The 72089-nt window shown below is 41.1% G+C and overlaps 1 long non-coding RNA gene and 1 pseudogene across 1 annotated transcript; one reads left to right on the forward strand and one right to left on the reverse strand.

Annotated features, from left to right (window-relative positions):
* The first annotated feature begins 45648 nt into the window (after nucleotides 1–45648).
* Nucleotides 45649–48222, forward strand: LOC122194533 (uncharacterized). The gene is made up of 3 exons (XR_006183644.2): nucleotides 45649–46253; nucleotides 46378–46495; nucleotides 48053–48222. It is a non-coding gene; the product is annotated as an uncharacterized LOC122194533 (long non-coding RNA).
* Nucleotides 46955–47692, reverse strand: LOC111893432 (histone H3.2-like; annotated as a pseudogene).
* Nucleotides 48223–72089: the final 23867 nt, after the last annotated feature.

The raw sequence follows: 72089 nt of genomic DNA on the forward strand, positions 1-72089 counted from the left end.
TGAATATGAATCAAACAGATGTAAATACCTTTATATATATTCAATGTAATGGTTGTGTTTACTTTGGTCGCTATGATTCAATTGTTGTGATATTACGCATGACGTCATGCACCCTCAAACGTTTCCGCCGTTTCGGTTTGGGGGTGTGACATAATCTTGCTAACTTGTCTACCGATCTTCCAAACAATGACCCTAAATTGTCTCCACTGATGAACCGAAACAACAACCGAACAAACTAAATCCAGCTCGACAAAACGCATCCCACTCATAACTCGCGGTATGCAAAATGACATATAACAATACTTAATAATATAAACCAGATAGTAACAAAGAACTAAACCCAAGATACTGTTTACACATACCAGCACATGATTTCAAAGCACATATCTACAGATTAAGGCACTAGAATAAGAAAAGATAACATACCCGTGATAGCATATTACGAAACTTTGGCCTCTACCGACTGAAGTTGCAACGGTTGGCCCCTTACTGTTGGGGTTTCTGCTCTGCCCTCACGACCGTGAGTGATCCTCATAGTAATTGTAGCAGGTGCACTCACTGCTCCACCCCTCAATATCGTAAAGTTGACCTTCTTGTGGCCCACCTAGTTGTTGTGAAAACATATCGTAACCGATCCATGTGGGTAGTCCCACTAAAACGGACCATGTGACCACAACTGAAACATACCCGACCTACCTCCCGACATTCACTCTCATGGGTCCTCCCACACTTGGCAGAACGGTCTCGACCCTGATGGCCTCCCAAACGTGAATCTTGAGTATTGGGCCTCTTCGTGTGGCTCACTGTAATTTGTGTCTGTTTTGGCCTCCTCTTCCTGAAGTGCTCCAAGTTGATCTCCCGCTCCCAGGCTCTAGCAATTATATCATTCAGGGTCTCACACCTTGACAAAATCACAAACTCCTTGATGTCATCCCTCAACATAACATGATACCTTACCTTCTTCAACTCCTCATCCGCCACATATTGTGGAACCAACAATGCCCTCTTGCGAAACATAGTAGTGATCTCAGCTACCGCTCAGTAGTATGGTGAAGGTCCTAAAACTCCCTTGCCAACTGCTCCACCTTAATCACCGATGCAAACTCAGCTCGAAATCTCATCACAAAGTCATCTCATGACATCGAATCAGCTGCCCCATCCCTTATGGTGTGTCCAATCTCCTCCCACCAATCTCGAGTTGTCTTTCAAATAACAATAAGCAAGTCTGACCTTTGCCCCCATTGAGACAACTTCTAGTACGGAAGGCATTAGCAACATTTGCTAACTAGTGTCTGCTCCCGATCGGGTACTTCCCCTAAAGTACTTCGGAGCCCCACATGCCTGAAACTCCCTGAAAGTCAACGTGCGAGCTCGCATCAATGCTACCATCTCATAATGGAAGAAGCTCAAGCGCTCCTCCAAAACCTCCATGATACCCTCCTTGATCGTACCAAAGATCACAAGAGTCTGCTCAAGTATGATGCGGGTAATCTCAGACAAAATGAACTCCCGTATTTGCTCATCCAGTTGTCCAGCTCCAAAACCCAAACCAAAACCACTTCCAGAACCTCTTCGTGTGGCCACCATACTCAAAATAGACCACACAAACCATCAATACATACATACATATACATCACGGAGTCCCATACTCTACAAGATTCCCGGTATCATCGCAGCTTTCTTTGACTCAAGTATGGATCCTCTGCTTCCAGTATTACAGGTCCATACTACTTTCCACATCTATCCATACTTTCCTCAAGGACTGCTCTGAATCCTTTAAGTCACTCCCTTATCCATACATGCCACCCTCAACAAGACAAGGCTCTCAACACTAAATCTCTTCCTAGGTTAGGGAAATCACCACCCCCACTCTCCGCCATCAGCTTTAGAAGGAACTCCCACCAACACCCTCTAACTAGCTTACGAATACACTAACATATCACCAACACTAGATAATTCTTCGAATGAAGGGTCTCACACTAAAACGGTTGGACTCAAACAAGAGTTGCACAATAGAGTTAAAACCTAACCTTCTAAAATTATTTAGTCTCAATAATATGTAATTTAGCATATTCACTTACTAGTTATCTGAAGTTAATGAGAATTCCTAAAAAGCAGAAAGCAAGCAACATTCAAGCATTGAGTAATCGGAATCAGGCATAATCTAAACAAGCCGTCCTATCACTGAATGATCAGTACTAACATGCAAGTATACAAGCTCATATAGAAGGCATACAATGGCATTTCACCTAGATCCTTAGCCCTAATCTGTCATGCGATTCACATATCAAGCATATCAGAAAACATTTATGGGTATTTTTGGAAAACTTTCTTGAGCTAGTTCGATTGCATGCACCATACTAATAAATAGTAATCTTGTTTAACTTATTGAGTTAGTGGGGACACTGCTCACACTATGTGTTAGGATTATTTTCTTTTCGTGCCAGAATATTTATGTTGTGTTTTACATATTATTCAAATTATCCACAGTTGGTCATATGTTGGAAGTAGATATGAATTAAGACTGTCATGAGTTGGTTGTAGAGGTCTAAGATGTTGGACATGGCCTCAACACTCATGAGTGCTCATAAGTTCGGAGTATTGGATTCAACCCACGCTCGCTGGTATCACTTCATGGAATTTATCTCGATTGATCGCGAGATGGTAATATCATATCAGTCTTCAAACCTAGTGATATGTCTTGTTGCCTATGAGTTGGTTATGCATTGATCATACGAAACCGCATTGGTAACTTCTTGTTATTAAACGTACCTTTGTGTGTGATGTAACAAGTAGTAGAACAAGCATATGAGTCGAAGTTTATTTGTTCCTTCTTGGATTAGAAGGGATATCTAGGCCCCTCGATGATTTTGTTTTGACCTATGTACCGGGCCCGGTCAGAACTAAATTTATGTGTTCAATTAAGTTCTATGTTAAACAAATCGGAAATCGGGAAACAAACTGTTGGACAATAAGTAAGACATTGTTCCATATATTTGTCCGACTGATATCTAGAACAGAGGATTATATGATCACTTATCTTAAATGGCGTAACATCATCTTCTTAATTCCGAGAGGCCTTGAAAAGAGCTATGACTGATGATCGGTTCCTGAAGTCATACTTGCAATTATAGTTATTAGACTTATCCAAGTGGGAGACTGTTGGATAAGGTGTCTAAGTCCATAACTATATCTAGTATGTACTTGACCCGACCCGGCATGGTCCATTTGGGTTGCATGGCATCATGCATTTGGATAGACTAAATGAGAGAAATAACACTTGTGGTTTATTAATATATTATAAGTTATAATATATTAATAGTATTATTTAATTAGTATTGATCATAGATTAATTTGGAATTAATTAAGTGATCAAAAGAAGACTAATTAAATATATGGGTTGATTATGTAAATCATCTATAACTTGTATAGTGGGCTAAAGGCTCCATGGGTTATCAAGTTAGGCTAAGGTCCATAGGATGCTCCATGGATAATCCTGTTGGATATAGTGTCTAAGTCCATAACTATATTTGGTATGTACTTGACCCGACCCGACATGGTCCATTTGGGTTGCACTTCACCTGAACAATTTATGGATAATCTTTTGAGAATAGTATAAGTTATGATTTATTAATATATTATAAGTTCTAATATATTAATATAAAATCATATTATTTAATTAGTATTGATCTATTATTAATCTAGAACTAATTTAGAGATCAAAAGTATTACTAATTAAATATGGGCTCCTGTATTTATATAGTGTGGGCTAATGCTTATTTGGAACGGGCTAGGCTTGCATGGAAAGTCCATGAATACTCCATGGAGCTTTAACCCATGGATCTCATGGAAATGATAAGACATGGGTATTCAGGTTTACATGGATGTAACACTAATCCACCACACTATATAAAGGAGGCTTTGGTTCTTGAAATCACACTAGTTGTAGTGAGTATAATAGGAGGGCCAATTTCAAGAAGGTTGTTACTATTCTCTCAAAGTTCCAAGTTTGTGGTGATTTGTGATTTCCATTTGAGACATCCACACTATTAGTGCTAGGCTCTAAAACTCCAAGCAATCAATTACAACCACAAGGTAAGTAATTCTACCAGCTTTATTTGATTCAAGTTCCCCATGCCATGCTAGATAGGATAAGAACCTTGGAAAAATAATTATTTGCATGTATCTTAGTCAAACATACACCCAAGGTTTCTAGGGTTGCATGTACACCATAGGAGTGTTAGAATGCTCAAAACCCATCAATTCCAACCCATAGGTCATGGAAATGAAGAGTCATGTTAAATTAGGGTTTACATGGTGTAACCCTAAATATAACACACTATATAAAGAACATGTTAACCACCAAAAACGGGTACACTAGAAAGAAAGAGGACTAGGCCGATTTTTAGAAGTGTTCTACATACTCTCAAAGTCATTCCAAAGCATGTGGTATAGTGTGAAACATTTGAGGCATCACACTTGGGGTGCTAGGCTCTCAAGGTTTTCAAGGAATCATATCAACTACAAGGTAAGTAATTCTAGCCATCTTTTATGTTTAAAGTTCCCCATGTATGCTAGATAGGTTTATGAACCTTGGAAAAAGTATTTTGCATGTATTTTAGACAAACATAGATCCAAGGTTTTCTAGAGTTGCATGTACACTTAGGAGTGTTAGAATGCTGAAAACCCATCAAAACCCTACCGGCTCCTTCTATCTCATGAATCTTTGTGGGAGAGTCATCTTTGATGGTTCCAACTTAAAAGATTGGATCAGGAACATCAGGATGGTCACACGTTACGAGGACAAGGAATATGTCCTCGACAAGGAGCTGAAGGAAATTGATGAGTCTTCTGTTACTCCACAGGAGATCGCTAACTTTAGGACTCATGAGAGAGATGCCACCAAGGTGGCATGTATCATGTTGGCTATAATGACAGCTGAACTCCAAAAGTCCTATGAGGAATTTTACCCTTTTGAGATGCACATGGACCTGATGGATAGATACCATCAGAGTACTTGTCAAGAGAGGTATGAAATCATCTCTTCTATGATAACAACCCAAATGAAGGATGGTGAACTCATCACGGGCCACATGCAGAAAATGCAAAGGTTTGTGGACCGTTTGCTGAAGTTAAATGTGAACTTCCCCGAGGAGCTGGCTATTGACATCATATTGCACTCCTTACCTCCATGTTATGATCAGTTCCGAATGACCTATCATATGAACAAGGAGGAGGTCACACTCAGCAAGCATCAAGGACTTTTAAAGACCTCCGAAAGTGGTTTCAAAGGTAAGTCGGTTGTTACCACTCCTACTCCTACCACCGCCCCTATTCTGGCAATCGGGCAAGGTAAAGGGAAAAAGAGGAAGACCCGCTTCAAAGGGTCACAAAGGAAAGTCTCTTAATGGTTCTTATTCAAGTGGAACTAAAGGTGGTCTTGCTACTCCCTCTGGCAACCCTAAAGAAGCTGAATGCTTCTATTGTCATGATAAGGGGCACTGGAAGCGAAGCTGCCCAAAGTACTTGCAGGATGTTAAGGATGGGAAAGTAAAACCCAACCATGTAGGTATTTACTCTATATTGTCTAATGACTCACCACATACTAATTCTTGGGTCCTTGATACAGGTTGTGGAATTCACATATGTTCTGATTTGCAGGGCCTAAAAGAAGTGAGGATGTGGAGCACGTGAAGATAAAGTTAATCATGGGGAATAGGAAAGCTTCACCTGTTGCCAAGATTGGAGTTTATTCTTTAATGCTGAGTAGTGGATTAATGTTAAATTTGAATAGATGCTGTTACTCAGCTGAAATGGCGAGAAATATTATTTCTTTTCACGGTTTGTAATAGAAGTGATTTACTTTTTCATTTGATGATGAATGTGGTGGTATTAATGTTTTTTATAATTGTGTTTTAAGCATTACCTTGTGATGGTGTATACGAAACTTTATCGGTTGTAGACAACTTAGGAAATAATGTATTGCATATTGATTCTTCCTTTATACAAAGCATCCTTGTGGCATAGTCGTCTTGGACATGTTAACAAGAAGCGCATAGGCCACATCCAAAAGGCTGGAGTCTTGGAATCATTTGACTTAAAGTCAGATGATAGTTGCGAGTCTTGTTTACTTGGTATAATGACAAAGTCACCCTTCATTGGTACTTATGTTAGGTGTGAAGGTTTGTTGGACCTCATACACACAGATGTGTGTGGACCCTTCAAAACCGCCATAAGGGATACTAGCCCCTTCTATGTGACTTTTAACGATGATTATAGTAGATATGGCTATATTTACTTAATCAAGCATAAGTCAGAAACCTTTGAAAAATTCAAAGAGTTTAAACAGGAAGTGGAGAATTAGCTGGGCGGGAACATTAAGATGCTTCGATCCGATCGAGGTGGAGAGTATCTTAGTACAGAGTTCCTTGACTATCTTAAGGAATGTGGAATTGTTTCACAACTGACACCTCCTAGGACACCACAGCTTAATGGTGTGGCTGAGAGGCGGAATCGAACCTTTTGGACATGGTTCGTTCCGTGATGAGTCGAGCTTCGTTACCAATCTCATCTTGGGGGTATGCCTTAGAGACTGCTGCCCATATCCTTAATCTAGTCCCAACTAAAAAGGTTGCCAAAACACCTCATGAGATGTAGACTGGGAAAGCTCCCACATTAGACAACATCAAAGTTTGGGGTTGTGAGGCTTTCGTGAGGCGCGAGACTCATGGCAAGCTCGAACCTCGAAGTAAGCGATGTATTTTCATCGGCTACCAACAAAAATCGTTTGGTTACCTCCTCTACAGACCCAGTGAAAATGTGGTCTTTGGGGCAAGAAGAGGAGTCTTTCAAGAGAAAGAATTCATAAGCCAAGGAAACAGTGGGAGGAAAATTGACCTTGAAGAGCTTCAGGATTCAAGTGATGAAGGAACCTCAAACCCTAGCAATCAACCTGAGGAAGAAACTCATGTTGAACCAACTGACGAGTATGTACCTCTGAGGCGTTCCACTAGAATTAGAAATCCGCCTGAGCATTATTATGGTTTCCATATTATTGCGGAAGGTGATACATTTATTAGTGATTGTACACTGGTAAATCTGGATGAACCTAACAACTATAAGGAAACCATGGCAGGACCTGAGTCTGCTAAATAGAAAGAGGCTATGGACAGCGAGATTCAGTCCGTGGTTGACAATGTACCGGGTCATAAGACAGTCGGGTGCAAATGAATCTTCAAGAATAAGACCGACATGGATCGGAAAGTGCACAGTTATAAGACGCGACTGGTTGCGAAGGGCTTCACCCAAACTCAAGGAGTTGACTATGATGAAACCTTCTCACCAGCAGCAAAAATTAAGTCTATTAGGGTTGTGCTAGCCATTGCTGCATTTCATGATTATGAAATATGGCAAATGGATGTCAAAATCACTTTCCTTAATGGAAAGTTGGTTGAGGATGTCTACATGAGTCAGCCATAGGGTTTTGTCAATGCAAAGTACCCTGATAAAGTGTGTAAGCATGAGAAATCCATGTATGGATTGAAACAAGCATCTCGCAGCTGGAATCTTTGTTTTAATGAGAAAGTCAAAGAGTTTGGTTTTTCGAGAAGCGAGCATGATTCCTGTGTATATGTGAGAGCTAGTGGGAGTATAGTTAGCTTTTTGGTACTATATGTGGATGATAAGGGGTCTTTGGCACTTGAAATGGGAACTAGTGTGTGAGATAATCAGGGTGGGCCGATTTCAAGAGTGCATCATATTCTCTCAAAGTCTTCCAAGTTGTTTTGGTGATTTGTGATTCCACTTGAGGCATTCACATTATTGGTGCTAGGCTCTTGAAGCTCCAAGCAATCAACCACAAGAAAAGGTATGTCATACTACTAGTTTTATATTACATGTACCCCCAATCACATGCTAGTTAGGGTGAAACCTTGGAAAAAGAAAGTTTGCATGTATAATAGAGAAAATATAGATCCAAGGTTTCTAGGGTTTCATATACACCATAGGAGTGTTAGAGAATGTTCGTAGGGTACTAGATCTGCTTTCTTACTTCCGAGATGAGTCTTCTCACTATACTTACCTGAGTGGTAATACTGAGTGACCATAGGGTCTTATTTGAGTTATCGATCGGAGGGTCCTATATGCTTATATTGAGTTATGTGATATTTTGCATATTGTCTTTGTGATATGTGTTATATTATTCTATGCTTTACTGAGTTAGGATCGGAGGGTCCAAACCGAGTTGTGAGATGGGAGGGTCTTCACTGAGATATAGGAGTGGAGGGTCCAACGCAAGCTGTGAGACTGGAGTGTCCACACCGAGTTGTGAGACCGGAGGGTCCTCACGGAGACGCATGAGACCGGAGGGTCCATGCCGAGGTATAGCCATGAGAGGCTTATTATTTGTGTATGTGGTATTTTTGGGAACTCACTAAGCTTCGTGCTTACCGTGTTGTGTGTTATGTGTTTCAGGTACTTCTCAGGGTCGCAGGAAGGCGCTGGCTTGATTGTACACACCTGTTCGAGACTTTTTTTGAGGATTCTGGGATACTATCAGTTATTGTGTGGTTTTGTGTTTGACATTTGAGACAATTGTGGTTTTTGAGAAATGTGAAATGAGTTTTTATGTGTTTTAAAAATGAAAAATTTTGGTTGAAAATCTAGAGTGTTACATACAAATGATAGACGTTGGCTTGATATAGCCTTACAAAATAATGGTTAAAGAAATCAAAAGACACCTAATTAATATGAAAATTAAAGGATTATTTAAATGCTAATAAAAAGACTAATAAAAGCTGGTAAAAAGAGTCTTGGGAAGTGGAAAAGGAAGCCTTGAGACTTCCGAGGCATGAAACTTCCGAGGTTGGGACTTCCAAGACAACTCTTCAACTTTCGAGGCTTCCATTTCAAGTCTACGTGTAAAGTAGTAATCTATCCCAAAGCAATTCTCAACCAAGTTATCCATCGCATCCAAATGTCACATTGGATGGTGGATTTTTTGTCCTTTTAAGAAGAAGGTGTCTTTGGTGCATTATTACAGCAAGAAAATCTCTTCCTCATTACCTTGTGCTGTTTCTAGACTCTTGTAAGTCCTCAATCCTCTACCTTTTGTGTTCAATCATGCTATATCTAGGTTTTTATCCACTTTCCTGTATGTTTGGGGTGATTTGAGTCTATGGATTCCATAAAGCTGGCAACTTTATGGGTCCTTGAGGTTCCTTTGTGGTCTCTTGTCCCAGATCTAGAGTGTTATTGAGTTATGGATTCCCTGCATGAGATCTTAACCTCATTTTCATTATTTTGACTTAACTTGAGCTTAATACATGCATTATTCATGCATGTCTATAAAGCAATGATTTTTTTAAGTAGTGAGAGTAAGAAAGCCTTCTGGAAAGTATGAATGAGTGGCTTGAAGGATTAAGAACTTAAGGCATTAAGCGGATCTGAGTAGTTTCCACGACATGGCGGGTTACCATGACATGGCGACAGGTCATCCTTGCAACTATTTTGTCCTGATGTAGCCACAATGTGGCCAAATGGTGTTCACGACATGGGGGTTAGTAGGGCCTGACTTTGACCATTGACGACCCTTTTATCAATGTTGACTTTTGTTCAATTTAAGGGTTTTAGGGTGCAGACTAATAGGGTACTCATATATTGTTGGTTAGGTGTCTTGTTGTACCAGTCTTCACTTATTAAGAGTTGTTGTGTCTAGCTACTATATGCGAGGTGAGTCTTCTTACTATATTACTTAGGTTGCTAGACTTTCTTTGTGACTTTAGCATGAAAGACCATGGGAGGACCGTGACACCTGTATGAAAGACCATGGGACGACAATGGAAGTCGTACGGAAGACTATGGGAGGACCGTAGCAATGAAGACTGTAAGAGAACTACAACAGTGAGTGAGTGTAAGACAGTGAGAGGACCACATCATTCACATGTTATGTATGTTATTTATGTTATGTGGTATTTTAGGGAACACACTAAGACTTGTGCTTACGATTTTATATTAAATGTTTCAGGTACTTTTGGTTCCAAAGGGAATGGTCGACATGATTGCATCGCATCCACTAGAGTTTCCGCACTTATGATTTTGTTATTACTCTGATGTTATTTTGAAACACTTTTCGGTACTCTGACTATCTTATGGAAGTAATGAATGAATGATTTGGTTGATTAGAAAATGTATTTTTTGACGTTACTGCTTTCGTAGCTCGATTGTTCCTAACTCAAACAAATTCATCTATTCATATTTTTCATTTGGAACAATACATTATTAGTCATAGGTTCTTACTTATTTATGATGAAGATGGCATCCATGATGGAACACGTCTATGGCCAGGTATCTTATTCTATATTTAAATTAAATTAAATGATCTTTTATTGTTAAGTTATTATGCAAATCGTTAATTTTAGTTGCAAACGACACAAAAGAAAAGGTGTAAACCTAGAAAAGCACATAGCATACCATTTAGTGAAACAATCAATGACGTCGATGATTAAATTTCAGACCATCCGGTACCGTTAGTGGATGTGTACATCTCTATAGATTTGACCTTCCTGACACATGTGTTCTCACACGATCCATCGATTTTTGTGTAACATAGGCTCCATCTGAGTGAATGGGTAGATGATTTCTAGGACAATATGTATGGTTGGTCCGGAAATGGGTGGTTGGATGCTGATGTAAGTTTATTATATTATTATTTAAGTCGTATTTCGTTAAGTTCTTTACACTTTTTCATATACTTTATCGAGAAATAATATTTTTTCACACTATATGAAGCATTTGATTCTATGTAGTGTTTTTCTCATGGAAAAACACCCATAAATGCTCCATGGAGAATCATGACGATCACAATAATGCCTACGAATAGGAATGGCGATTGGTCTCAATCATTGTAGGGATAGATATACATACTTGGTGGCTAGTTGAGTGGGTTAATGTATTTTTATTAAAAATTTATTTTATTTGTTTTTTGTTTATTAACTTAATTAAAAAGTACTGGTAACACCCTGTTTTGAGTCGTTTCATAACTCGGGTATGTGACCTGAAGATCGGGTATCATAAGGCTTTGGGCTTTGGGAAAGAGAGGTTTAGACCCATTTGGATGTGGGTAATGTAGATTATGTGATGCAAGAGTTTTGTTTGTGCTTTTGGAGTCAAAGGGTAAAATGGGAAAAGTAGTGTTTCAAACTTCTTTTATAAATTATGGATTTAATTTCAAGGTGTTTAAAGCCAAAAGTAATTAGATAGGGTTATAAATCTCCTCAATACCTTTCTGTGGATATAAAAATCGTCGAAATCGGAGTTGAAACGAAGAAATTATGACCATTTGAAGTTAGGACGATTCTTGGGTTAAGCGTGTAACGTTGGGCGTACTAGGGCACCCCTTGTACGTTGGGCATACCAGGAGTACGTTGGGCGTACATGATCACTCCCAAACCCTATTTTGTGGTTTGATCCTTATTTAAGCTCTTTAACTTCCCCAAACCCATTCCATTCTCATCCTCCACCTCTCCAACACCCTCTCTTGAAACCCTAACCCTAGTTTGAGCCTTGTGAGCAAAAAGAAGGTGTTTTTAAGTCCTTTGGACTGTTCTTGGTGCACTTTGTAGAATAAGGAACTCATTGAAGAAGCTTTGGTTGCATTGGATCTTGTAGATCCAAACCTTTTTCACCTTGATCTTTCTTCTAGAGGTATAAAGTTTGAATCTTGATGATGAAATTGTTAGATCTAGCTAGTTTTGGGTGTTATAAGCTTTTGGTCATTTTCAGTGCATAAAGTTTAGATCTTGAAAGTTTGTGACCTTGTTATGGATAAAGTTGTAAAGTTTATTCATCTAAACATCATATTGATTCACATATGAAGGTTGGAGACTTGGACTTAATGGATTAAGTTGAAAAAGATGCACTTTTGGTCCCTTTGAGACTTAAAGACTAGATCTTGTTTGTTAGGACCATTCTAATGGATAAAGTTGGAAATTATCCATTATGGAGTCATTTGCAACCATAAAAATGTAACCATGGCCCCTAGTTCCCCCATACATGGTCTTGGATGTCTTAATGGGTTAAGAAGTTAGGGTTTTTGGATGTTGAAGACTTAATAGCCATGCAAGACCATAAAGTTGGAAACTTTATGGTTAAGGATATCATTTGAGGGTTAGATCTGGATTTTGGAAGAAAGAGCTTAAAGGATTAAGCTCTTAACGGATTGGGAGGATGGAAGATGCGTACGTTGGGTGTACCAAAGGGTATCTTGCACGTACGTGGTCAACCCCTCGACTTCTAGTTCAAGGCGTAGTACGCCCCGCGTACGTGTTGAGTACGCCCAGTGTACTTAGCTGAGTTGACCCGGTCGAATTGGTTGACTTTTGTCTTTGACTAGGATTTTTACCAACTTTAACCTAAGGGATTTTTGGGTAATTTGATTTATAGTTTGAGATATGGGTTCCTGTTAATTATATAGGTGACTGGTAGAGATATCTTTTAGAGCAATGATCGGTGCAGCTATTCTTTCAGACTAGGTAAGTATCTCACTATATCCATGGGTCGAATACACACCGACCCATTACTTGTTATGTGGAATGCTAGTTGTCCATGTGATGCTTGCATGAAAGACCAGAATCTAGTCCCTAACAATGTATGAAAGACCAGGATCGGGCCCCTAGAAATTTTATGAAAGACCAGGATTTGGCCCCTGGCACTCATATGTAAGGCCTGGATTTGGTCATCGACATTGCAAGGAAAGACAATGGGGGTATCCCATGACACCTGTGTGTTTTGGTATGTGGTATTTTAGGGAACTCACTAATGTTTGTGCTTACGGTTTCATATTTATGGTTCCAGGTACTCTCGGTTCAAAAGGGAAGAGCCCGGCGTGACTGTACAACATCCCCTAGAGTTTTCTGCATTGGCAATTAATGATATTACTCTGATGTTTAAATAATATGTTCACGTTGATCGGTTTTGGAACAACTGGTTTGTATGATTTATTGTTTTAAAAATGAAAATTTTACCTTGGATTTTCGAGACGTTACAGTACGACTTTTTTGTTTTGCATATTTATTTTCCCATCAATGAGTTTCTATGCACACTGGTTTTTGGGCAGCTAAATATTAGTACGTGGATTGTCACTTTATACAACAGTATGATGATGGAAGGGTACTTCTAGTTGTTCACTAAGCAAGGCAGGTTCAAGGCTTTTAATAGAAATATATCTAAAATTTTAGATGATTTTTTTTTGGAATCATTCGAGTATACTGAGAAAGGCAGATGAGTTGAAATGTGTTCCCTCTATAAATGTGTCATAGCAAGGAGATGTTTAGGAGACTATGGTGTATTTGTTTGCATGTTTTTGGAAAAGTTGGTCTCCAACATTCCTTTACAATTACGACAGTCACCTAAAGATGTTGCTATTAATTATTGGCATAAGATGGGTAACGTTTTTTGGGGTTCAAGATCAAATGTATTATTGGTGAATAGACTTTGCGATACACTTTGTGATAAATATATCATTGGTAACAGAGGAATACATAGTTAACTAACTTTACTTATCTTACATTATAGAATTTGCGATGCATTTTATTTAAATATTATATTTTTAGTTTTTGTCACAGAAGAATACATAGCAAACTAACATAATCTCTACAAGTAAAACCACAATTGAAGTCAAGATTACAACTTGTAAACAATTATAACCAAGAACAAAATCCAACTGCTAACTAAGCATATCTTCAACTTCCTAATTTTCCTTTGAAGATCTTTCATTGTGTGACAATCCAAATTTATTGTCGTTACATAACCCCGTTTTCACTAACGGAATTCGTCGTTATGTATTAATTTCTGAAATATTTGGAGTCGTCAATAAATAAATATATATTTATTTATATTTTCTTGACATTATCATTTTAGTATAAGTAAATATAACATATAAGTGTTAACCCCGTTCAACCAAATAAAGTTATATTACTTTTCAACCACTTCACCCGGGTAAAAAGTTTTAACCCCGTTAAACTTTAGCATCGGGTAGCCGTGCAATACCCGAGGCATACTTAAGGAAATTGAATGCCACTCTACACCCTTTTACCACCCCAAACGTACACTCTCTCACTACTTTCTCTCTCTAGACCCGATTCCGACTCCAAAACTGCGAATTCCGGCTTCCAAACGTAAGAGTATCTTCCCTAACTTATTCTAAACATGCATCAATATGTTTATAGCTCAAAAATCATGTGAATGAGTCATGATCAAGGAGTTTCCGGCCTAAGAAGCTTCTTAGGCCGTAAACACCCAAAGCTTGGCCAAATGTCCCATTTTCCCTTCCTTTAAGCTTGGATATTAATTAAGGAAATAGCCTAGATGAGTTTGGACATGAAAACACAAGTTTTTAAAGCCTAAAAGAGGGTTTACGGCTTAAGCTTGTGCTCAAGCCGTAAACACCCAATTTCTATGTTAAATAGCCCCAAAAACTCATCTAAGGCATGTTAGAATTTAGATATGATCTTAGGAAATGATTAAGGCCATTAAGCAACACATTTTAGAGCCTAAAAGGGGAGTTTACAGCCAAGACTATGCTTGGGCCGTAAACACCCAATTTCCATGCCAAAATGTCCCAAAAACTCACCTAAGGCCTTCTAGAATTTAGTTATGATTTAAGGGAGTGCTTAGGACCATTTAACAATCCATTTTGAGGGACAAAATGGAGTTTACGGCCCAAGCACAAGCTAGGACCGTAAAATCCCTCAAACACCACCAAATGAAAGTTTTAACCCCCAAATTTGGTCCTAGGCATTCACTAGAAATTTAGGGGATGGAGTAAAGGCCTTATCTTGCATTTTTGGGTGAAGGACAAGAGTTTACGGCCAAGCCTAGGTGCTTACGGCGGTAAACTACCAAGGAGTGGCCTTTGGGCCGTAAACTCCAAGGGAGTAAACTCTTGGACTCCCCCGTAACCCCTATTTGGCCTTATACGATCCCCGGGAACCCCTTCTAAGCCCTAAGACCCCGAATCAATGCTAGAATATCTAAATATCTTAAAGAAAAGCACAAAATGATTAATTTCTTGTAAAATACATATTTCATATGATATTAGGGTCTTAAAAGGTGCACAAGTCCTCTATTGGTACAAAACGCTCAACCGACACTTTCACCCGATTTACCCAATTTACTCGGTTTCAGGTGAGTTCATACCCCTTTAATGAACCTTTCAAATGTTTTATATGTTTTAGGGGGGGATACAAGTCAATTATACATGTTATGGAAATTTATACAAATCAGTTATTCATGTTACGGATATTAATCACATGTGATTCACTATCCGTAGTGCAAATCACATGTGATTTACCACTATGTTTTATAAAAAAGATTTTCGTTTTCAAAACTATTTTGGATAAATAAACAATTTTATAAATGTTCCCTTTTGACAAGATTTTTATTAAATAAATTCCTTATAAAATGTAACCACACCAATATATTTATATAAGTAAGACTTGAAGGACTTAGGACCGATAGCTCGCCTTATTTCCTGTTCTTGTTTGATTGTGGGCTTAGGGTAGTTGTTATCCGTCCGACTTTCGTTGATTTCTTAGTTATATATCATATATATTAGTGTTGGATATGAGTATTTTCATTTCATTCGATGTTTAAACCACTAAACTGATAAGAATCATACACACTAAGTTAACTATAATAGGTATAGTTAAGGCCACTATTACTCGCTATAGCTACTACTCTACACTCTATAATACACTCTATTATGATACCATACACTAACAAGATAACACAATACGAGTTATACAAAAGACTACTACACTATAATACAAGAGAAAGCACTAATCAAGAGATAACACACTAACCCACTACGAGCTACTCTATTCGCTACGCACTACGCCCAGAGTCTTCTGACAGGAAGACGACGCTATATGTATAGATCTATACGGGGCAAACACTATTACTTCCCGACTGTTAACTTCAGTCCGAGCCGTGCAGACCCAGGGATGCCGCTACTTCACTACAATGTGCATGACCGGGAAGGTCATGGGGTCTACTATTATACACGCTATTGGTATCATACAAGGAATACACTATAACTACACTAAAACACTAAACTAAATACGAAGTTAATATCCCGAAGTAAACAAGTATTTAACACTAAAGAAAGTTTGCACCACTATTATTGACTTCAGGCATAATCTACCGTATTGCATTACTTATTGGAAATTCACTATTATACTTTTACAATAAATGGTTTTCAAAGATGAAAATAACATGTTCCTTAATGGTTTTCACTTATAATGTATTTCTGGAAAATATAGGATTTTCTAGGATTTTCTACTACTTATGAAAGTAAAATTGCAGCTTTTCTTACTATCGGTTCTAATGCTTTTATACAAAAACTCACACTAAACTCTTATGAACTCACCAGCTTTATGCTGATATTCGTTTTCAAAATAACTTGTATCCTCAGGTCAAAGATAGACAGGTACAGGTGCAACATTTTGGAGAAGGTGGAGCATACAAGATCCATCTCTTATTTTTGTATTACTTTTGGTGTTTGCTAAACATTACAAAACACACTTGTAATTAAACTCACTATGTAATGCAATGGTTGTATGTTTCTTGTTTTTACTATTATGCAATTTTGATGATACTGTACATGACGTCCTCCACCCCGAAACGTATTCCGCCGTTATCGGTTTTGGGGTGTGGCAGATTGGTATCAGAGCATTGTTTATAGTGAATCAAGTATATCAACCTATAAAAGATATACGAACTATAAACGCTTCGGGACTAAAACACTCCGACCAAGAATATATATTGTTAAGTATCTAAAAGATTTAACTAAGTACATATATACACACATCACTATAAAACACAGAAGTCAGTATCACCCTAGAACAGAACAAAATTATTAAGATTGTTGGATAGCACAATTGGGCTTAGAGACATATAGTCACATTTGGGGGGATGTAGCCTGATCAACTACGTTTTCCTGGGAGTGACTAGCATGTGCCTAAGCTTGGTTGTGGTGTTGCAACAAGTCTAAAAACTTACCAACACTACCACAATAACGTTACCATAAGAATACTATAGGAGTATTCTGTACCTCTAAAAACATACGTATGTGATAACTAAAAGGGTCGTTACTGGTAGGACAATAGTTTCTAAGTGGATACGCCACGGTTACATGTGACCAGGGCGCTATACACTCAGAATCTGTAGCGTTCGCTTCATTCCCTGTTCTTATTTGATTGGGGGTCTGAAGTTAGGGTTGCTTATTCGAAGGACTATCTTGCTTCGGTTACATGTAATCGGTATGAACTACACAAGTCTTGGGTCGACTAATAACGATTCATCTTATAAGTATCTTTGAGTAGTACATCTATTAACCTTTCCTTTCCCCTTTCTCGCATAGATAGCATGGATGGCTTCCACCATCCCGGTGATCCGTACTATCCAAACCAGGGCAATGGAGGATGGCTCGAGGAGGATTCAGACGATGATCACCCGATCCCTTTGGATGATCATCATGCTGAAGGTTTCTCGGATAGCTCAAGCTCCGAACCAGAAGTTAACAACCAACCTCCTGAAGCTCCGGACCCTAACCCCCGTCCGACATTTCAGGGTCCCACTCCTATGAGGGCCATATCCTTGCACCGATGGAGCGAGGAGCAGGGTCAGTCTTTACCTTACAATGGAGACCGAAGCTTCTACAACATAAGCGAAGGAGGATCAGCGGACCGGGTTCTCCCCATCATGATCCGAAGGATTGCCAGGAATGTCGAGCAGGGTCAAGCTGCTATAGGACGAGTTGTAGAAGTGGATGTTAACTCGAATCTCAACACGGTTCGCATCCGCTAACTCGAAGAAGCCATGGACAGGACAAGGAGGACCAGCGAGGCTCTGCAGCATCAACTGGCTGCATCCCGAGCCGAAGTTAGGGAACTCCGAGCACGCCAAAGGACTCATGATCGACACCTTCAAGAAGTTATGCGTCAGCTAGCGGATCTGAGGATTCGCCCAGCCAGTAACCGTCGCCAGTAGAAGACGTCTAGTTACCTCACTCTTTTGTTTAAAGGACTAGCCTTTCCCCTCTATGTTCCGTAGATCTCTTGTCTGTAAACATTCCTAGCTTAAAAATACTCTAACTAGACCTCTAAACTGCCAACGTTTTCTTTATGGTTTGATGTAAGACCTACTGTTAGGTCAATTTTCATGAACTTGTGTTACATCATTAATACCAATATATTGGCAGTTGATTACTCTATTGCTATGACTCTCATTCTGATCTTGGGTTATGTTGATTTAATCCACGAAACACTCTATTCATATTTGCACTAGACTCTTACTGTTGCTATCATTTCTATGACCTTCCAGTGAAAGATGCCTCCACGAAAGCGTCCAAACAGAGGAAGACCAGCAACTCAAACCCCTCCTCCACCACCTCCTCCTCCACAGTTCGATCCAGTGCTGTTCCAAACAGTGGTGACCGCGACTGTGATAGCAGCTATGGCCCAAATGAACTTTGGGGACACGAGCGGTGGAAATTCTAGATTCGGTGAAGTCCATCAAAGAGTGCAGGGATGCACTTATAAGGACTTCATGAACTGTAAACCTACCTTCTTTGACGGTACTGGAGGAATTCTGGCATTATCCCAATGGTTCGAAAGAACCGAAGCTGTGTTTGAAATGTGCTCTTGCCTTGAAGAGAGCAAAATCAAGTTCGCAACTGCTACCCTCACTAACAGGGCCTAGACATGGTGGAACGGCCATGTCAGTGCACTCTCCTTGGTTTCAGCCAATGCCATGGGATGGGACACTTTAAAGGATCTTATGAGGAAGGAATACTGCCCTAGGGGTGAAATCCAGAAACTTGAGGAGGAACTCTGGAACCTCAAGATGAAAGGGACTGACATAACAGCCTACACGGCTAGGTTCTGCGACTTGGCGGCTATGTGTCCCAACATGATCCCATCCGAAAGCAAGAAGATTGAACGATACATCTGGGGTTTAGTGCCCCCGTATCGAGGAAACGTTCTGGCCTCACGCCCTACCACTTTCGACAACGCCAAGGAATTGGCCCAGAGTCTGATCAACCATGAAGTCTCTTCCACACCAGCAACAGCAACCACAACTACCACTGCACCACCCGATTCATCTGACAAAAAGAGGAAGCGATGGGATAAGAAGAAAAGCAAGAAAACTCAAACCTCCTCCAAGGACCAGCAAATCGTGGCGGTCCATGTTGCCACTACTCCAGCCACTCCTGCACCACCAAAAGCTTATAGTGGGAATCTACCCAAATGTCCCAAATGTCCTTTCCACCACCATGGCCCCTGCCGTGAATTGCAGTGTTCCAACTGCGGTCGGAAGGGCCATACAGTGCGATTCTGCAAGGCCCCTCCCAAACCTATCTCGCAAGTTCCCAGTTCGGGAGTGACCCCGACGTTTTATGGCTGCGGTGAAGCTGGTCATTTTAAGAAGAACTGTCCGAAGGCTACAAATGCTGGGGGAACTGGAAGGTTACTCGCTATCGGTCACAATGAAGCGGTAGCAAATCCTACAGTAGTCACGGGTACGTTTCTTCTCAACAACTCTTATGCCTGTGTCTTATTCGATAGTGGTGCAGAAAGAAGCTTCATAAACCAAAACTTTAAACACTTACTCAAACAAACCCCCCAACCACTAAAAGAAACATTCGTAGTAGAAATGGCTAACGGAAAGACTGAAAGCTCTAACGAAATCCACATAGGTTGTACCCTCACGTTAGACGATCACCCATTTTCAATCGATCTTATACCAGTCTCGATCAAAAATTTCGATGTCATTGTTGGAATGGACTGGCTGAGTCTTCATCGCGCCGATATCCTATGCTCCGACAAAGCCATCCGCCTGAATCTTCCAAATCACGAAACCCTATTGATCTATAGAGATAAACCCGGTACGAGCCTTCGTATCATCTCCAGTGTTCAAGCTTAGAAATACTTGCGCAAGGAATATCGCGCCTTTCTTGCTCACGTCGTCGACACTAGCCAGAAATCGAAAGATCCAGAGGACATTCCCGTTGTATGCGAATTCCCTGAAGTCTTCCCAGAGGATCTTCCAGGTCTACCTCCCAAACTTCAGGTTGAGTTCAGAATCGACCTAGTCCCAGGAGCTACTCCCGTAGCTAAGTCACCCTATCGTCTAGCGCCTGCCGAAATCCAAGAACTATCCGGTCAACTCAACGAACTGCTCAACAAGGATTTTATAAGACCGAGCTTCTCACCTTGGGGAGCTCCGGTCTTGTTCGTGAAGAAGAAGGATGGATCGTTTCGGATGTGCATCGATTATAGAGAACTCAACAAACTCACAGTCAAAAATCGTTATCCTCTCCCTCGTATCGACGATCTATTCGACCAACTGCAAGGAGCAAGTTACTTCTCCAAGATTGATCTTAGATCCAGATATCACCAGTTACGGGCATTTTGAGTTCGTAGTGATGCCCTTTGGACTGACTAACGCCCCTGCAGTGTTCATGGACTTGATGAATAGGGTGTGTCGTCCGTATCTAGATCAGTTCGTCATCGTCTTCATTGACGATATACTCGTCTACTCTCGAAGCGAGGAAGAACACAAGGATCACCTGCGACGAGTCCTGGAAACGTTGCGATCAGAGAAGTTATATGCGAAGTTCTCTAAGTGCAAGTTTTGGATCCGGAGAGTTGAATTCTTAGGACACGTGGTTAGTAAAGAAGGAATCCACGTGGATCCCTCCAAAATTAAAGCTATTGAGAACTGGTCAACACCGAAGACGCCTACAGAAATTCGCCAATTTCTAGGCCTCGCTGGCTACTACCGTAGGTTCATCCAAAACTTCTCTCGGATTGCGAAGCCTCTCACCATGTTGACACAGAAGGGTGTATCATTTGACTGGGAAGAGAAACAGGAGAAGGCATTCCAGACCCTGAAGCAAGCTTTATGCACCGCACCAGTATTATCTCTTCCCGAAGGGACAGAGGATTTCGTTGTATACTGCGATGCATCAAATCAGGGGCTCGGTTGTGTCTTGATGCAACGAGGTAAGGTCATCGCCTATGCCTCCAGACAGCTAAAGACACATGAGGTGAACTACACTACTCACGACCTCGAGTTAGGAGCAGTCCTCTTCGCATTAAAAATCTGGAGACACTACTTGTATGGGATGAAGAGCGTGGTGTACACTGATCACAAAAGCCTCCAACACATACTAAACCAGAAAGAACTCAACATGAGGCAGCGTCGATGGGTCGAACTACTCAACGATTATGATTGTGAAATCCGATACCACCCGGGGAAAGCCAACGTAGTAGCAGACGCCCTGAGTAGGAAGGAGTATTCTGGACGAAGAACCAAGTCATTGACAATGACTATCCGTTCGCATCTATCCGCGCAAATCAAGGAGGCTCAGCTGGAAGCCTTAAAGCCTGAGAATGTGGCGGGAGAATCCCTGCGCGGAATGGATAAAAGTTTGGAGGTCAAGGGTGACGGAGCCTACTACTTCATGGACCGAATCTGGACTCCGCACCATGGAGGTTTCAGAGAATTGGTCATGAGGGAAGCACACAACACTCGCTACTCCGTCCACCCAGGTTCAGATAAGATGTATCTGGATCTCAAAAAGCTATACTGGTGGCCTAACATGAAAGCGGAGATCGCCACCTTTGTAAGCAAGTGCCTTACTTGCTCGAAGGTCAAGGTCGAATATCAAAAGCCATCAGGACTCCTCCAACAGCCAGAGATACCGGAATGGAAGTGGGAGCGGATTACAATGGACTTTATAACCAAGCTACCCAAGACAACGGGGGGGTTGGATACCATTTGGGTCATCGTCGACAGATTGACCAAGTCTGCGCACTTCCTACCCATCAAGGAAACAGACAAGATGGAGAAACTCACAAGAACATACATAAAGGAAATAGTGCGGCTGCATGGCGTCCCTATATCTATTATCTCGGACAGAGACAGTAGATTTACCTCTAGATTTTGGCAATCACTACAAAAGGCGCTAGGGACGAGGCTGGACATGAGTACAGCCTACCATCCGCAGACTGACGGACAAAGTGAGAGGACGATCCAAACTCTAGAAGATATGCTGCGAGCTTGTGTGATCGACTTCAGTAAATCGTGGGATACACACTTACCTCTTGTGGAGTTTTCCTACAACAATAGTTATCATACGAGCATCAAGGCAGCTCCATTCGAAACCCTCTACGGCCGGAGGTGCAGATCCCCTCTGTGCTGGGCTGAGGTGGGTGACACTCAGTTAGCTAAAGGGCGAGTTCCTGACAGCGCTCTCACTGGCCTGGAGATCATTCAAGAAACGACCGAGAAGATTGTACAGATTCGTGAACAATTAAAAGCCGCTAGGGATCGACAGAAAAGCTACGTAGACAAACGGAGAAAACCCTTGGAATTCTAGGTGGGAGACCGAGTCCTTTTGAAGGTCTCGCCCTGGAAAGGCACGATACGCTTCGTAAAGCGTGGAAAGCTGAACCCGAGGTACATAGGGCCATTCGAGATTCTCGCTAGAATCGGCCCTGTAGCTTACAGACTCAACCTACCCCGCGAGCTAAGCAACATACACCCTACCTTCCACGTCTCCAACTTGAAGAAATGCCTGTCCGACGAGACCCTCGTGATTCCCCTCGACGAGATAGAGGTCAATGAGAGCCTCAACTTTGTGGAAGAGCCTACGGAGATTATGGATCGGGAAGTAAAACGAACGAAGCAAAGTCGCATCCCAATTGTGAAAGTTCGGTGGAACGCCAAGCGGGGACCGGAATTCACTTGGGAGAGCGAAGATCAAATGAAACTCAAATATCCCGATCTCTTCGCTTAGTATTATTGTAATACTTATATGTATGAATTCTAAATTTCGGGACAAAATTCCCCTAACGGGGGGATGATGTGACAACCCAAATTTATTGTCGTTACATAACCCCGTTTTCACTAACGGAATTCGTCGTTATGTATTAATTTCCAAAATATTTGGAGTCGTCAATAAATAAATATCTATTTATTTATATTTTCTTGACATTATCATTTTAGTATAAGTAAATATAACATATAAGTGTTAACCCCGTTTAACCAAATAAAGTTATATTACTTTTCAACCACTTCACCCGGGTAAAAAGTTTTAACCCCGTTAAACTTTAGCATCGGGTAGCCGTGCAATACCCGAGGCATACTTAAGGAAATTGAATGCCACTCTACACCCTTTTACCACCCCAAACATACACTCTCTCACTACTTTCTCTCTCTAGACCCGATTCCGACTCCAAAACTGCGAATTCCGGCTTCCAAACGTAAGAGTATCTTCCCTAACTTATTCTAAACATGCATCAATATGTTTATAGCTCAAAAATCATGTGAATGAGTCATGATCAAGGAGTTTACGGCCTAAGAAGCTTCTTAGGCCGTAAACACCCAAAGCTTGGCCAAATGTCCCATTTTCCCTTCCTTTAAGCTTGGATATTAATTAAGGAAATAGCCTAGATGAGTTTGGACATGAAAACACAAGTTTTTAAAGCCTAAAAGAGGGTTTACGGCCCAAGCTTGTGCTCAGACCGTAAACACCCAATTTCTATGTTAAATAGCCCCAAAAACTCATCTAAGGCATGTTAGAATTTAGATATGATCTTAGGAAATGCTTAAGGCCATTAAGCAACACATTTTAGAGCCTAAAATGGGAGTTTACGGCCAAGACTATGCTTGGGCCGTAAACACCCAATTTCCATGCCAAAATGTCCCAAAAACTCACCTAAGGCCTTCTAGAATTTAGTTATGATTTAAAGGAGTGCTTAGGACCATTTAACAATCCATTTTGAGGGACAAAATGGAGTTTACGGCCCAAGCACAAGCTAGGACCGTAAACTCCCTCAAACACCACCAAATGAAAGTTTTAACCCCCAAATTTGGTCCTAGGCATTCACTAGAAATTTAGGGGATGGAGTAAAGGCCTTATCTTGCATTTTTGGGTGAAGGACAAGAGTTTACGGCCAAGCCTAGGGGCTTACGGCCGTAAACTCCCAAGGAGTGGCCTTTGGGCCGTAAACTCCAAGGGAGTAAACTCTTGGACTCCCCCGTAACCCCTATTTGGCCATATACGATCCCCGAGAACCCCTTCTAAGCCCTAAGACCCTGAATCAATGCTAGAATATCTAAATATCTTAAAGAAAAACACAAAATGATTAATTTCTTGTAAAATACATATTTCATATGATATTAGGGTCTTAAAAGGTGAACAAGTCCTCTATTGGTACAAAACGCTCAACCGACACTTTCACCGGATTTACCCAATTTACTCGGTTTCAGGTGAGTTCATACCCCTTTAATGAACCTTTCAAATGTTTTATATGTTTTAGGGGGGGGGGATACAAGTCAATTACACATGTTTATGGAAATTTATACAAATCAGTTATTCATGTTACGGAAATTAATCACATGTGATTCACTATCCGTAGTGCAAATCACATGTGATTTACCACTATGTTTTATAAAAAGGATTTTCGTTTTCAAAACTATTTTGGATAAATAAACAATTTTATAAATGTTCCCTTTTGACAAGATTTTTATTAAATAAATTCCTTATAAAATGTAACCACACCAATATATTTATATAAGTAAGACTTGAAGGACTTAGGATCGATAGCTCGCCTTATTTCCTGTTCTTGTTTGATTGTGGGCTTAGGGTAGTTGTTATCCGTCCGACTTTCATTGATTTCTTAGTTATATATCATATATATTAGTGTTGGATATGAGTATTTTCATTTCATTCGATGTTTAAACCACTAAACTGACAAGAATCATACATACTAAGTTAACTATAATAGGTATAGTTAAGGCCACTATTACTCGCTATAGCTACTACTCTACACTCTGTAATACACTCTATTATGATACCATACACTAACAAGAGAACACAATACGAGTTATACAAAAGACTACTACACTATAATACAAGAGAAAGCACTAATCAAGAGATAACACACTAACCCACTACGAGATACTCTATTCGCTACGCACTACGCCCAGAGTCTTCTGACAGGAAGACGACGCTATATGTATAGATCTATACGGGGCAAACACTATTACTTCCCGACTGTTAACTTCAGTCCGAGCCGTGCAGGCCCAGGGATGCCGCTACTTTACTACAATGTGCATGACCGGGAAGGTCATGGGGTCCACTATTATACACGCTATTGGTATCATACAAGGAATACACTATAACTACACTAAAACACTAAACTAAATACGAAGTTAATATCTCGAAGTAAACAAGTATTTAACACTAAAGAAAGTTTGCACCACTATTATTGACTTCAGGCATAATCTACCGTATTACATTACTTATTGGAAATTCACTATTATACTTTTACAATTAATGGTTTTCAAAGATGAAAATAACATGTTCCTTAATGGTTTTCACTTACAATGTATTTCTGGAAAATATAGGATTTTCTACTACTTATGAAAGTAAAATTGCAGCTTTTCTTACTATCGGTTCTAATGCTTTTATACAAAAACTCACACTAAACTCTTATGAACTCACCAGCTTTATGTTGCTATTCGTTTTCAAAATAACTTGTATCCTCAGGTCAAAGATAGACAGGTACAGGTGCAGCATTTTGGAGAAGGTGGAGCATACAAGATCCATCTCTTATTTTTGTATTACTTTTGGTGTTTGCTAAACATTACAAAACACACTTGTAATTAAACTCACTATGTAATGCAATGGTTGTATGTTTCTTGTTTTTACTATTATGCAATTGTGATGATACTGTACATGACGTCCTCCACCCCGAAACGTATTCCACCGTTATCGGTTTTGGGGTGTGACACATTGACCTAAGCAATCGAAAATTGTTATGCCCATTTTCACATCAATCCAATAAATAAATCCACATTGTGGTCTCAGTGAAATTAAGAAACAATTGTTTCAGATCAACAAGAAGTAGATGCGCTTTTTGTACCAGAATAAAATGTGCTTCCTGGGTTATTACGGGTCTTCGAGGTCCTTATAATCACTAAATTCCACAAACACACTTTTCCGTATGTTGGATTTAATTCAAGAACTTCCACAACCATCGCTTATTATTTGTTTGATTTTGCATAATTTATATAGAGAAATTGAACATACTGTTAGGTTCGCAGTACAAATGTCAAGTTCATAGTGCATATTAGGTTTATTTTGAAGTTTTGTTTAATCAAATAAGCTATTAATTTTCCAGAATTAAAATCTAATTATCCAGGATTTATATTATTCAGTGCGCAGTATGGAACATCAATCCGCAAAGAGGGTACTATGGACTGATGTTACGTACTGCGAACTTACGTGATATTACAAAAAAAATAGTCCTTATTTTTTTCCATATGACATCAGTCCATAGTACAAAATCGAATCCACAGTACGGACGATGAGTCCGCAGAAACTCTTCTACGAACTCATTGGTCAGTTTAGGTGTAACACCCGTTTCCCGATGCTCGGTACGTAATTCCTTTTAATGTTAAAAAATAAAATAAACTAATAATAATAATAATAATAATAATAATAATAATAATAATAATAATAATAATAATGTAACATCCGGTTTACCAGGTATATTGTTTTAATCATTTACATTTAAGGATTTTGGAGGGACTCGATGAGTTTGTGCCTCAACTCGTCGAGTAGGGTCGCGACTTGGTGACGTGGATAATGAATGGACTCGACGAGTCGGAGAGATAACTTGTCGAGTCAGCGCTATTAGCATAAACCCTAATTCTCTTGGGCCTGGGCCTATTTAAAGGCACTTATAGCCTACTTGACACCCCCCATCAGTGTCATTCGTCACTTGAGAAAAACCCTAGAGTCATTGGTGAACAAGAGAGAGAAAGAGGATCATTTGAGGTCATTCCTTGGGAAGGAGATCAAGGGTGTTGCAAGGATCAAGAAGAGAGCTTATGGATCTACTTCATCTCCATCTCCAGCTTCAGATCTAGGTATGAAGTCCCTACCTTTCCTGATTTATTGAATAGATCCCTTGAGTATGAGAAGTTAGGGCTCATATCACTTTTGGTGGGGTTTTGGGTGCATCAGACCCCCCCTCTTTTGAGTTATGCCATAGATCTGGACCTTGTAAGGTCCAGAGAGTCAGAAAGTAGGAAGCCATGGTTGAGCAACCTTAGAGCTTTGAATCTATGAAGCTTTAATGGGGTCATAATGGTATATAGAGCAAAATACACCATGCATGGAGCTCAAGATCGGACCTTTACGCGACTTTTGGGTACTAAGAGGTTAGATCTATGAGTTAGGGTCGAAGATCTGATCTCAGAAGTCCAGATGAGATACTAATGAAAGCAACTTGCCGATTCTATGGGATGACTCGATGAGTCATAGCGGGTTTGACTGAGTAGCCTTGTCCCAGTGTTGACTCATCGAGTTGGGAGTCAACTCGGCGAGCCGAGTGAGTCCTAGGAAGAATTCAGAAGATGCGAGGGGACTCGACGAGTTGCAAGGGTGCACTCGACGAGTTGAGTCAAATATGGATTGTTGACTCGTGTTTGACTTCTGTTGACTTTGGGGTTTTGGTCAACATAAGTAATAGAAACCTTAAAGGGGTAAAATGGTATTTTACCCACTTCAAAGAGTTAGAAAGATAAAGAATCGTCTTCGGTTATCTGAGTTGTGAAAAGAGTATTAATTAGAGATCGACATTCATCCTTGTGTTAGTAGGAGGCTAGTTCGAGATCCGAGCGCGAGGTTATTTGTTCACCTGTTAGCCGAGGTGAGTCTTCTCACTATACATTACCTAGGGTGGTATCTATCTGTGGCCGGGAAGGTCATACGTGTTTGCTTGAGATTATGTGTATTGTGATTTATGTATGCTATGTGCTACTTTGACGGGACCGGAGGGTCCAACGATTTACGAGGCTGGAGGGTCCTCAACCAAACCGGACCGGAGGGTCCAACGAGTTAGACCTGGCTAGAGGGTCCAACGAGCTACAGGACTGGAGAGTCCCGCTGAGACACAGTGACCAGAGGGTTGTACAGAGTATAGCCTCGAGTGGCGAATTGTTGTATGTGGTATTTTGGGGAACTCACTAAGCTTCGTGCTTACCGTGTTATGTGTTATGTGTTTCAGGTTGTTCTCAGGATCGCGAGAAGGCACCGACTTGATTGTACACACCAGTGAGAGAGTTACGTTTTTGAGGATCCTGGATTTTAACCGAGCAATTATAAAGTTTTGAGTTGTAAACTTAATAAATGAGATTTTTGTGAAATAGATTATGAGAATTATGTGATTTGAAATGAAAATTTTGTTTTGAAAATTTACGACGTTACAAATAAAAAGCATCACAATAACAATAATAATAATAATAATATTAATAATATGGAAAATAGAAACCCAAGGACTTATTCGTAATTTTCAGAACTTATGGTGTTAAGAGAATTCAGATTTGGTTGTTTTTTGCAAGCATGTTAGACCCGAGGGACCAAATATGCCAAAAATAAATTCTACCTTGTCTGGTTCTTTAAACAACGACATATCATCCACTAGAAAAAAAAGGTCTCATTTTTCTTCTTTTGGGCATGCAAACTAGGTTTCTTTGAAAGCAATGTAATTCTAACCTTAAGAGCATCTCCAACCAACTCTAATTCTTCATTTTTTCCCTCATTATTCTCCAACCCTCCTCCATTTATTCCCCCATTTTGGGTGATATGAATAGTATTACACTAAATATGGTATTATACTATTTAATTCTCCCAAAATGGGGGTGAACTTTGCGTTGTCGGTTTTAGTCCCTCTTTTATCTATTTATACATTTCTAGTTCATTTTTACCAACTAATTATAATTTAAATATAATATTTAATACTTATAATATTTTTTATATATTAAATTATATTAATTAATTATAAATATAAAGTTTGTTTTTTGTTCATTAAATTCATCTAAAAATTTAAATACATATTGAAATTTAAAAAAATGATAACGTATTTTACAAAAACTTATTGTAAGGTCCTGAGAATGGATCTTACCAGTGATCAACAACAAACACAATCGCATAAAAGAGAATAAGATTCGAAAAGAAAAATAAATCAAGCTTGCACACGTTCTATTACTGAAAACGTCTAATACAACTCGATATGTATGACCGTGAACTACTAGGCATCAACAACTCCCACACGACTGACTAACCCTCTATATATATAGGGAACCACGACCGGAAACAGAGTTTACGGCCGTAAACTCATTACAGACCCGTAAACAAATAGTAAACCTACCAAAATACTCTATCAACCCAAAACCACTATTACAATGCAAAGCCTAGACCAAACCACTAATTGGGCCCTTCAATCTCCCCTTGGTTTGGTGCTAGCTTGAAGTTAACCTTTATTGACTACCATAACATCTACTTGCCCCATCTCCCCATTCCACATACGCTTATTAAGAATCTCAACAACCATGGTCGTATATACTTTCGCAACATCCTCAAAAATATCCTCTGCAACCAATATCTGAAAATTGCTCAGGTGATGAGTGTCTCACTTTCGGAATTGTAACAAATCTCTACGATCATAGAGACAGATGCATCCATTCTTGAGCTTGATTATAGCAGCTGATGTAATCTCATCGAAAACCCGACACTCCATTGAGCATAGAGATCCATCTTGATAGTTCTGAAGCACAGGGAACTGTTTAACCTATTTAGTTGCAGGCCACATCACAACTTGCAGAGTCTTAGGATCAATAATATCAGGATGCTCCAACATAATGGCCTCAACAGTTTTCATGGCAGGAAATCCCTTTTTAACCTGATCCTCAAGGAAGTGCTTGAACTGGGTCCCCTGTGGATTATCTGTGAGATTCGAAAAAGGAGCTCATGACAATTCTGTCAAATCTATCCTAGTCCATGAGTTGAAATCATGACTATCTTTGTAAAGCTCAGAATTGCCACTCTTTCTTAGCACAATCCACATCTTAAGAGGATCATGAAATCCCCAGGAAACAATTCTAGATCTATCACCGAATGTATCTCTAAACCGAACAACCTCAAGATCAGTAACAGTAATTGTTGGTTCATCCCAAGAAGCATTATGGTTAGGGTTTCTTTTAAACAACAGATGTCCCCTCTTAGCAGCTTCTTCCTGCGCATCATGTATTATCGCTGAAACATGAGGAGCTTGGGAAGGCTCCTCCTCAACACGATTAACAACCCTTGATGTCTAAGCAGTTAGCATGGTAACCGGAAAGGCTTGAGTATGTAGATTACTTTTATATTCATCAGCAGACGTTTGATATTTTTCACCGAGGTCTTCTTCAAGCTTCTTCTTTAGCTCAAAATAACTTGAAGTCAAAAGATTGAAATGGTCTTGAAGATCAGAAATATGCTTTGACTTTAGAGCTTTGTCTTTAAGAAGATCAGCTACTTGCACACCAAGCTTTGAATTGTCTGATTGAAGTTCAGATACTTGAACATTGAGATTTGTATTTTCCACTTGGAGATGTGAAACACGAATATCAAGCTCAATATTCTTCTGACTAAGCACTGAGATCTCCTTCTGCAACCCAGGGATAGTGAGATTTTCTTCTCCAGAACTACCGTCCCCAATAAAAATACCTTTACCACTAGGCGGAGGCACTAAAATATGCTCTTCAGCCAAATGCATGGCTAACCTTGAGGAAACAACATCATGATCAGGTCGAGGAGGAGAAAACCCTGGTGGAAAACAAGATCCACCAACTTCAAAAGCGGTGTCTTGTCCTGCAGTAAAGAGCTTGGTTGTAGTAAGACTAGGAGTAGTGGTAGGTAGTACTGGAAAGCCACTAACAAGATTCGCAATTAGATCACTCTGCCTTGGATCCCTTCTTATTCTTTTCAACGGGGGTTGACCAGTCTGCATTGTTGTAAGATCACTCACAAATGGATCTATAGTAGGAGGAACAGAAACAGGAGGAGGAAATCCAATAACCATCTCCATTGGAGTGGAAGTAGTCACCATTTGGTTTGAGATAGGAGGTGTAGTTTCAAGAACTTCATCAGGCTTTATTGTCTCTGTCGTTGGATGAACGACTTCATCGACGTTGTTGAAGATCGAGTCAAGGTTCTCATTTATCAAAAGATTAGAACTACTTGCAAGAGACGCATCAATATCATCATTGTCAAATCCGGTAAGATCAAGATCGTCAAAAGAAGAATTTTTATCTCCTTTAGCTTTTGTCTCAGTTGCCACAGTCCTTTCTTCATAATCACTTTGAACATGAGCAAGTATTAAATCATGTTCTTCCGCCACATTAGCTTCAGGAGTCAGAGTCTCTTCTTCTTCTTTATTCTCATCATCAGATACGGTGATAACATCGTCATTTGGAGATGATTTCTCTGAAGATGCAGGCTCAAAAGATGCCTTGTCAGACGATCCATAAGAGGACTCATTTAGTTCAGCAAACTTTCCAAATTTCTCTAGAGGATACTTTCCTTGAAAGGTAATTTTTCCTTTACGGTTCTGCTTGATGAGCCCTATAGTGTGAGGACCCAGAGATTTCATATCAAGAGTATCGCCTTCCTTCACCGTGTCTGGAAACTGAGTATTGATAAACAATTGAATGAACCTAGGATACAATAAGAAAGTATCACGGGTTGAGGCCCTGATGTTTACCATAAACTCATCCAAGATAAATCTTGAAAAGTTGAACTTTACTCCAGCAGCAAAAGAAACAATCGCTCCAGTATTCCTCAGAGAAATTTCATCAGCTCCTGATCTTTTTCCAGAAAAGCAGCTAACGAACACATGGGCCAAAAATCTCCAGTATGGAGGTAAGAGCTTCTTCAAAGTTGGAGGAGAAGTGACTTCATATCCCATCCTCCTTAGAATTTTCTGAGCATCCTCAATCCCAATCTCCGTGGGAAAGTTTGGTTGATCGTCAATCAGCAAAGTTTCTCTGACAAAGTTCTCAGTGATCACAATCTCGCGTCCTTTTACGACAGCTTTAATAGTAACAAGACCAGCATCATCCATTTCCATCTTAGCAGTCGACCAGAACTCTCTGATCAAATTATGGTAGATAACCGGATTCACAGTGATGGTTGATGCCAGGCAGCATTCCCTGAGTCTGTGGATCATGGACTTGAAGTCAGAGTGTGCAACTGGAGGATCCGCCAAAACAATAGCCATATTAAGCATGTCTGCAAATTTGAGGTTCGCCATTGATCTACACTAAACATGCCAAGTAAGACAAGTTAGCCGAACGAGCAATAAAAATTTTAAATGATTCAATTTTGACCCCAAAATGAAACAACAATTTTTTTTTTAAATTAGGTCAAAGTCAAAATTGCAGTCAACATCAGAGTTTGGGTCAACGAGGGGTTACGGCCGTAAACCCTTGGCCGTGAACTAATGACCATTTGAGGAGTTTACGGCCGCAAACACCTTGCGGCCGTAAGCTTTGGCCGTAAACTCCGAAACCCATTTTTCGTCGATTTCAGCTTTAAAACTCGGTTAAACACAGAACGAGATGCATTTCCCTCATCGAAAACTCATTACCTTCGAGACTATCGGATTAATTTTGCGAAATTTGATGGAAAAGTTTTCGAGGAGAGAGAGAGAGAGAGAGAATATGGGAGAGTTTGCGGCGGGAATTAAGAAAGTGATGGGATTCCAGCTGTAAACCCCTTTATATACCACCTTTTTCATTTACCTGATAACCACACAGTATAAGGCAGTCTCCAACACAGTCCAATATTTTTCAAAAAAAAAAAATTTTAAAATCTTTTGAGGATTAATATTAAAACTAAAATTAAAAATAAAATAAAATTAACTTTGCAAAATTTATAATTAAAATAATTGATAAATTTTTAATAGTTAATAAAATAAAATAAAATTAAAATAAAATTAATTTAACTCCAACCAAAATATACATCTTAAAGTTTAATTACTGAGAATCAATTTGTGACGCTGGGATCAAAGCTGTTGGACAACCTTATTCCACTTGTCGGTACCCTTATCTTCATATCTTTATCTGATCGATCGCCAGTATTGTGGTCCACTTAAACACGAAAAATTTGTGACCATATTTGGACAATTTACCAATGACATGATACACATACATATAGATGATTATAATTTTATTATCATGATTGGCCCTAATTCTTAAATAAAATTTTCTTATAACCATTTAACTGACAACGACCAGAGATATTGTTGTCCACCTAGATTGAGCTACGAGATCTACAGACAACCTGTATGTGTTCAATTTTAATTGTACTAGAACGTGTTTCCCGCTTCTTGGCATGCCCCAGCCATCAAGGACTTCCAGAATACTCCTTACACCGGGTGAGCAGACAATTATTAAGAGAGAAGATAGATTTAGAATGCATATGTTGTACATCCAGGTCGGATCTCTTCCAATCACGCAAAGGATGAAACATATGACTAACTGAAGATTTAGAGGGATTGAGAAGATAATGGTGCATATACTGTGTACCAGGTCGGATTTTGAGTCACGCAGAGGAGACAGTATATGGCTAACAGATAGAAAGAATTGCATAGAGAGAAGATGCGGAGAGATAGAATCACATATGTTACAGTCCAGGTCGGATCTCTCGATCACGCAGAGGAGGAAACATATGACTAACAGACAGAAAGAAAGAAAATAACCTTCTACAGGCTAAACGAGGAAAAGTGAGTCCATAGTTCTAGATACCGGTTATATAATGTGACCGGTAGATTCCCATGTATATCCGGAATTAAGGATAGAATCCGCACATCGAGGAAAAGTGAATCCATAGTTCTAGATACCGGTTATATAATGTGACCGGTAGATTCCCATGTATATCACCCTGCTCAACCTATCCGAGCGTCGTGATGTCAGGCTAAACTGATCTAACTAGGTCATAGTTTGTCAAGTCCTTAAATTCATTTGGTTCAACTCTCCCTAGTCAAGTCCATTTAAATTTTTTCGTGCCTACTAACGCATCTAGCACAGAACGTAGACGATTCAACTTAGGTACGTTACGCAGATTCAGATTGCCCGTTATCACTTGCTAATTTCATTTCCCATCACAACACCTGCAAACAAAGACTAACAACAATTTTTTTAATTTTTTGGATTTTTTTGATTATTTTTATTGTTTTTGGATTTTTGATTATTTCTCCCCCTAAATTTGTGCATGGGTGAGAATAAAATAAATAAAATAGAAATAAAATGCACAAATTTAATCTATCAAAAAAACTTAAAAATTTGAAGAATTAAGAAAAGAAACAAAAAAAAACTTAATCCTCAAAACGAATCATTTTCAGAAAACCTACAAGCACATCAAAACGAGCTTTGTTAAATGGCTTAGTGAACAAATCCGCCACATTATTAGCAGTAGGGACCTGTTCCAGCCGGATTAGTGAACGCTCATAACAGTCTCTAATAAAATGAATTTTAATGTTGATGTTCTTGGTTTTAGAGTGTTGGGCTGGATTTTTGGCAACTTGAATGGCGACCTCATTATCACAGTAAATGGGGGTTTCTAAATAATTCAAACCCTAATCCAACAACTGATGTTGGATCCAGATAACTTGAGAACAGTAGGCCGATGCAGCAACATATTCTGCCTCCGCTGTGGAAGTTGAGACAGTGTGTTGCTTCTTGCATTGCCACGAAACTAGCCTGTCACCTAGGTATTGACACCCAACTGAGGTTGATTTCCTGTCAAGCTCACAGCCTCCATAATTACTGTCAGCAAAAGCATATAGATCAAATTCAGAATTCTTCGGATACCAAAGACCCAATTTTGGGCTGCCTTTGATATACCAAAAAATTCTTTTGACAGCAATAAGATGTGAAAGTTTAGGATTAGCCTGATAACGTGCGCATTGACAAACTGCAAACATGATGTCAGGTCGGCTTGCAGTAAGATACATCAGCGATCCGATCATTGATTGATAGTGAGTCTGATCTACGGATTCACCATTAGGATCTGGAGTCAGAAGAGGTCTTTCAGCCATTGGTGTTGAAGCAGATTTAGCGTCGTGAAACCCGAACTTCTCAAGAATATCATCCACATACTTGGCTTGATGTTGCAGGATTCCGGTTGAATTCTGTTTAACCTGAAGCCCCAAAAACATGGTCATTTCTCCCAACGAACTCATTTTGAACCGCTTCTTCATTACACCTTAGAATTCTTTGTAAACCTGCGGACTAGTCAACCCACAGATAATGTCGTCAACATAGATTTGCACAAGTATCTGATCATTGCCGACATGCTTGATAAACAAGTTCTGATCGATAGTGCCACGAGAGTAACCATGCTCGAGCAAATGCTTTGTTAGAGTTGCATACCACGCTCTAGGAGCTTGATGTAACCCATATAATGCCTTGTCCAACTTGTAGACATGATTAGGAAATTTTGAGTCAACGAACCCAGGAGGTTGATCAACATAGATTTCTTCCTTCACCTTGCCATACAAGAAGGCGGTCTTGACGTCCATTTGATACATGGTAAAGTTCATGTAAGAAGCATATGCTAGGAAGATACGAATGGACTCCATGCGAGCTACTGGAGCATAAACTTCAGTGTAATCAAGACCCTCGACTTGTCGAAACCCGCGAACCACCAGTCGAGCTTTATTTCGCACAATAACCCCTGAATCGTCCTTCTTATTGCGATAAACCCATTGTGTGTCAAGAGACTTCTTGTCCTTTGGTAACTCAACTAACTTCCAAACATCAACCTTTTCAAATTGATGCAGTTCCTCATGCATTGCATCTACCCAGCTGGGCTCATTCAGAGCCATTTCGACATTCTTGGGCTCTATTTGAGAGATAAAGCAAGAGTAAAGACAAGTATTAACGTCTCCACTCTGACTTCTGGTTTTAACATCGTCGCCCAGCTGACCAATGATGTTATTGATCGAATGATCGCGTTGAATCCTTGAAGGTATCTCTTGGCTGATATCATTGAGAGAGACAGGAAGAGTGTGAATGTTGATACCTCCTTCATTTGCTGATTGAGCCGCTCCAGAGGGCTCTACTACAAACTCATTTGAGATAAGTTTAGGAAAGAGTAGTTCCATAAAAGTTGAAGAGGTAGCGGAAGCATCATTAGGCATGAACTCTCTTTCTATATGAGTAAGTGGCGTGGTTTCAGCATCAGGGGTATCATTTTGGACTGGAGATTTAGGACTATTATGTTGCACAGATGACTCCCCCTCAGGTATAGCAGAGGAATCCCCCTCAGGTATAGCAGAGGACTCCCCCTCAGGCATAGAAGATGACTCCCCCTCAGACATAGAAGAGGACTCCCCCTCAGACGAAACCGAGGACTTCCCCTTAGATGATGAAGAGGATGCATATGGAGGTCTGTAGACAACTTCTTCGTGTTCATCTTCAGAAATATTCTTCAAACCAGAAACAGATCCAGATGAGCCAATCGAAGACACATTTGTTGATTTAAACAGCGATGTGTAATCAAACAACCAATCCGGACCCACTCTAGCGTCCGTCTCATTTTCTTCCAACCAACGCACGTCATAAGATTCCACAATCTCCTTTGTCTTCTTATTGTAGACCCTATAGGCGGTGTGAGTAGCATACCCCACGAAGTAATAGTCATCAGCTTTGGCATTAAACTTCGGGTTGGTCTTTAAGTGAAGAAGGTTGCAAGGGCAGCCAAATACACGGAAATGATTGACGGATGGCTTGTGACCATATAAAATCTCATACGGGGTCTTCATTTGAGCTTTGTTGATCAACACGCAATTTTGAACGTAATAGGCAGTGTTTATTGCCTCGGCCCAAAAGAAAACTGGCAGTTTTGAATCACACAGCATCGTCCTTGCAGCGTCTTTTAACGTTCTGTTTCTCCTTTCAACAACACCATTTTGTTGGGGTGTGTGAGCAGAGTTGTATTGACGCATGATACCCTTTTCTGCGCAAAAATGATCGAGTACAGAATTCTTGAACTCTGTTCCGTTGTTGGTACGAAGCGCCTTCACCCGATTGTTAGTTTGGTTCTCAATTAATACAATGAATTTCTTAATCAAATCAGCAACTCCATCTTTGTTGGATAGAAAGAAAACCCATGTAAACCGATAGAAATCATCAATCACGACCAGACAATAAAAATTTATGTTGATGCTGAGAACATTTACTGGTCCAAACAAATCCATATGTATCAATTGAAGCACCTGGCTAATTGAGTTGACCTGTTTTGGCAGGTGTGGTTTTATATGATGCTTACCTTGGGCACATGATACACACTTTTCGAACGTGATAAAGTCTTTGACAGGAAATCCACGGACCATCTCATTTTTTGCAAGACGGTTCAGATTCTTGGCGTTAGCATGACCAAGTCTTTTGTGCCACAACGTTGCAGTTTGTTCGGAGATCTTGGAGAAAAGGCACGTAACTTGTTCTGGAAGATTGATATTTATATCAATGATATAGGCATTCCCATACCTTTTAGAGTTTACAAGTATCCACTCTTCTGGGATGGCAAAGCCTGGCTTGAGAATCATGCATTCCTTATCGGTGAAATGCGTAGAATAGCCCTTGTTACAGATCTGAGATACACTTAACAAACTATGCTTCAGTTTGGGAGCGAAATTAACATTCTCGAAACTTAAAACCCCATTTGTGACAGTTCCTCTTTGAGTGATCTTGCCACCTTCTCCACCCGCAAAAGGAGATGTATCCCCCATTAAATGATTAAATGTTGTGCAGTTGGGCGATATCTTCTGTAATATGCCGGGAGCAGTCGTTGTCGACGAACCAGGGTCTGACGACATTCCCCCCCAACTATCCATGCAAGATGCGCGGGTTTAATTAGATTTGGGAACCCAGGTCATAATTTTCCTGGGTGGTCCCGATGCCTTCTCAGATTTATTATCATTTAAAGATTTTTCAGAGGACACGGATGATAAATTTGGAAGCTAGTTTGGGCAACCATTGATAATTAGGTTTTCTAATAGTCCCGGGTGGTTTTGAAGTTGAATGATTATCAGTTTGCTTGAAGCATGTGGGTTTTCTACTAGAGTTGGTTGAAGACCCACCGTTGCTTCTTGACAAAACCGAACCTTGCTTGGCCATGCTCGGTTTTGGCAAACTGCTTGGGACTTTGTGATGAAAAACCTTGTTATGTTTTTGAAAAATGGCCCGTTTTCTACCCCGATCATCTTTCCAATCATCATTATGGGAATGATTTCTAGAGGATTTTCTAGTTAAAGACCTTCCTCTGAATTCGTTCTCTCCTCTTGGAAATTCGAAATGTACAAACATACGATTTTGACAATTTCTATCTATATGGCCACCAACACCACAATTGAAACAAATTTGTTTGTTATTGTTATAACTTGTACTACATTGATCAGATTTGTTTTCCATACTAACACCTTTGCTTCTCTCATAAGAACATGAACAAGAATTAGGTTGTGAGGCAAGTGAGGGTACATTAGATGGAGAAGATTGTGAAACTGGTGGTTTTTCAACTTTTTCGTCACAAACATCAAAATTGCCAACCACATTATTTAAAACAGTATCAGACACTTGAAAACCATTCAAAACAATATTAGAAGAAACAGAAACACCACAAAAACCATTTTCACTTAAAACATCAGAAAAATTATTGTCTTTATTAAAAACTAAAACTTCAGGTTCGGACTCAGTTTTATTTTCAGAAACAGATCCTTCAACTTCGTGCTTTGACTGATTCAAGGATTGATCTGCAGGAGAAGTAGAAATGTTAGTATTTTCAACATTAATAAATCCTCCTGAAACAAAACCAGACGGCTTGCCATAAACCATAAATGATTCATTGGCAATCTCTTCTTTGGACAAAGGTTGAAACTGATATGTATGATTGAATGGAGGAGGCATTTGATTATACCCTAGACCCTTTGACTGATTTCGTTTAAATTGCATGCAGTGGTCTATCATATTTACAACTACCTCACTCGATACATCAAATTTTCTAAAATCAAAATCAGCAGTTTCAAATTTGCCCTTTAAAGATTCAATTTCAGCCACTAGTTCAGCATTCTGTTTCATTATATAATCATAGTTCTCGCATTTATTACTATAGTCCTCTTGAAGTCTCCTAAAGTCCTTTATTTTAGATTCTAATTGGGCTTTAAGAGGTTTTTGACCTTTTCTGAGTTGGTAGCCTTCATATCTATGGTCTTCTACTTCCCTTTTTAGTGAATCGTTAAGTTCACGGAGAATTTTAAGGTTCTCTACTTCACTACCTAATGTCTCAATTTTCTCATGCAGAGCTTTAACAAAATCAATACAAGCTTGAGAGCATGAGGGCAGACATACCTCGGTTGTATTAGGTTCATGAGAGGAAGATACCATCAACGCAAACTGCAGCTCCAACATTTTATCTTCAGCTGCAACAATCTCTGCTGGAGCATCATCACTGACCTGTGTCAGGTGGGCATTTTCAGGTCCAGATAAGTTCAGGTCCTGCATCTGATCCTCCCAGTCGAACGATTGTGCAACCATAGCCTTCTCACTGTTTACCTGAGCACCGCTTCGATTGTTCCTAACTGCAACTATTGTCCTATCGTTATTTAATCTTCTGTCTGGCTGTGGACAATCACGAGCAAAATGCCATGGCTCGTGGCCATTGAAACACCGCAACTTTCCCTTGCTGAACTTAACTTTATTGTCAGCACTCATTCCCTAGTTGTTCTTTCCAGTCTTTTTGGCAAACTGTTTCGCCCTAAAAACTGCCATGGCAATTTGCCATGTAATATCCATTTCTTCAACGTCTTCAGGGTGAATCTGATCAAGATTAGCAAATGATAGTTGGGGTCGAAGATCCCCGGCTACGAGTGCATTGTAGCAATTGACAAGCCCTATAGCAAGCGTGAGATTTTCATCACTCTCCTTTCCTCTTGATGAAGAAGCCACATTGGAGGATGAAGCAGCTTGAGTAGCCACGAACGATTGGTTCTGTGAAAAAGGCATGGCTGATGCAGAGGAAGTTGATGGAGTGGGGAAGTTCTGAACCTGAGCTTGCTGAGTAGCAAATGATTGACCTGCAGAAGGAAAGGAAAAGGATGAAAGAGCATTGTTAGTATAGATTCCAAGGTTCGCAGCTGAGTATGAGTTCACATGGTTGATCTCTTGCTGCTTGTCATAAACATCACAGGCCTTGATGACAGCCATCACTTCAGCAAGAGAGAGCCGACTAAGATCCTTAGTCTTCTTGATGACAGCTACATTCATGTCCCAAGACCTTGGGAGAGCATTCAGTAGCTTCTGGTTTATCTCAAACTTTGTGTAAGTAATCCCGGCTACAGTCATTTCAGTGTTAAGAGATGTGAACCGTTGCAGCTGTGATTCAAGAGTTTCTCCAAGAACGTAGTTAAACATATTGAAACGTTGTTGTAGCATATTTTGGTGACTCTCCCTCATATCTTCGTTCCCTTCATAGACCTCAATTAGGGCTTCCCACAAAGCCTTAGCAGAAGTGTACTCCCTGAAACCTTGAGCAATGTCTGGAGATAATGCCATGGTCAAGGTGGCCAAAGCTTTTTCTTGCTCTTCAACCTTCTTGAAGTCTTCATCAGTGTAGTTTTCCATCTTCTTGTCAACCACTTGGCCTGCAACAGTAGTGGTTATTCTGACATGATTTTTTATTATGCTTCTCCAGATTTTGAAGTCCTTCATTTTTATGTACTGCTCAATTCTATACTTCCATTCTGGGAAGCCTTCAACGGATAAAAGTCTAGGAATTCGGGTGGTTGTGCCCATAACTGAATCCAACTCGTGATGATTTGTTTAACCTTGAGAATCCATTATTTTTATTTAATTAATATGAGACAGAAATTAAATTATTTATGATTAAATTAAGCTTCTGGTCAAACATAGTCAAAACACAGTCAAAATGCAATTTACTGCCGTAAACAGAGTTCACGGTCAGATAATAGTTTACGGCCGTAAACTCCGTGTTTACGGTCGAAAGGAGTTCACGGTCCAAGAACAATCAGTTTTCGGTTTATGAATATTCCTTATTCACGGCTCAAGAATGCGATTTACGGTCCAAGAACCTTAACGAGTTTGCGGCTGTAAAAGGTGATTACAGTCATAAGCTCAGGACGAAAGCTTTGAATCTTGCAGTTTTTCGACGAAACTAAAAACTCCTTTTGTAGAAATCACGAACTTTAGTCTCAAACCAATGAAAACTCGCTCCAAGATCGATTGTAGAGTGCCTTTGACACTGGTTAAGCTCTGATACCAATTGTAAGGTCCTGATAATGGATATTACCGATGATCAACAGCAAACACAATCGCATAAAAGAGAATAAGCGTAGAAAAGAAAAATAAATCAAGTTTGCACACGTTCCATTACTGAAAACGTCTGATACAACTCGATATGTGTGACCGTGAACTACTAGGCATCAACAACCCCCACACGACTGACTAACCCTCTATATATATAGGGAACCATGACCGGAAACAGATTTTACGGCCGTAAACTTATTACAGACCCGTAAACAAACAGTAAACCTACCAAAATACTCTATCAACCCAAAACCACTATTACAATGCAAAGCCTAGACCAAACCACTAATTGGGACCTTCACTTATAATTAAAATATATATTACAAACACGATAACATATGCTATTAAGCATGTAGTTAACCTATATATTACAATAATAATCTAATAAAAACCAACAAGTGACAATCCTATTATTTATTTATTTAATATTTATTTAAAAGTGTGTATGTGTAATATTCTTATAAATGCATGTATAATATTTATTTATAAGTTTATTATAAATATAATCGTTTGTATTTAATATTAATGTAATGAAAAAAATATAGAGTATATATTTGTTAAAACTAAATTAGTAGAGGAATGTGTTTGACAATCTATGTAAGTTGGAATAATGGAATATACTAGGAATATACTTTTTGGGGGTAAAAATGGAGTAGGGTTGGAGAAGAAACACTATTTGCCCCATTTTTTACTCCATTTTTTTGGGGGGGGGGGGGGGGGGGAATGGAGGTGGGTTGGAGATGGTCTAAATAAGCATGTCCCCGTCAACATATAGCCAACCACTCCCATCCTTGAACTTGATCATGGAGAGAAACATCTATGAAAAGTTAGAGACTTCAATTAGGGTTTTCAAGTGGAAGGAGGTCAACGGACCTCATTTTAGACCACGTCCAAGCCAAGTAACACTTCCATTCCCTCCCCTGAAGTACTCCTAGCCCTTTTCTGGAGTTGTGGTGGCTGGAGCAGCCCGTGGTAACCCCCAACAGCTAAGAAACCTTCTTTTTGAAAGATTTCATGTTTTGAGATTTTTGTTGTCAGGTTTAGCAAGTTGTAAACCTTTTTAATCACTTCTAAGATGTCTTTTAGTTCCTTTAACACTTAATATTAAGTGTATGCAGTTGGAACCAAGGATAACACCTCAAGATACATTAAAATCTTTATTTCACTCTATTTTTGGGATTTTTATAAAATACGAGTTCGATTCTTTTTCAAAGCACTTGGATCTATTTCATATCTTGTTATAGGTTTCTAGGTCTAATACTTGATCCCCTTAACTCATTTAGTCTTGTGTTGGTTCCTAGAACCAAGAAACAACATCATTTTTCTTGATTTTGTCCCGAAAACTCACAAACTAAAGAGCTACACTTTGTGAACGGTTTTGGTCCATGAAATCTTATTTTCTAGCTAAGTTTATTGTTAAAGCATAACCATAACATCTAATGCATGTATTCGATCTTTCAATGTTTTGAGCTAAATAAGAATGAAAACCCCAAAATTTGAAGGTCACGACGTGATAGATAGGGTCTCACAACATGACTTTAGTCTGAGACACGTGGCAATTTTAAGGCTCATGATGTGAGAGTTAAGGTCTCATGACGTGAGATTAGGAAAACCCTAATCTAGTGTTTTGCTCTCTATTTAAGAGAAATGAGAGGCTAGGGTTTGCACACCCTCAGCCTCTATCGCCTTTTTCCTATCTAAATCATTTTTAGCCTCCATTGTTGATCTTAACAGTCACGGATCTTGAACATTTGAGTTGGGGGCCGAAACTAAAATATTTATAAAAAGTGGAGGACAAGGGGGGCATAGTTAGATTTTTTAGTTTTAGGTCTAATATGTAAAATTTTTAAAAGTAAGGGACTAGTTTTAAAAAAAAACATGGGGGCCATAGCCCCCTGCCCTTATTAAGATCCGTCCCTGGATCTTAAGAGCTCTTTTGGTGGTTTTTGGCTCTTAGAAAAAGAAGAATGAGACTCCTTGGGTGCATCCTTTTGGCCATTAAGCTTCTACCTCTTCATCTTGTAGTGCTTTTAGACCTTTGTAAGTCCTAATGCTTCTACCTTTATCTATTATGCATGATAGATCTAAGATTTATGTTTCCTTTTTCATGTTTGGGTGGGACAACATGCATGGGATCCATAAAGTTAGCAACTTTATGGATCATTGATACATTTTCTTTATGATATGTTTTAGATCTGAGGTGTGGTGTTGGTTTTAGACTCCAAGCATTAGTCTTGAGATCATTTTCCTTCTTATTGAGCTAGCTAGTGTCCAAGTCATGCATTGGACATGCATGACTAAAAAGCCACGATTTTTATAGTATTTAGGGTTGGGGAAGACCCTTTAGAAATTCTCACGGAATGGATAATGGATTAAGAGCTTAATTCTCAAAGCTGACCAAAGTAGATCTCACGATGTGAGTAATATTATGCCGCATCATGAGATGTGGTGTTCTTGATTGTTTTGTCCTTTTCAGTCATGACGTGGCCTATGGGTGGTCACAACGTGATCGTTGGCTAGAGTTTGCCATGGTTGAATTTTGACCTTAGTTGACTTTTGGGTCAAGATAGGGTTTTAAGGGTGTAGGTTGATAGGGTATGAATGTTTTGTTGTTAGGTGTCTTGTTGATCCTGTCGACCCTATATGTGTGAGTTGTTGTGTTTCTAGTTTCTATCTGCAAGGTGAGTCTTTTCACCACTTTACATGTGTGGTATTTATGTCTGTGACCAGTTGGGTCTTTATTGTTGTTTACTATTTTTTCTGAATTGCATTGATGATACTTTGGATTGCTGATAATCCCCAAAGTTGTTAAAAACCCCTGAACATGTTGTTAATCCACGGGGTGTGTTGTTAGCTCATTGGGATTGCTGATAATCCTTAGGGTTGTTGATAACCCATAATTATTTATTTTGTTGCGTTGTATGAATATTTTGGGAAGAACTCGCTAAGATTTATGCTTACAGTTGTGGATTAAATGTGTTCCAGGTACCTCGGGTGATCGCGAGAAGGCGAAAACATGACTGTGCACTCCGGCTTGTAGATCTTTTTTTATGATATCCGCAATTTGATACTCAGGTATAGGATGATTATATTGATAAACCTGAGATTTTTATAACTTGGTTTTTATAATATTAATGTTTTTCCTTGATTAAAAATGAAAATTTTGGTGTTAAAAATCAGTCAGTTTCAATAACATGCATCATGTAATATAAGTTTGGTTGGTTGTGGCATTTAAAATAAGAAGTAAGCCCTAGTTTAGGGTTATATGTATGTTTGGTGTGTGTTTGGTGTATGTGAACCTAATAATATGTTCATATATACCCTAATAATTATATAAAAGATGAATAAAATTGTTTATGTGTACAACATGACAGTTCAAGAAGATTTCTAAAAGTAAAAGTATAAATAAAGTACAATACATATAATATCATGAAATAATCTAAGTAGAGTTATTAGTATAGGATGTAGGTGTTCAAAAAAAGGAGAAGTTCATCTAGATCACGTCTATAGAGTTGTTAATATTCTTCTTGCTGAATTCAGGTGAGACTTCTCACTTTACTATATATGACACTAAGTGTCATGGTATTCTTGTTTGTCTTTGTGACTTGCATGAAAAACTATGGTTGGACCATAACAATTGTATGAAAACTATCAGTAGACTATAGCAATTGTATGAAAGACTATAAAGGACGATAGAAAGAAAGACTACAAGGGTACTATAGCAGCTGAAGTTATTATAAGACTATGTTTGACCCATAGCATTCACATATCCTAATTTGAGAAACTCACTAAGCTTTGTGCTTATGATTTAAATTTTAACTGTTTCAAGTTGTTCTATATCAAGGGGAAGATAGCGGCTTGATTGCATTGCATGCATTGGAGACTTCAACATTTTATGATTTATTATGTTTTCAAAACTCTGATATTTGGCTTTTGATATTATCATATTCAAACATTGGTTACTTACCTATATTGGAATGAAAAATAAGTGGATTGTCACTTGGTTAGTTTGAGCAAAATATCTTTTATACCTACGTAACATAATGACATTGATATTGAGTAGGATAAAGACGAAAATAAAAAGTTTTTCAAATGAACAGTAATATTAGATTTTCAAACATATAACAAAAACTTCATATACATATGAATAAATTACTAAAATCGTCTTTATGGTTTATCAAAATTTCACATTTGGTCTCTATTTTTTTTTTTTATTCCGACCGTCCCTAGTTTTTGATTTTGTTAAAGATGCAAGTTTCTTACCGACATAAATTGACTACTTTGCCCTTAACCTTATTTTTATAATATCTTTTTAGTTAATTTCTATGAATTAAGGTATTATTATATAAAGTAAAAAGTTCATGCGCCACCCCACACCCCAATTAAGTGACGTCTCATTCTCTCTCATGTTCTTATGTCTTGTGTTCTTATCTCCCTGTACTTACTTATCTACCCAAAAGATCACCAACAGGGGGCGATGGTGTAGCATGAAAGTAAAAAAGCATCGCCGGAGAAGATATCATGTGGGGAAATCAGAATCTCAACCAGATCAAGCATCATTGGTTTGTGACCCGGTTCCAATCTGCACCATTGGATCGGTGCTTCAGTCGTGAAGAACATTGGAGAGGAACTAGACCACCGACAACCATAATGAAGCAATGATTGTATCTAGACTTCTCCATATCTCTCTCTCTCTCTCTCTCTCTCTCACTATGGCACCATTGTTGCTTAACAAGATCGATTTGCAGGTGAAACATTGGGCCACCAATTCACCATCGCAACCCACCAAGCTCGACTTGTGATGGAAGTGACCGGATGAAGAGGGTGTGGAAGAGATCAGGACGGGAAAAGAATGTTGTTGAGGAGATCTGGACTGATTTGGAGGTCGAGAAGTTTTCTAGGTATGCATTCATAGGTTCTACATTCGACGGTGTAGGCCAACGATCGGGTGGGCGGTGGTGGTGCAGGAGGTCCCATTACTCTTTCTCTTTTCTATTTTGCTTCCTTATACTCGGATCTAAATTTGCACTCTGGGTTTTCTAGAAGTTGTCGGCATTCCGTCTATCTAATGATGTTTTGCTTTGTTTTACATAGCTACTGGGTGGTCGAGATCCCGATTAGATGAGTGTGTAAAAAGAATCAGGCAGAAGCTCACCTGGTCACACACCGAAGAAATAAAAATGGTCATCGGAGATATGAAACAGGAGCATGGGTAAGGTTAAATAATTAATTTAATTTAAAAAAATGAAAAAGAAAATATTAAAAGCATTATGATCATTTCCTATTACACATGGACTTACACTGTTACAAAATTAAAACTTAAGAATAATTCTAATAAAAAAATAAAAAAATAAAGATAAAGATAAAACATAAAACTTTGATAAACCATTTAAACAATTTTAGTATATTGTTATGTACATAAACCAAATTTCCTCAAACACTATATTTGACATTACTAAAAATAACATATTTCTTGTAAACAACAAAAACTTACAATACGGGAAAACAGGATACGTGAACATTTTCTTTATTGAAATTCCAACCATAGAAGATAAGCATTCAAAAATATTATTGAAGAATAAATATCCGTTTATTGATGTTTGGATGGTACAAGTAATCCAAGAACAACCAAACGTCTAGAAATTGTTTACCTAACATCAAAAACAATCTATTTCTAACAAACATTCCAAATCTTTCATTGATTCATTAGTAAAAGAACATAACTTTAACCATAAGATACAACCATATCATCAAGCTAGTAAATCCTAATAGCAAACAAAATGTTTGCATTGTAACAAATATCATTAAATCCTAAAACATCACAAAATCCAGAACATTCCCGACCCAACGATGAAATGTTATGAATCAAGCCCTCTCACCACGGATCCTACGAGCAAGCTACATATCTTTGGGCATAATTGTGACCCTCTTAGCATGAATAGCACAAAGATTTGTATCCTCGAAAAGGCCAACCAAATAGGCCTACGACGTCTCCTGAAGGGTGGCGACGGCGCTGCTCTGGAACCTCAGATCGGTCTTGAAATTCTGAGCGGTTTCTCGAACTAACCTCTGGAACGGGAGTTTCCTGATCAAAAGCTCGGTCCTCTTCTGGTACTTTCTGGTCTCACGGAGAGCCACAGTACCAGGACGAAATCTATGGGGCTTCTTCACTCCACTTGTTGTCGGCGCCGACTTCCTGGCTGCCTTAGTGGCCAGTTGTTTCCTTGGTGCTTTTTCTCAGGTTGATTTGCGGGCAGTTTGCTTTGTACGAGCCATTGCTGATAAATTTTAGAGAAAGCATGAAGTTGCAGAGTGTGCTTGAACTTGAGAGTTGTAATCAACATTTTATATCGGAGAGGGGTATATATTTGTGTGTGCGCGGGATTTTGAAATTTTGGAACTTCAAAACGATTTTACTCCGTTATTAATGATTTAAAAATTAACGGTGGAGATTAGATGATGATTTGAGGCAGGTAGCGATTCATGTGCTAATAATTGTAGCGAATAAGAAGACACCACTGTACATATAACATACTTTAAGTATTTTTACAGTTTTCCAATTAAAAATTCTTTCAAAGTTTTGAATGTCTGGGCAAAAAGCATGCATTAGTTTACTTTTGTTACAATTTTAGTATCGTTTTATACGGACTTACGGAAACATATGAATAAACGGCAGAGTTTCAGCCTCGAGTGACTATTATGTGTTAGAGTGGTATTTTGGGGAACTCACTAAGCTTATGCTTACAGTGTTACATGTTATGTGTTTCAGGTACCAGTGATGACCGCGGGAAGACGCCGGCTTGATTCGTACACACACATGAGATTTTATGTATTTTGATCTTGGGAGATATTTTGTGAAACAAAGACATGATACTATGACATTTTATGAATGAATGAGTTTGTAAAAAATGTGTTTGAAAATGCGAAAAATTGTTTTAATTTTTACGGTGTTACAAGTTGGTATCAGAGCCTTGGTTTAAGGGATTCGGGTGCACCTTCGGGCGTATCTGAACTCAAACTGAGGATTTGAGGAAATTTTGATAATAAAATAAGTTTTCAAAAGAAGAACTTACGAGACAAACAGAGCAGAGTTGTGTGTACGAACAGGCAACGCCCGAACGGTGATTTCCTAAAATACCATTACAATAAGTGCTATAAGATATGATGTGATATGTTATATGATGAGCTATGCTATGCATGCCAGAGTAGACTAGGTACTCTTATTAGGACTAGAGTGACCTGATATGTGATGCCTGAGTCTAGGAGTCTTGCTGCTAGGAATACTTCAGAGTGTTTAGGTAGCAGCGAGGAGGTTATGAGAGATCTGCTAGCAAGTATCATATGATTAGAGAGAGTAGAGTACTTGTGATTTGGGACTCTGGGAGGAGGACTTGGGGTGGATGTTGATGCGTTATGGACGGTAGTATTGGCCCCGTACTACTGAAGACACCGGGTCAGTGCACAGTCCAAGTAAGAATCCTTGGAGCACCAAAAGACAAGTAGGGTGGAGTATTCGAGTGTGAGCATACTCGAGCGAGTCCCTGATATTTATTCTTGTGTTGTATTTCAGAGAGAGGGAGATCATGGTTGGGACGCGCCACACACCAGGGACCAGCGGTACGAGTGATGAGGAGATCCGTAGGATCATCCAGGAGAAGGTGGCTGCGGCCATCATGGCAGAGATACCAGAGATGTTCGGGTCTATCAAGACCACGCTGATAGAGACATTTGATGAGAAGTACGCTGCTCTTTCTGAGGCTGCTGTTCCTGCGGCCACTACAGCTATAGCTGCGACTAGGCCGCAGGGTGGTGATGCGTTGCTGTTCCGAGAATTCAGCAACACAAAACCGCCGGAGTTTGACGGGACCCAGGATCCGATTGCGGCGATGAGGTGGATTTCAGACATAGAGGGGTGTTTCTTTACTTGCTCATCTCAAGAGCGTTTGAGAGTTCGGTTCGTGTTGAACCAGCTTCGCTTGGGAGCGAATGATTGGTGGAAGTTTGTGACGGCACACTATACGCCTGCTGAGCTTGCTGTAGTGACCTGGGAGAGGTTCACTGCTATGTTCCGAGATGAGTACGTTCCCCAGGTGGAGAGAGAGCGTTTAGCCCAGGAGTTTCTGACCCTCAAGCAGGGTACTGAGTCTGTAACGGTGATTTCGAGGATGTTTCATGAGCGGGCGATATTCTGCCTAGAGCACGTGTCCTCCGAGCAGGCACGTATGAGCCGATATATGAGCATTTTGAGGAGGGATATGATATGGGCTTATTTAGTCATAGAAATCATTCATTATTTTATTAATTATTGTTGATTTTATATCATTTTATGGACAAAAGGTACTTAATTAGCTTAATATTTCAATTTCAGCAATAAAAGACATGCTTGGATGAAAAAGGAAGAGGATTGAGTGATTGGAAGCTTGGAGATCAAGTTTTAAAGGAAGAAGCTAAATAAAAGAAGAAACTCGACGAGTTTTTAGCATAAACTCGACGAGTTTATTAGAATATTCTAGATTTAAGGATGCCTTGCCGTACACGCTGAACGCGCGAATTATTAAAGAAACTCGTCGAGTTATTCTCAAAAACTCGACGAGTTGGGCCAATTTTTGGAAACTATAAATAGATAACTTATAGGCCCGAAAACCTAACTTTTTGTGGAGGCTAGCTGCGACTTTTAAAGACCAGAAGGGTTCTTGGAGCTGCTATTTTCGAGATTGCAACATAAGAGACAATTTAGAAGAGAATCAAAGGCAAATAATCATTATTCTTTTCTTAATCTTTGTTTTGAACCATGTTTGAATCATTAGATTTTGATTTTAGATTATTACTTGCTGTAGATATGAGTTAAAAGCTTTTTACTTCTGTTTGGATGAGATAATCTTATGAACATGGTTTGATTGAGTGGTTGGATTAATATTAATTTGGTTATTCATCTTGTTAATCTTGTTAAAGATCCTCATGTATTGATGATAAATGTTTTCTGTTATTAAGTAAGTTATTGAGTTGCATGAACATCTTCTTGATTACTTGATTCATATAGTTTTGTGAATACAAGATTGTATGCCTAGGAATAGTGAACATGAAACTAGGGTTAACTAGAAAATATGTAAATCAATGTGTGAGCATGTATGATGAAAAACCACATATGAGTTGATTGAATTGAACAAATTTGATTAGCTATTATTACAAGTCTTACTTGATATGAAGTGAACACTAGGAAACTTGTAAGTTTAATCAACTGGCCACTGTTTGAATTAACTTGTCTACTAAAGGATTGGTAATAGTGAACATGAACCCAATCACATTAGGAATCGGTAACCATTGACATATTAATCCATTGCACTTGCCACGAAATCAACCATAGGAATAAGTGAATCGAATCTGAACAGAAGTCACTTTTATCATTAAATCTAGTTGTCCTTTCTTGTTCTTCTTAGTTGTTAATTGTCTTTGTTTGAAATTTAAGTGATTGATTAAGTTTCTAGTCTTGCAAAACTAGAGAAACCCCCTCTTTTATTAATTGTTTTTAATTAGGTAATACTAGTACTTAATTTGATTGTTACCGTTCCCCGTGTTCGATACCCTACTTGCTTAAACTATACTATTAATCGATAGGTTCACTGCCTTTCGTGTGTTTAATTTGTGTTTGAAGTAATAGGATTAAAACTAGCGCGTTTTACACACATCAGGATATACGAGAGTTCGTGGCGAACTCGACGTACCGGACATTTGCCGAGCTTCAGGCAAATGCCCGGAAGAGGGAGATAGAGCTGGAGACCCAGGCTAAGGAGGAGGCTGAGTCTCAGGGGAGGGATCGGCGACCGGTACAGTCTCAGCCGGTAACCAAGCGGGCCAAGCCCGCTGATTCGAGATCAGGGAACCAGAGGGGCCGCACTTGAGGCAAGTGCGGCAAGAGCCACGATGGGGTTTGTAGAGCAGGGTCTTGCTACAAATGTGGCAAGGAGGTGTAACACCCAAAGTTTTGGAGGCCAAGAAAGGAAAGAAAACCCTAATTTTTAGGGTCGACTCGGCGAGTCCAAGGAGGAACTCGGCGAGTCCGAGCGGGATCCGGGTCGAGGTGTAAGTGACCAACTCGGCGAGTCGGCCAATTGGACTCGGCGAGTCTGGTCTGTGCGAGGAAAACCCTAAATCCGGGACTTTGGGCGCTATTTAAGCTCTTTATTCTCTCCATTAGGGTTCCTTAGAGCCTCCCTCATTCAAAAATCGAACCCTAAGCCCCCATTGTTGTGCATTTAAGCTTCCAATCCATTTTTGGGTGATTTGAAGGAAGAAGAAAGAGGGGAATCAGTGAAGCTTCCAGGATTGGCTTCAGATCTGGAGTTTGTGGAGCCTTTCTGAGATATTAAAGGTAATAAGTCGTTCTCTCCTTTAGATCTTCCATTGTTGTGAGATTTGGGGCTTTTAAGCCATGGTTTGTCACCCATTTGAGTTAGAAGCCGGATCTGAAGTTGCTACTTCAGATCCAGGTGTGTTATGGACTAGAGAAGCATAAAGTATCAGCCCTTGAGTCAATTTTGAAGCCCCTTGGCCTTAAACCCTAGTTTATGGTGTATTTTGGCTAGATCTCCATGTCTACACGTAAAGTTTGCAATTTTACGTGAGGAATAGGCATGGGAAGGGTGGATCTGCAGTTTGGAGTCCATGCATGACTCAAAAGTCCTCTGCATGTATGTGTTGGAATAGTGTCTAAGGCTGCAACTATATTAGGCAAGTACTTGACCCGGTTGTGCATGGTCCTTTTGGGTTGCCTTCACCATAGCAACTTGACAGGATGATTTATCAAGAGAGAGTAAATATTATTAATATATTATGGGAATAATATAAAGAGTAATATATTGTTATTTGATTAATATAAGTCATAGAATTAATTAGAATTAATTTGGTGACTTAAAGAGATTAATTAAATAAAGGGGTATAAACTGTCAATTGTTTGATAGTTAAGCTTTACACTGAAAATCCTTATAGATATACTAGGGACGAATTCTAGAAGCTAAAGGATAGCTAAATTCGTCCATGGCTTATCTAAGGAAAGGATTTGGATAGCCTTAAGAGAAGATTATCCAATTAGGGTTTAGGTTGTAACCCTTAAGGAGTCTACAAGTATAAATAGACCCCATGGCTGAGGGAATTCGACACTTGACCTAAAGTAGAGAACCTCTGGTCAAATTCCATCCCCTCTCCTCTCTCCCAAATCATCTTTCTTGCTATTGGTGTTTGTAAGCCATTAGAGGAGTGACATTTGTGACTCTAGAAGCTCCAAGACCACAAGATCAACAAGGAACTCAAAGGTATGGTTCTAGATCTATTTCAATGTTGTTATTTAACCTAATTAGTCATTAGAAGTCTTGGATTCAAAGCATGTTTAATTAGAAAGCCTAGATCCAAGCATTAGGGTTTTGCATGCACACATAGGAAAATTCTTATGGCTAAAACCCAACAGTGGTATCAGAGCCTTGCTTGGTTTTCTTTAAATTGTTGCTTGATTAACTGAAACAAACCTGCAAAATTCGATTTTTTGGTTTCTGAGTCATGGACTTGGCGAGTCTCAAAGTGGACTCGGCGAGTAGGCCTGACTCGACGAGTCCCTTTGTGCACTCGGCGAGTCCAAGCGTCAGGAATGGCTAGATTCGGGATTTCTTTGTAATTATCTTATGGAAACTTTCCTTATACTAATTAGATCAACCTAAATCCGATTTTTTGATATATATGACTATCATCTTGATCTAGTTAAAGGTATTTATCAACTAATAAAATATTTAATTTCCTTATATGATAATTAATTAATTATTTTGATTATTTTGGTAATTATCTTAAAAGAAATCTTGAATAAATCAAATATAGATAATTAGGAAATTAATTGTTAATTGAAATTATTTGTTATTTGATCCTCCATGTTTTAAATGTTTAAAACTTGTCCTCAAGTTTTGAAATTTATATTTGTGATTAAAAGTTTTAATTTAGACAACTTGAATTTCAAACCCTAGATTTTAAAATGTTTAAAATACAACCCTATACTAATATAATATTACAAGAATAATATATATATATATATATATATATATATATATATATATATATATATGTATGTATAACTAAAATGCTAGTCTTACCGTTAGTAGGCCTCATTCACGAAGCCGATCTATAAGGTGGGTATAAGGTTGCGGCCTATAAAATGGCGCTTAATGGGTGTACACTCACACCCACCGCTTGCTTGATTGGTGGAGGTTCGTTAGCCAAACGGGTAGGATAGGGCAACCTCATCCTCTCATTAAAAGTATAATAAGTAATACAAAGTAACTACACATTTTTTTAAAATTTCCCAATCTTAGTTACTTTAGGAAAAGTGAATTGATGCAATCCCATGAAATTACACTTTGCACCCTTGCTAAGAAGTTAGTGGAGCGTGTGTGGTTTACTGGCACACTAATTGGTTCTAAGCAAAGGTGGCAAAGGGTGATTCGTTGTTTATCATAGTTCGATGGAGCGTGTGTGGTTTACCGGCACATCGAATAGGTGATCGTTACAATGAAGGCACCATGTGAATTTGCATGGTAATTCACACCCGCTTTGTGATCCTCGGTATCCCAGTCACAAACAAGAGGGGCATATCGAGATTTAAACATGCCATTGAATAGTTTCAATGAATCTCATCCAAACCTAGGAATTCTCAATACACTTAGGACTAATAGTTAGGTTTTGTGATGGAGAATTAGTGAATCGTCATTCACTTACCTTCAATTTATTTGCATGTTAGATTACGGCATCCCTTTTCTAGTATGTAAATGTTATTGTTGGATCCTAGCCCTAATTTTTCTTATTGGGTGAAAATTAAGGATTCTTATTCTAATCTATCTTTGTCCTTTTCTTTTGTAGATGTCGAACGCAAACAACGCTGCTGCTAGTTCTTTCACGTTGATGAGCCTTTGCCAAAAGGTCACCTTCGATGGAACGAACTTTAGCGAATGGATAAGATACATTTGCACCATTGCTCGCTATGAGGACAAGGAGTATGTCCTTGATGAGAAGCTCGAGAAAATCAACACCGAAATCGCTACTCCGGCCGAAATCACCGCTTTTGAGACTCATGAGCGAGATGCAACGAAGGTACATTGCATCATGATTGCTACCATGAACTCCGAATTCCAAAAGTCCTACGAGGACATGTACCCGTACAAGATGCACCAAGACTTATTGGAGAGGTACCACCAGAACGCGAGACAAGAGCGTTATGAGATTTTCACCAACATGATTTCCGCTAAGATGGGTCATGGAGAATCTCTTACCGTGCACTTGCAAAAGATGCAAAGGTATGTCGACCGCCTTCGCAAGTTAAATGTTGACTTTGGGGAAGACTTGGCAATCGACATGGTGCTTCACTCTTTGCCTCCGATGTACAACCAATTTAGGATGACCTACCACATGAACAAAGAAGAGGTCACCCTAAGCAAACTCCAAGGTCTCTTGAGGGTTGCTGAGAGCAACTTCAAAGACAAGTCTGTTGCACCGACTCCCAATCCGCCTGCTGCTCCTGTCTTGGCTATTGGTCAAGGAAAGGGAAAGAAGAGGAAGGCTTCATCGAAGAACCATCACAAGGTCAAAGCCCGAGATGGTGCCTCTTCTAGTGGGACCAAAGTTGATCCCGCTAAGCCCTGTCCTAACCCGAAGGAGGCAGAGTGCCACCATTGCCATAAGATAGGACATTGGAAGAGAAGCTGCCCAGAATACCTGCAAGCAATCAAAGAAGGTTGCCAAAACACCTCACGAGATGTGGACAGGGAAAGCTCCCTCGTTGGCACATATAAAGGTTTGGGGTTGCGAGGCTTTCGTAAGACGAGATACTCACGACAAGCTTGAACCTCGAAGTGAGCGATGTATTTTCATCGGCTACCCGCATACATCCTTTGGATATCTCTTCTATAGACCGAAGGACAATGTTGTTTTCGTTGCAAGGAGAGGAGTTTTCCGAGAGCGAGAACTCATAAGCCAAGGAGACAGTGGGAGGCAAATCGAGCTTGAAGAGATTCAAGAGTCGATAGATGAAGGAACCTCTACCACTGGCACTCAACCCGAGGAGGAAACTCCGGTTGAACCAATTGACAAATCCTTACCTCTTAGACGTTCCGATAGAGTTAGATTTCTACCCCAGTTTTATGGTTTTCATATTACTACCGAAGGGGACACGTATATTAGTGATGGTACACTAATAAATCTTGATGAACCTAATAGCTATAAGGAAGCCATGGCAGGCCCGGAGTCTGCAAAGTGGAAAGAGGCAATGGATAGCGAGATCCAATCCATGTATGACAACCAAGTTTGGAATTTGGTTGATTATGTGCCCGGACGTAAGACCGTTGGGTGCAAGTGGATCTTCAAGAAGAAGACCGACGTGGATGGAAACATGCACACATATAAAGCGCGATTGGTTGCGAAGGGCTTTACTCAAACTCCCGGAGTTGACTATGATGAGACCTTCTCGCCAGTTGCGAAGATTAAATCTATTAGAGTGATGCTAGCTATTGTCGCATTTCATGATTATGAGATTTGGCAAATGGATGTCAAGACCGCTTTCCTTAACGGGAAGTTGGCTGAGGATGTTTACATGGCTTAGCCAGAGGGGTTTGTGGATCTGAAGCATCCAAATAGAGTGTGTAAGCTTGAGAAGTCCATTTATGGACTTAAGCAAGCGTCTCGCAGATGGAATCTTTGCTTCGATGAGAAAGTCAAAGAGTTTGGATTTGTACGAAGCGAAGACGAGTCTTGTGTATATGTCAAAGCCAGTGGGAGTATAGTAAGCTTCCTCGTTCTATATGTCGATGACATATTACTAATAGGAAACGACATTCCGACTCTGCAGGAGGTTAAGTCCTGGCTCGGGAAGTGCTTCGCTATGAAGGACCTCGGAGAGGCTTCTTACATTTTGGGAATAAGGATAGTAAGAGAAAGAAGTAAGAGACTAATTGGACTTAGTCAGAACACTTACTTGGAGAAGGTACTAAAACGTTTTAGTATGGAAAACTCAAAGAAGGGAGAATTACCGATACAAAGTAATGCCAAGTTGAGTAAGACTCAAAGTCCGAGTACCGAAGCTGAAATAGCAGAAATGAGCCGAGTACCATACGCTTCCGCAGTTGGCTCAATCATGTACGCTATGACTTGTACTCGCCCTGATGTAGCCTTCGCTTTGAGCATGGTTAGCAGATATCAAGGGAATCCTGGCAGAGCACATTGGATTGCGGTGAAGAATATCCTTAAGTACCTTCGGAGGACGAAGGAATGGTTCTTAGTCCTCGGAGGGAGTGATGACTTGAAGGTGCGAGGGTATAGTGACGCCAGTTTTCAGACCGACAGGGACAATTACCGTTCGCAGTTGGGCTGGGTCTTTACCCTAAATGGAGGAGCAGTGACATGGAAGAGTTCCAAGCAGGAGACCGTAGCTGATTCAACATGTGAATCAGAGTACATTGCAGTGAGCGAAGCGTCGAAGGAGGCAATATGGCTAAAGAACTTCATCGGTGATCTTGGAGTTGTACCTGCCATAAAGGAGCCCATGGAGATTTTCTGTGATAACGAAGGAGCGGTTGCCTTGACCAAGGAACCGAGGGATCATGGTAGATCAAGACATATCGACAGAAAATATCACTTCATTAGACATCGTGTAGAAGAAGGACAACTCGTAGTGAAGAGGATATCATCAGAAGATAACCCAGCAGATCCGCTTACGAAGGGACTGAGCAGGGTTAAGCACTTGCAGCATGCTAGGAGTATTGGGCTGAAGGATGATATTAGCATAGATTAGATACTATTAGAAACGTGTAATAGATAAATGTAATTAACATTTGATGATTAAATAAAGGAGTTTTATTTATGAGTAATGTTACTATCTTATGTTAATTGTTTCACTTTGCATGTTTTGACTTCCAGAATAATTGAAATTATTAGGAATAATGGAATTGTTCAAATTGTCCACAATCGTTCATATGTTGGAAGTAGATATGAATGAAGATTGTCATGAATTGGTGTGTAGATTGTCTAAATGGTTTTAGACATAGCAAAGGGTTGCTGCAACGTTCATGAGTGCTTATGAACTAGTTTTGAGCATTGGAACAAACCCGCGCTTGCTGGAATCACCTTATGGAATACGATATAAAAGGTGATCGCAAGACGATAATATCATATAGTCTTAAAACCTAGATATATGGTTTGTTATTTGTTAATTGGTCGTACATTGATAATGCGAAAACGCATCAGTAACTCGGTGTTATAAAACGCATTGTTGTGTATAGTTGATTAATGAATAAGTAAATGCATATAAGTCGAAGTTTATCTATAACTTTTATCTAAGAAGGGGAAAGCGATATCTCGGCCGCTCGATGATTGATTTGACTTATGTGTCGGGCCCGGTCAGAACTGAATTGATGTGTTTGATTAAGTTCTATGTCGAATAAATCAGGGATCGAGAAACCTAAATGCTTGACTAACCATTCCATAGGATTGTCAGCATGATATCTAACAGAGGACTGTACAATCCCTTATCTAAAGGACAAGATTGATTAGATCAGAGTTTGACAGCGTCTTTGAGAGCTACGATTGCAAACCGAATTGTACTTGTGCATATAGTTAATAGACTTATCCAAGTGGGAGACTGTTGGAATAGTGTCTAAGGCTGCAACTATATTAGGCAAGTACTTGACCCGGTTGTGCATGGTCCTTTTGGGTTGCCTTCACCATAGCAACTTGACAGGATGATTTATCAAGAGAGAGTAAATATTATTAATATATTATGGGAATAATATAAAGAGTAATATATTGTTATTTGATTAATATAAGTCATAGAATTAATTAGAATTAATTTGGTGACTTAAAGAGATTAATTAAATAAAGGGGTATAAACTGTCAATTGTTTGATAGTTAAGCTTTAGACTGAAAATCCTTATAGATATACTAGGGACGAATTCTAGAAGCTAAAGGATAGCTAAATTCGTCAATGGCTTATCTAAGGAAAGGATTTGGATAGCCTTAAGAGAAGATTATCCAATTAGGGTTTAGGTTGTAACCCTTAAGGAGTCTACAAGTATAAATAGACCCCATGGCTGAGGGAATTCGACACTTGACCTAAAGTAGAGAACCTCTGGTCAAATTCCATCCCCTCTCCTCTCTCCCAAATCATCTTTCTTGCTATTGGTGTTTGTAAGCCATTAGAGGAGTGACATTTGTGACTCTAGAAGCTCCAAGACCACAAGATCAACAAGGAACTCAAAGGTATGGTTCTAGATCTGTTTCAATGTTGTTATTTAACCTAATTAGTCATTAGAAGTCTTGGATTCAAAGAATGTTTAATTAGAAAGCCTAGATTCAAGCATTAGGGTTTTTCATGCGCACATAGGAAAGTTCTTATGGCTAAAACCCAACAGTATGTAGATCGGAATGGACTTGGTGAGTCCTTTGAGTGGACTCGGCGAGTAGCATGAAGACGAGGAGGAACTCGACGAGTGGGATGAACAACTCGTCGAGTCAGATGATGTTGGGTAGGAACTCGGCGAGTTGGATGAACAACTCGGCGAGTTTGTTGAAGGTTGTCCTGGACTCGGCGAGTCAGTTCGCGAAACCCCAAACCCTTCGAGTTGAGACTCGAATCAGTGAGTCGAATGGAGACTCGGTGAGTTGGACGGGTCAGGACTCGGTAATCGGTAGACTCGGCGAGTCATGGACTGACTCGGCGATTCGAGTCGCTAAGAGAAGGACTCTGAACATATGAACTTGGTGAGTCAATAGGGTGACTCGGCGAGTAGGGTTAACCTGGAAGCTTGACTTTGACCAGGACTTTGTCTTTGACCAGAGTTGACTTGGTTGTCTTTCGGGGGATAGTTGGACTAAGTGTTGCATTGATATTGGTAGCTCGGGGAGCTAGTGGAGCAGGAGTTCAGAGAGCTGTCGGTCAGCAGCCAGAGGATTATCAGCAGAGTTCAGCAGTGCGAGGTGAGTCTCCTCACTCTTTGTACGGGTCTAAGGCACCAATGCCGACCCATTTAGAATACGCATGAAAGACCAGGGGTTGCTCCTGGCACACAGTATGTTATTATGTATGGTAGGAGGACCCGAGGGTTAACCCTAGACAATATGCATGAAAGACCAGGGGGCGGCTCCTGGCACACAGTATGTTATTATGGATGACAGGAAGACCCGGGGGTTAGCCCTAGGCAATATGTATGAAAGACTAGGAGGTGGCTCCTGGCGCATTGTATGCTATTACATATGAAAGACCAGGAGGTGGCTTCTGGCACACTGTATGTTGTTTAGCTAAGTAGAGTAGTATGTACGGTTGTCTTTGTGATACTTGCATAAAAGACCAAGGGGTGGCCCTTGGCACATGTCTGTAAGACCAGGGGGTGGCCCTGACACTTGTCTGTAAGACCCAGGGAGCGGCCCAGGCTTGACCAGGAAGACCACGCACGACCCGTGGCATAATGGCAAGACTATGTTTGGCACATAGCACCTTACTTGATTATGGATAAGTCGGTTATGCATGGTTCTTGGCTATGAATGGTTTTTATGGTATGTGGTATCTGGGGAACTCACTAAGCTTCGTGCTTACGGTTTTCAATTTTGGTTTCAGGTACTTCCGGTAGCGGATGATGGAGCTCGGGATGATCGCATGGCACACACCATAGATTAGTCAGCCTGGGAATGCTTTACTCTGATAATGAACATGTGTTTTGAAAACTAATACTCTGTTTATGTTTTGAAATGATGATTTTACGTTAATTAATATTTTATTAAAAGAGATTTTTAGTCTTGAATTTTGGGTCGTTACAAGTTGGTATCAGAGCCTTGGTTTGAGGGATTCGGACATACTCTCGGGTGTGTCTGAACTCAAACTGAGGAATTGGTATAGAAGTTTTCAAAATGAAAAGACAGTTTTGTAAAAAGAGAGTTTTGGGAAAGAAAACAGTTTTAGAAAGGCAAAAATAATTCAGAAAGAAAAGAACTTTGAAAAGAGAAAAAGGGTGTGGTGCATGCAATCAACCGAGCTCAAGTAAGTACCCCAAAATACCCATACAAGTCTATGTTTTGATTATCAGTTAATAGAACAGCATGCTAGAATAGGACTAAGGATCTAGGGATGATGCCTTATGTGCCTGTTATTTGTGCTTTTGAGCTGCATAGTAGTGCTGATTAGACAATAGTAGGATAGCCTGTTTAGGTTATGCCTGAGTTATGAGTTTGTGTTGCATGCTAGTTCAGATTTTTGCTATGTGTGTATGATTGCTTGAGTATGTTGTGGTTAGATTTTCCCCTTGTCTGAATGCTGCCTACTTTGTGCATTGTGGGATTTTGAGTGATGGGAGTTAGACATTAAGTGGATACACCACGTCACATGTGATCAGGGTTGAATAATCTCAGAGTGTTGGACTTGGCCCTATTGCGCAGCTCTCGTTTGAGTCTAACCGTTGTAGGGACGAGTCTTTTACTCGAAGGATTATCTGAGCCTCGTCACATGTGATGGTATCCAGGTGATGGCTAATTGGCATCGCAAGGAAGCCTTCAGCAGCTGAGGACTGGTTTGAGTTGAGTCAGAGGTTTCCCTAGGGTCAGCCTAGGATGAGGTTGTGCTGGAAGCAGAAGTAGTAGAAAAGGGAACTGGTGGAGTCAAGGCAGTTCTTGAGGAAAGTACGGATAGATGTGGAAGGTAGTATGGGCCCGTACTACTGAAAGCAGAGGATCCGTACTCGATTCGGGAAGGGCCGAGACAAGACCGGGAACCTGGTAGTGCGTGTGTTTGGTCTCGCAGCAGTGATCAGTATTCTGATAGTGGTTGTGTTATATTTTCAGCATGGTGACGTTGCGAGAGAGACCAATGGGCGGGTCAGGATCCGGTTTAGGATCAGGTTCGGGCGCGGGATCCGAACCAGTTGATGATGGGTTGCGCGAGTTCATCGCATCTGAGATTACGAGAGGCATCCTTGAGGCGACCCCGGTCATTTTCGGGTCGATCAAGGAGGGGATCATTGAGCTGATGGAGGATCGCCTCCGAGCTTTCAGGAGTGATTTGGCGTCTGACCAGGCAAGTACGCGCACACTGTCCTTCAAGGACTTCAGAGGGTGTGGTGCGCCGGATTTTCACGGGGTGAAGGACCCCATTGCTGCCAGGAGGTGGATCGCAGACATTAAGTCTGCACAATTGACGAGCTTCTGCCCGGATGGGTCAAAGGTCCGCTTTGCGGCGGCATGTTTGAGATACAGAGCTAGAGATTAGTGGGAGTCAGTTGGAGACTCATTGGGAGCCTCGGTCGTCGAGGCTATGACCTGGTCAGACTTCGTGACCAGGTTTAGGGCGGAGTTTGCGCCGGCAGTGGAGCTTTAGTAGCGGGCCAGAGAATTCCTAGACATGAGACAGACGACAGAGTCGGTGGCGGAGATTACCGCCAAGTTTTGGGAGAGGGCCCTATTAGTTCCTCAGAATGCAGGGGATGATGAGATGCAGAGGACCCGCTATCATGACATGTTGAGAGCGGAGATTCGGGAGCATGTCAGCTTCTCGGCATGCCCGACCTTGGACTCTATGATTGCCAGAGCTAGGGAGAGGGAGATCAATCTGGAGCACATTGCGAAGAGGAAGTCAGATCAGACATTCACTTTGGAGGGTCCCGGGAAGAGATCCAAGACTTCAGATCAACGATTAGTGGATCGGCAGGGCCGAAGTCAGTGCAGCACGTGCGGGAAACCGCACGAGGGAGTGTGTCGTTCCAGGGGTTCCGGCTGCTACAAGTGTGGCAGTGTTGGTCACGTCAGCAGGGACTGCCCACGGGGGGCAAGCCCATTATGTTTTCACTGCAATCAGGTGGGCCACAAGAGGACCGATTGCCCGACGATGAGGGGAGGAGCAGGGTGTGTGCCTGCCCCAACGACTATGAGGATTACGGATGGGCGAGAGGGTATTGCCTTGCAGTGACAGATGCGGAAGATCTGGATTACAGCAAGGAATGTTGCAGGTACGTATCTACGGCTATTTTCATTCCTATGTGAATTAGGGAAGTTTTTACCCTGGACTCAGGCGATTTTATGTATGATTTGTCTCTCTGCTTGTATTTGGATTGTATTTTGGAATTGTCATATGCCAATTGCATACCAGGAGCTATTAGTAGCTAGTGTAGGACATCTTTCACTTCGGGTTCGAAGTGTCCAGTATCATCTCGGATACGGTTGAAAATGGTTCGGGAGTGGTCAGCCACCATCATCAGGGTTTGATGGTTCTAATCTGGGCGTTCGGGATGGCTTTCAGAAGCATCAAGGAAAGCGGCTTATCACCAAGGAGTCTGTGCCCAGTTATTCGGACTATAAGGACAGTAGTCAGAGCTTAGGGATTTTTTTTAGCATCAGGGATGCGGGAGGTGTTCATCTAGTATTCGGTAATCATACGGTAGTTGGAGTGGGCTAGAGACGGATCGCTAGCAGGGATAGGGAGATGGTGGTTATCATGCCTATCGTGTAAGGAAGGAAGGAATGGAAATCCTCGGGTTTTCGCAGGCAGTAAAGACTTAGCTGAGGCTAAGTGGGGGAGAAACAATCAGTTTATGGGAGTAGAAGGGGTTTTGAAACTAGGTTAAGTTTCGCTCTCCTGTTAGGAAGAAAGGCGGCTCAGGTGACTGTATGATTGGAGGATAGTGTAAATTGGATGTTGGGAAAACTTGTCAATTGTGAGACCTCATTCTCGAAATTTCTGGTCGCAGATTACATAGGAATCGGTTGGAAGTTCCATTTGGGACATGAGTACCACTTGGGGGTACTCGGTTGTGCTGTATGATTGACTATGGGTTAGTCGTAGCATCCACTAGCAGCTAGTCGGTGTGGAAAGGTGTTGTCAGACTAACGGATGGCCGAAGCATTCACCAGTGGCTAGATAGTAAGAGAAGTATATTAAGACTGCGGTGTGGTCCGTAGCAATCGTATGTGAGGATAATTAGTAAGACTGCGGTGTGGCCCGTAGCATTAGATTAGTAAGACTGCGGTGTGGTCCGTAGCATTAGATTAGTAAGACTGCGGTGTGGCCCGTAGCATTAGATTAGTAAGACTACGGTGTGGGCCGTAGCATTAAATTAGTAAGACTGCGGTGTGGTCTGTAGCATTAGATTAGCAAGACTGCGGTGTGGCCCGCAGCAATCATATGTGAGTATGGTTAGGCTACGGTGTGGCCCGTAGCACTGGTTTAGCAAGACTGCGGGGCGGCCCGTAGCTTTGGATTGGCTGGCAGCGTAGAAGTGTTGTAAGACTACGGGGTGGCCCGTAGCATTCATCGGTCCCTATTCGTTAGAGCGAATGTGTCAGGTGTATGATTTAGTGGCAGAGTGGATTGAGCGGTTATTGGTGAAGTTTCTTCGAAAGTCGCTGGGAGCGACTAGGCTAGCGACTGGTGGGGGCCGGTCATCCAGATATTGGTAGATTGGTAAGGACCAGGGTGGTCTCAGTTCATCCGGAAGGCAGATAAGGAATATCAGAAATTTCCAGCCAGTAACAGTGCTGGTAAGCAGTCTATGGTGAAATTCAGATAGTTGGTCGTGGGGTGCTCGACACCTATTATAGTAGAAAGAATGCCCAGTGGATACTGGCGATAATGACCCGTACTGGAAGTAGCGGGAGTAATGGATTTGGTGAAGATAGGATCTTCACAGTGGCAGGGGAGATAGTTGTTTTGGGGCATCGCCTTGGGAAGGCCTGGGAATCGCGTGAGGAAAGAAGAGGTGAATCCCTATAGGTCCAGTTGCAGTACTCGGAGAGTACCAGAAGGTTGTCGACTGAGTAAGTTGTGTTTCCAGAATGATCAGGGTCAGAGTTGACCCGAAATGATTATCCGCAAGGATTTGTGTTAGTCAGAATGACCAGGTGGAAGACCAGTGAAGGTAGGCAGCTGGTGTTAGGAAATTTGGAGGGTTTTGAAAGCAGATCGCAGGCAGTGGACCATGGTAAACTTCGAGGACGAAGTTTAGTTTAAGTGGGGGAGAGTTGTAACACCCAAAGTTTTGGAGGCCAAGAAAGGAAAGAAAACCCTAATTTTTAGGGGTGACTCGGCGAGTCCAAGGAGGAACTCAGCGAGTCCGAGCGGGATCCGGGTCGAGGTGTAAGTAACCAACTCGGCGAGCCGGCCAAGTGGACTCGGCGAGTCTGGTCTGTGCGAGGAAAACCCTAAATCTGGGACTTTGGGCGCTACTTAAGCTCCTTATTCTCTCCATTAGGGTTCCCTAGAGCCTCCCTCATTCAGAAAGCGAACCCTAAGCCCCCATTGTTGTGCATTCAAGCTTCCAAGCCATTTTTGGGAGATTTGAAGGAAGAAGAAAGAGAGGAATCAGTGAAGCTTCCAGGATTGGCTTCAGATCTGGAGTTTGTGGAGCCTTTTTGAGATATTAAAGGTAATAAGTCGTTCTCTCCTTTAGATCTTCCATGGTTGTGAGATTTGGGGCTTTTAAGCCATGGTTTGTCACCCATTTGAGTTAGAAGTCGGATCTAGAGTTGCTACTTCAGATCCAGGTGTGTTATGGACTAGAGAAGCATAAAGTATCATCCCTTGAGTCAAATTTTGAAGCCCCTTAGCCTTAAACCCTAGTTTATGGTGTATTTTGCCTAGATCTCCATCTCTACACGTAAAGTTTGCAACTTTACGTGAGGAATAGGCATGGGAAGGGTGGATCTGCAATTTGGAGTCCATAGATGACTCAAAAGTACTCTGCATGTATGTAGATCAGAATGGACTCGGCAAGTCCTTTGAGTGGACTCGGCGAGTAGCATGAAGACGGGGATGAACTCGACGAGTGGGATGAACAGCTCGTGGAGTCAGATGATGTTGGGTAGGAACTCGGCGAGTTAGATGAACAACTCGGCGAGTCTGTTCTTGGACTCGGCGAGTCAATTCGCAAAACCCCAAACCCTTCGAGTTGAGATTCGAATCAGTGAGTCGAATGGAGACTCGGTGAGTTGGACGGGTCAGGACTCGGTAATCGGTAGACTCGGCGAGTCATGGACTGACTCGGCGAGTCGAGTCGCTAAGAGAAGGACTCTGAACATATGAACTCGGCGAGTCAATAGGGTGACTCGGCGAGTAGGGTTGACTTTAACCAGGACTTTGTCTTTGACCAGAGTTGACTTGGTTGTCTTTCGGGGGATAGTTAGACTAAGTGTTGCATTGATATTGGTAGCTCGGGGAGCTAGTGGAACAGGAGTTCAGAGAGCTGTCGGTCAGCATCCAGAGGATTATCAGCAGAGTTCAGCAGTGCGAGGTGAGTCTCCTCACTGTTTGTATGGGTCTAAGGCACCAATGCCGGTCCATTTAGAATACGCATGAAAGACCAGGGGTTGCTCCTGGCACACAATATGTTATTATGTATGGTAGGAGGACCCGGGGGTTAGCCCTAGACAATATGCATGAAAGACCAGGGGCGGCTCCTGGCACACAGTATGTTATTATGGATGACAGGAAGACCCGAGGGTTAGCCCTAGGCAATATGTATGAAAGATAGGAGGTGGCTCCTGGCGTATTGTATGCTATTATATATGAAAGACCAGGAGGTGGCTTCTGGCACACTGTATGCTGTTTAGCTAAGTAGAGTAGTATGTACGGTTGTCTTTGTGATACTTGCATAAAAGACCAGGGGTGGCCCTTGGCACATGTCTGTAAGACCAGGGGGTGGCCCTTGGCACATGTCTGTAAGACTAGGGGGTGGCCCTTGGCACTTGTCTGTAAGACCTAGGGAGCGGCCCAGGCTTGACCAGGAAGACCACGCGCGGCCCGTGTCATAATGGCAAGACTATGTTTGGCACATAGCACCTTACTTGGTTATGGATAAGTCGGTTATGCATGGTTCTTGGCTATGAATGGTTTTTATGGTATGTGGTATCTGGGGAACTCAATAAGCTTCGTGCTTACGGTTTTCAGTTTTGGTTTCAGGTACTTCCGGTAGCGGATGATGGAGCTCGGGATGATCGCATGGCACACACCATAGATTAGTCAGCCTGGGAATGTTTTAGTCTGATAATGAACATGTGTTTTGAAAACTAATACCCTATTTATGTTTTGAAATGATGATTTTACGTTAATTAATATTTTATTAAAAGAGATTTTTAGTCTTGAATTTCGGGTCGTTACAGGAGGGGCATATGGCCAAGGACTGCCCCAAGGGGTTTGCAGTATGTTTTCACTGCAACCAGACCGGACACCGGAAGGCAGAGTGTTCGCAGCTGCGGGGATCAGCATAGGGAGCATCTCAGGGATCTGCCCCTGTTGCCATCAGAGCTACTGAGAGCCGAACAGTGAAGGCCGGGGCACCGAAGGCACGAGGGAGAGCATTTCAGTTGACCGCGGAGGAGGTCTGCGCAGCGCCCGATGTCATGGCTGGTATGTATTCTTTCGTGTATTTATTTTGATGTTGAGATATTGTGCTTATATTATGTTATGTATAGGTATTTTCTTGTGAATTCTGTACCTGCCTTGGTGTTATGACTCGGGTGCGAGTCGGTGTTTTGTATCTTTGGCTTTTAGTCAGCACATCAGTGTTAGTCGTGAGGCGTTGAGTCGACCTCTGAGAGTTTCCATAGCTGACGAGAGAGCGGTGTATGCCACAGAGGTGATCCGAGGGTGTGTACTCGGGATTTTCGGTGTTGGGTTCCCGATTGATTTAGTTCCTATTGCGATGGGAGATGTCTGTGTCATCATGGGCATGGACTAGTTGAGCAGATTTGAAGCGTTTATCGACTGCGAGCGACAGCTGGTGACCATACGAGATCATAGTGGGGGAGTTCTTTCGGTGTACGGCGAGGATACATGTTCTGGGTCAGCATTTTGTTCGGCCGCTAGGGCAAGGCAGTGTCTACAACGGGGCTGTAGGGGTTTTGTAGCGTATGTGATGGATACGCGGGTTGATTCAGGGAGACCGAGGTCAACTGATGAGGTTTCGATAGTGCGTAAGTTCCCGGACGTATTTCCAGAGGAGTTGCTGGGTGTGCCTCCCGTGAGGCAAGTGGAGTTCAGTATCGATTTGGTTCCGGGGGCCGCACCTATCGCCAAGGTGCCCTATTGCCTTGCACCTCCAGAGATGCAGGAGTTATCCTTGCGGCTTCAAGAGCTGCTGGGAAAGGGGTTTATTTGGCCGAGCAGCTCGCCGTGGGGAGCGCCTATCCTTTTTTTCAAGAAAAAGGATGGTTCACACCGGATGTGCATTGATTATCGGGAGTTGAACAAGCTGACGGTCAAGAACCGTTACTCGTTGCCGAGGATCGATGATTTGTTCGATCAGTTGCAGGGATCATCTTGGTTCTCCAAGATCGACTTGAGGTCTGGGTATCATCAGGTAAGGGTGCGAGATGAGGACATCCAGAAGACAGCGTTCATGACTCGTTATGGGCATTACAAGTTTGTGGTGATGCCCTTCGGACTCACCAATGCCCCGACAGTGTTCATGGATCTCATGAACAGAATGTGCAGGCCGATGTTGGATCGCTCGGTGATCGTATTCATCGACGACATTTTGGTGTATTCGAGATCTAGAGAGCAGCATGAGGAGCATTTGAGGGAGATCCTCGGAGTTCTGAGATCGGAGAGGCTTTATGCTAAATTCTCCAAGTGTGATTTCTGTTTGCGAGAGGTCCAGTTCCTAGGGCACCTCGTTAACCAGAAAGGGATATTGGTCGACCCGGCCAAAGTTGAGGCAGTGATGAGTTGGGAGGTGCCTAGGTCACCCTCCGAGATCAGGAATTTCTTAGGGTTGGCAGGCTATTATCGGAGATTTATCAGGGATTTCTCCAAGGTCGCCGTGCCACTCACCTGGTTGACCCGGAAGGGTGTCGCTTTTTCATGGGGCCCAGAGCAGCAGGCCTCCTTCGAGACACTTCGCCAGATGCTATGCGAAGCCCCGGTGTTAGCTCTCCCAGAGGGAATGGAGGAATTTGTGGTGTATTGTGATGCGTCGATCTTGGGGTTGGGAGCGGTACTGATGTAGAGAGGACATGTGATAGCATACGCATCAAGGCAGCTGAAGCCTCATGAGACGAGGTATCCAACCCACGATCTAGAGTTGGGGGCAGTGGTGTTCGCCCTCAAGATCTGGCGTCACTATCTGTACGGGGTTCGATGTACGATCTACACGGACCACAAGAGCTTGAAGTACTTGATGGATCAGCCCAACCTAAATATGCGACAGAGGAGGTGGTTGGACGTGGTCAAGGATTATGATTGTGAGATCCTGTACCACCCGGGCAAGGCTAATGTTGTAGCCGATGCATTGAGCCGTAGGGCTGAGAGCGCCCCATTGCGAGATGTATGTTTGAGATTGACCTTGATGGCTCCGGTGTTGGACACCATTCGTGGGGCCCAGGCTGAGGCCGTGAGATCAGAAAACCAGAAGAGAGAGCGAGTTGTTAGGTTGGTATCGGGGTTCGTTACCAATAGCCGGGGGCTTATGACATTTCAGGGTCGTATCTGGGTACCATTTGTGGGAGGGACGTGTACCATTTTGATGGAAGAGGCTCATCGGTCGAAGTTCTCGATCCATCCTGGCGCCACTAAGATGTATTTAGATCTGAAGAGGGAGTATTGGTGGCCCTGTATGAAGAGGGATGTCGCGTCGTTTTTTGTGAGGTGCTTAACCTGTCGTAGGGTTAAGGCCGAGCACCAGAGACCGCATGGTAAGTTGCAGCCGTTGGAGGTTCCCGAGTGGAAGTGGGAATAGATTACCTTGGATTTTATCACCAAATTGCCAAGGACTGCTAGGGGAGTCGATGCAATTTGGGTGATTGTGGACAGGTTGACAAAGAGCACCCACTTCCTTGCTATCAGTGAGAGCTCTTCCGCAGAGAAGTTGGCAGAGATGTACGTGAGGGAAGTGGTATCGCGGCATGGAGTGCCGATCTCGATTGTCTCAGACCAAGATGTGCGTTTCACGTCCAGATTCTGGAAAAATTTCATGACGAATTGGGTACTAGGTTGCATTTTAGTACCGCATACCACCCCCAGACTGACGGACAGAGCGAGCGGACGATTCAGACGCTCAAGGATATGCTCCGGGCATGTGTGTTGGATTTCGGTGGGAGTTGGGACACGTATTTGCCCTTGGCAGAGTTTTCCTACAACAACAGCCATCATTCGAGCATTGGTATGCCACCCTTTGAGCTGTTGTATGGGAGAAGGTGTCGGACCCCCATTTGCTGGGGAGAGGTCGGGCAGCGTGTTATGGGTAGTACCGAGATCGTGCTTCAGACGACTGAGCAGATACATCAGGTCAGGTAGAGGTTATTGACCGCTCAGAGTCGTCAGAAGAGTTATGCGGACAGGCACCGGTCCAAGCTCGAGTTCCAGGTCGGCGACTTTGTACTCCTGAAGATCTCTCCTTGGAAAGGAGTGATCTGATTCAGGAAGAGGGGCAAGTTGGGGCCCCGATATATCGGTCCTTTTCGGGTGATCGCGAGGGTAGGAAGGGTAGCCTACTGGTTGGAGCTACCTGCAGAGCTAGGTCAGATTCATGACACTTTCCATGTGTCCCAGTTGTGAAAGTGTATAGCCGATGAGTCGGCAGTAGTGCCATTAGAGGATATTCAGGTGGATGTGGGCCTGAACTACGTTGAGAAACCGGTGGCTATTCGGGATTGAAAGATCAAGGTTCTAAGGAACAAAGAGGTGCCTCTGGTGCAGGTCCAGTGGCAACACCGGAAAGGGTCAGAGCTTATTTGGGAGTTGGAGCGCGTGATGCGTGAGCAGCATCCGGAGTTGTTTCCAGAGTGAGACTTCGAGGGCGAAGTCTGATTCTAGTGGGGGAGAATTGTAACATCCTGATTTCCCAGGTATATTATTTTATTTAATTATTTTGGAGTTTGTGGAGGAACTCGACGAGTTGGAGCCAAGACTCGCCGAGTAGGGTCGCGGATGTTCATCCGGGTTCACGTCCGGACTCGGCGAGTCCAAGTTGTTTAATGAAACCCTAATCCCCCAGGTTTGGAGCCTATTTAAGGGCACTTATAGCCTCCCATTGCGGCTACCAATCCCTTGAGAGAACCCTAAGTGAGCCAAATCGTTGTGAGGGAGAAGAAGTCACTTTTTGATCCTTGTACCTTTGGTATAGCAAGAAGAAGGTGACAAGAGCAAAGAGGATGTGCAATTCAAGCAGTTCCAGAGTTCAGAGACTTCATTTTGAGGTAATAGTTCGAACCTCCTTCAGTTTTGGTGTTGATCATTAGAGTTAGGGTTATCTAACCCCTTTGGAGAGTGATTATGTGGAGCAAATGGTCCCTCTTTGAGTTTGTGCCTTGGATCTGGACTCAAAGAGGTCCAGAGACCTTAACCCTTGGAGCTTTATGGATCAGTTTGGGGTTATTGGACTTAGGTTGCCATTTTTGGGACTAAATCTCCTTTTGATGCCTTGTTGTGGTTATACAAGCATCAAGTTTCGAACTTTACGTGACATTCATGCTTGGGGAGGCCAGATCTATGGTTTGGGGAAACAGATCTGACCTCAGGAGGTTAGTAGAGTTTGTGCATGGCATGAACTCGCCGAGTTGTTCTTGAGACTCGGCGAGTAGGGTTAGGGTTTCACGTAAATTGCTTAGTGAGTAGACTTGCCGAGTTGGGGGATGACTCAGTGAGTCAGGAGGGGTTTAGAGGACTGGAGTTCAAGGCGGTACTCGCCGAGTTGTTCTTTAGACTCGGCGAGTTGAGTCAGGGTGGCCCCGCGATTCATGACTGGTATGACTTGTCGAGCATAGGGAGGGACTCGGCGTGTCAATTGGGACAAAGAGTTAGAGGACATGTGTGAACTCACCGAGTCACCAGGGTGCACTCGGCGAGTAGGGTCAAAGTGTGACCGTTGACTTTTTTTTGACTTTTAGGGTTTGGTCATCAATGGAGTCCTTGTGACAAGAGGTGGGTAAAATAGTCTTTTACCCTTCTGAGGGTGCCAATGGCAGGTTGAGTCTAGTCTCGAGAGTTATATTTATAAGAGTATTTATTTATGTGAATAGGCGGAGGCTAGGCAATATTTTCCATCGAGTTAGAGATTTACCGACACGCCTGAGGTGAGTCTTCTCACTATACTTTACCTAGTGTGGTAACAGAGTTATGTGACAGAGTACTATAGAGTGATATGCCAGTGTATTTGCATGATTATTTATGTGTTGTGATTTATTGTGATATGTGATATGCATGATTCAGAGTTATAGAGTTGGGACTTTCGGGTCCCTAGAGTTAGGGCCAGAGGGCCCATAGAGAGTTGGGGCTAGAGGGCCCCACTGAGACACATTGACCAGAGAGTCGACAGAGTTTCAACCTCGAGTGGCTATTATGTGTTAGAGTGGTATTTTGGGGAACTCACTAAGCTTATGCTTACAGTGTTACGTGTTATGTGTTTCAGGTACCAGTGAAGACCGCGGGAAGGCGCCGGCTTGATTCGTACACACACATGGGATTTTATGTATTTTGATCTTGGGAGATATTTTGTGAAACAAAGACATGATACTATGACATTTTATGAATGAATGAGTTTGTAAAAATGTGTTTGAAAATGTGAAAAATTGTTTTAATTTTTACGGTGTTACAATAATCTTATTATTCAGGAAGTCAAAACATGCAAAGTGAAACACAGGAATAATACTAATCCCATATGGCCCCAAACTTTGGGTATAAATAAAACATTTTATTTAATCACCATATTGATTATTGATTATTTGTTGTTTCGGGTAATCAACTTCTTACTTGAATTATAACAACAAGTGTCCCATGCTCTTAGCATGCACACTATGTTTACCTATGATCCTTA

This window comes from Lactuca sativa, chromosome 1 (assembly GCF_002870075.4).
Source record: "Lactuca sativa cultivar Salinas chromosome 1, Lsat_Salinas_v11, whole genome shotgun sequence".
In the NCBI taxonomy this organism is placed as follows: domain Eukaryota; kingdom Viridiplantae; phylum Streptophyta; class Magnoliopsida; order Asterales; family Asteraceae; genus Lactuca; species Lactuca sativa.